Source organism: Dermacentor variabilis, chromosome 6 (assembly GCF_050947875.1).
Source record: "Dermacentor variabilis isolate Ectoservices chromosome 6, ASM5094787v1, whole genome shotgun sequence".
NCBI lineage: Eukaryota > Metazoa > Arthropoda > Arachnida > Ixodida > Ixodidae > Dermacentor > Dermacentor variabilis.
The window spans coordinates 117,439,083-117,510,406 of NC_134573.1; the positions used below are offsets into that span (position 1 = coordinate 117,439,083).

A 71,324-nucleotide genomic window follows, 5' to 3' on the forward strand; every position below is an offset into this window, starting at 1 on the left:
TCAACAGGGGACATGCCGCACAGAAGTGTGCTTTCTTCTTCGCCAATTCACGAAAAGGGCGAAGAAAGAGCGTACGCGGCGGCACGTATACCTCCTCCGAGGCTTCCGAAAGGGAAAGGCCCAAGTTTTCGGGAAGAACGGTTCGAGGCGAGGGTCAGAAGGGATCGCGGTGGGGAAAAGCGCGCTCTCGTTTTGCCTCGAAAGGCGACGCAGAGGGAGAGCGCGCAACCGCCTCGCAGGGGAACGCAGCAGTGGGGGGCGGGGCGCGGGCCTCGGGGAACAGCGAAAGGGAGGCCCGGTGCCCCCCTTTTCTTCCCCCCTGGCCTGAACAGCGCTGCGTGCCGATGACTGAAGAGGGAGGCCCGCTGCGCGCGGTCGGAACAAGCCGCCGCGGCCGCTTTCTGCTGCCGTCGTCGCGCGTTCGATCCTGAATTTAGATCGCGGCCCCTCCCCTTCCAGAGACGCGCCTGGCGCGATCTTGGCGCACCCGAAAAAGGCGACGCCTTCGACGTGTGCGCGCCAGCGGGCCTCAATTTAGCTTTCGGCAATTAGCCGCTCATACTTCTTTTTCCCGATTCGGGACCGCCTTTCCCGATTCGAGGGGAGTTATAGGAAGAGGCGCGTTGTCCTCCGTTCGCGGTTGCAAAGCGATCGAGACGCTGCAGCAGCCACAGAAGTGCGCGCGCGGGGACGGAGGGGGGATTCTGCAGGAGACGCGCTTTTGTGGCGAAGAAGTCTGTAAGAAAAGTGGGCGTCGATTGGACAATAAAAATGGAGTTGGAGGAAGGGTGGAGGTGGTACGCAGAAAACCATTAGCAATCAGCCTCAGCGCGCAAATAGACGATCGCACATCGCCACCGCTCCTTCTGAGCGAGGCATTTCAACGGTCACTGTTTTAAAGTTTGCAATCAGAAACAGTTGAAAAATTGTTCGCGTGCTTTCCCTTTATTCTGTATTTTTCGGAGCAGTAGTCTGAACGTTCACGGCACAATACTGTGCGTAACAACTGTTACAGTAATTGAAACGAGTAAAATTCGTCTGCCAAACGGTCTGGAAAAATGGGGCCAATGGAGGCACCGACATCAGCGTCGTGTCCGTTGTTTGCACTACCCATGCTTACTGCATTTCATAAGTGCATCATATTTTGCTAGATGTATATACCAGTGCTCCGCTGCACACAAAAAAATTTGTCACGTAAGGCATCCGTAGCAAAGCTCCGCAGTGCCTTGCCAAGTCCGTGACACTATACTACACTACAACCAAATTAATTCCCGCCACAGCATGAAAACAATTATCGCTACTTAATTGAACTCTCGGTGTCAAAACCCTGTTCAATGCGCTTACAAGAATACTTGAAAGCAGTGCTGACACATTTTTAACCTGTCATCTTATTTAAATCAAGGTACAAATCATTGAAACACTCGAAGAAACACTGCCAAGCGTCAGATAGCGCCTAATAAGTTTACCAAAACACTTCCGTCAGAACCCACCTCACAGTAAACGTTGGGCTCATTTCTCGCACTTCGATGAGGATGTTTTTTGGTCATTCCCTTGACGAGGGGAAAAAATTAAACAATGTAGAAACACGCTGTGCCATCAATTGCTACCATCGCAAAGTCCGTGAGTGTGCGAATATGTACCCGATAAATTTTAAAGGCTTTTTTTTTTTCAATGAAGAGCGCACATACCAAGTGTCAAATATGCAGTGACCAAAGTTGGTCCCACGGTAGGTTTTAAACCCAGCCCAACGCTTTACTAGATTCTGTTCAGATGATTCTGGCCAGACATGTCCGGTGACAATTTAAGGTTTGATTAAAAATTATAATTTGCTGCCAGAGTTCAGCGGCCGAGGACGACATCGATCGTAGTATTGCGAGAAAGTAATTTGTCTTGACGAAACAAGCATAGAAGGCTCCAGTCAGTCAGATGCACTTCTGCAGATTTTGCCAAATCCCCATTTTGGTTAGCTCCCCCGCTGAAGAAGTATTGTGGCTATGGTTCTAAAGATAGTTTACTATGTACTGCAGGTCAATAGCTTCGATCCTAGCTAATTACCATGGAGTATTATCCAGTACATGGAGAAAAAGAATAGCAAGAACGAAACATTTCAGAATACCGGCCGAAGTAATTCTTTTTTTCTGCACATCTACGAGAGTACCATTTTCAAATTTTGTAGGCCTGTTGAAATGAAAGTCGTTAAAATTTCAGGCAAATATTTTTCCCTTCGTCAACACTAAAAATGCACAAGAAGTGCTCAAGTTAGGCCCCATTTTAGTAAATTAGTGACAATTTATAAATATTGACTTTGAAAGAGGCCACTTTCGAATTTCTGAAAAATTTTCCGAATTAAGTGTATCGACTTCAACTAATGTTCTCTGCATAATCATGTTGCTTTGTTTTGGAATCATAAAGTGATAAATGTGACCATATAAGTGGGAGTGCTGCTGCAACATAAGGCCTGGTACTTGCGCACTCACTGTTGACTTTTTTACTACATTAATATGCTCCTGGATGGTTTGGAAAGTGTGGATGGGCAAATCAGAGTATTTTTGGGTGAAAGCACTCAACATGTTCCTATACAGGGAATGACAAAATGTGTGGACACTGCTGCGTAGCAAGGCGTGATCGTGATAAGCAGTCTGATAAGCAGAGTATGTTGTCTGGTTACGTCAAAGGCAAGAGTACTTAAACACAGAGCACTGAATAAACATAGTAATTTTCCTGGTTCTCAACTTGGCATGTGGTTCAATACACAAAAGTGGCGACAAGAAGGGGGGGCTCGATGGAAAAATAAGTGAGGTGACGTCCCCCAAAGCAACCGCGCATGATCAGCCTGTGATGGTGCCTGACTGGTCGCTGGAGTTTAGCGAAGCAGACAGAGCCTGGGAAACCTACCAGGTTTGGCTGGAAGCATATTTTGAAGGTAATGATCACCGAGCAACAATAGGGTGGGCCATTGTCACATGCATGGACTGGAGTGCTTCCTCTTGATATCGGGCCTTTTTAGGCACATATCCTGTGTTTGATTCATAAGAAACAGAGCGGAGAGGATGAAAGCACTTTTCTCAGCCAATCGCAAACGTCGCAGCTTGATCGTTGGAGTGCACAGCACAACTTTCAGTACACCTCACTGAGCCAACAACACAATGGGTGAAGCATTGCGTCCAGCAGGTCCGCAACGATACACAACGATGATCTCAAAGGAGGAAGTCTAGACAAGGGGCTGTATTTTAATAAAACTTATTCTCTCTCTTCAATGCGATGAAATGCACATTACTCCCCAAATCTGCACCTCATGTACCATAAGTTGGCTTCGCTGCCACGCAGTCGTGCCATGCAACAAGGTGACATCGCATTACTGAAATGCAATGATTGAGGCAAAAAGCCAAGCTCACAAGAAATGAAACGCTATAGTCACTTTGAGAAGACAAACAGTTACCGAAAATATGCAATTTTACAGATGCAGATATATGGGGGTGAAGACCCCCGTGTATCTGCAATTGCTCTCTTTCACATTAGATCAGCTTGACAGTTGCATACTCACAGAAAGCAAAATTCTTGGAGAATGGCCTACCAACACATCAGCACGAGTAGCTATAAAGCCCTGCTATGTCATATAAAAGACTTAGGATTGTGTGACAAACTGACTGGGTGACAGAATGCATTGTATGGTGTTCATGTATGCAACAGTGTGTGATTGTATGGACCTAACAGATTGTGTGACATTGCTGACACATACCCTTACGTTTCTATTCTTTCTTTTGTCTCCTCTTTGGTACCCTACTCCAGTACAGGGTAGAACTCAAGCTAACCTCCTGTCTTTACTTTTCTCACTCTTGTGCCTTGGTTTAGTGCAGACATAGTGCAAGGAAAGCAGCATCAACCTTAATTTGCCAGATGCGTTACAAGACAGAAAGGTGTTTATTTTGTACAGATGGAACATGTTTTGAAGCTAGAGGTTGTGCTGGCTAGAAGCCAGACTGCCTGCCCCGCCTTGAAGGTGGAACTGGTCCACCGCGCATGGGAGGTGTTGAGATGGCAATGTCCAGGTAGTCGCCGATCTGGAACCGGCAGGCATTGAGGGTCTTATTGTCGTCTGAGCCCTTCTGTCCTGAGCAGGTCGTACCAATGTCCCGCATGCGATAGCCCGGACCACGAACATCTGGGAACACCAGTGCAAAGTCAAAAAAGGTGCCCTTTCGCCGAGCATCTCGGTTCACTTCTTTGACAAGGCTGGTCAGCTCCTTCAAGGTAGCATCCATCCTGAAACCAAAGCATTCTTTGAGTTTGATGCAAGTAGGGACAATGAATGAACTGTGGCCATACCATTCAACAAATTGTTTGTTAAGCTCCACAACCTTATGACCCACTGGATGTGTTAGGTACTGTTCTGCTATTCCTCAGCACATGTTCCACAATGCCACAGACTCAATCTTTCGTAGGTTTAACAATATAATGCTGGAATAAATGCCATGCATTTCAAATAATATTTGCATGAATAAAACTTAAATACAACTGTTATGAATTGAGATAACGTGCAATGTTTACTTTTCCAATTACTGCTCCACTTGTTCATCTCAGCTGGAGTGGCGCTGATAGCAATGGCCTGACTATCGTTCCTTTTTTTTTTTCTTTACACAGTGCACTTATGGTAGCTCTCTGAAGCTGTGATTTGACAAAGGCGCCTGAGCACAACAATAGGGAGGTGAAGAAACAGCCAGGTTACATTACCGAGCACTGCTTTCCTCATTCTCCTCCAAAAGCCTGGGAAGGTTATTATGTGTGTGGCAAATGGCTGGCGTTGAGTGCAAGTGGTACCATTGCCTGAAGGTATCAACTGGGCATTCCTATCGTGGTGCATAATCTTGAGAATCCATACACAAAAGAAGCATTATGTTGTCAAGGGGGTACTTCGGACAGAAAGTCAGTGAAACCCTTCTAGTATACCCTTCTCAGAACACCTTTTCGTGTTCATGCAATGCACACTGTGGCCTGCTCATTGTTGGTGCACTTGAGCCACCAGCTCCTTACACTGGAGCATGTACGGGTGCCAGAATCAAATTACACAAGTTATGAAATTTCATGTAGCAGCTAGCAGCCAAGAGCAGATCAGGTGTGCGGGAAACCAGCTGGGTGGGGAAGTGCGAAAATGCTGAATGGCGAATCTAAACTGCGTGTTGGGAAGCTTGCGTTACTGTGTTTAGCGAATGCAGTGAAAGAAAGCCATCGGAGAGCACTATCACAAGCTATCCAGCGAGGCATAAATGCTGGCAGAGAACAATACAGGGCACGACGCAATGCATACTTTACGAAAGCACATTGTGAACCCTGATATAGTTGACAGGAACGCTGTTGACTCTATCGCAACTTTCAAAAGAGTTTTCAACTCTTCCGAGAGTCGTGGCCAATAGTTTGCAAAAGTAGTCGACATGCAATCACACGGTGCCTCGCAACGTCACTCAAATGAAGATGCTACTCGAAAGGTGTCACATGGCTAGCGAAAAGAAGCGAGCAGTAATTAGTGAGCTTGGATTTCCAGTTGTGTAAGAGACTCGGAGCCTCCACCTTTTGACATGCTGTGCCACAGGCATTAGAGGTAGAACTGTGGACACATTAAATCCCTTGCCCGCCTTTAGCCATTTAACATTGACACAGTGCTGTGAACGGAACATTTGTAACATTCTAAACTTGCATGTCTCAGTGCGCTTCAGACTGTAACAAACTTGACGGAGCCGGAATTGCCGCAAAATTGGAGAATGGAAGCAGTTTCAAACGGCGTATGTCCGTGGTTGAAGCGGCGCAAAGGCCACGTTCTCGCGATGCACAGATGTCGCAGCTTTCGAAACTCACCATGTGTAAATCTGCAGCTCGTTGCTGGGCACGTTGCCTCTGGAGTACTCGCTCATGGAATGATGCCTGGAGTTGTTGAGGAACACTCGTAGCAGCAACGGGCACGTCTGCACATAAAAGAAAACGGCAATGAACTCGAGAGACAAGTCGCACTACTCGCCTCGTTACATCAGAAACAGCGATTGGCCGGTGAGCCCATAAATTTGATTTTCGGGTGCTACGAGACGGTTTCCAAGCACTCATATGACCTTTCAGCGACATTACTAACTTTTTCTCGGTCAATTGGCTTCTCATTTTCATTCTTCTCTTCAACGACGGACTCCATACCGTAAACAATGGCGACTGCGCCGGTAACCTTGTTGCCTGCATTGAAACTTCGACGCGTTCATGACGCGTTTTACGAGCTGCTTCTTGCTTACTACTTACTTACTGCTTACTGCAGTAAACTACTTACTGCAGCGGAACATCGAAATTTTAAGCTAAATTTAATGCTTTATTTTAAACTTGAGAAGTCGTAATAAAAATGGAACGAATGTGCGGCCAGGCTGAAACAGCGCTTGCGCTCGCTTCATGTGCTTGAAAGGCATGGCGGTGTCCTGCGCGTCGTGAAGTCTATTTTTGTGCATTCTGAGCGCCTTTAGTTTTTCGAGCTCAATTAAGCATTGAAATAGCGAGGCTGTAAACATAGCTGCGCGTCTTGCTCGTACGCTTGCGTTTGTGCCTTCGCGTTGCGTTTTTCCCGGTTGTCTGTGCGTGCGCTGCTCTCTTCGGGTGCAGCTAGTCAACTGAGCCTCAACGACTGGTCAGCTGAGCGATTTGCGTTTACAAAGCCCGTCCCGACAGACGTCTCTGGAGGACAGCGCTTGCTCGCCACAAAGCCTCATCGTGCACTGTTGTATCCTGTCCGGATTGTGATGGAAACCGAAGTACAAAGAGCCGACGAACTCTTCGGCACCGAAGAAGACCCGCGAGATGCGAAAGCGGTCGTTCCTAATTTGGTAAGGCGTTGCATTTCGGGCTGCTTTTAACGCCTAACGTACGACTCGGTGTCGTTGATAATCTCACTGCGTCGCAAGTGTGTCCTTCCATGCGTATCCCTCGTTACTCAGCGGAGTGGATAAGAAGCTTTAGCTTGTGAACTCACGTTTACTGGCGGTCTTCGCCTGTCCTAAGCATATCGGCGACGTGACAGCCAATAATTCAGGTTTACTTAAATACGTCAATAGAGAGTGGTGGTTCACAAAGTGGTTTACCGCCCCCCCCCCCAAAAAAAAAAGACGCAACATAATATTTTCGACCATTTAACGGAGACAAGAACAGTAACTGGCAGTAGCACACTTCAGTTTTACTTCTATTACGATTATTTGGTTTCGAATTGATTAAGATGTCGCTTGGAAGCCCTGTGTTAGAAAACAGGGCACATTTTCATCCTTTTATTTGACTGTGTGGAAATAAATCTGTTAGTATCTTCCTGTATTGCTTTGGCTGGCCTACATGAGCTTCTTTGCACACATTGTGTTTTAATAAGCTCCTCGATAGTATATGAAACAGGTTATTTATTTAATTTATTTAAACATACCTTACAGAACCCAACTGGGACATTGACTAGGGGCGCGGGGGTGGGAGGGGGGGGGGGGCGATGCGTGAAATGTATACGTAGCAATCATGAGTGAAAACACCTAATGTAAACAAAGTAGATGTAAGCATAGTATCAGCTATTGATGTTAAAGGGAACAATTAACATAAATAGCAAATACATTTGTAAAAATACAGCTAGCATTTTAATAGTGAGCACGCAATTAAGATACCCTAACACTACAAGCAAGCCTATCATTGAAACACCCACATACACAACAATATCACCTGGCGCAAAATACACAACGGCATCAATGAGAAAGTAAGCTTGGTTAAACACTGGTAAACAGCCAGAAAAAGAAACAAAAGCAGATAAAGTATGACAGCCATCAAGTGAGCCTGCGCTATATGAAAGTTAAATTAGAACTGTGTGAGGAAGAACGGAAAGAAGCGGGTAGTACGATCTTATATTAATTTTTAGTTGAGAAATAATTGTTAAAATGATCACCGAATTAAGAGACAGTATGCTGAGACACCAATCTGGAAGGTCATTCCATAATCGGTTAGTTCGTGGTAGGGCCGATGAGTTAAAAACATCAGTATTTCTGTAAATGCACGCAAAGCTAATGTTATTGTGTAATCTGTGTGATGACCAATTGGAAGGTTTAAGATGAACAGACGATGGCCTAGTACTGTGAACAAATTTGAAATTGTGATAATAGGGCAGTGTCATGACGTACAGGTAATGGCTGAAGTGAAAGATCTAGTTTAGTTTTTGTTATGCTTGATTTAAAGCTGTAGTTGCTTGAAATAAATGGACTGGCCCTGTTTGAATAGCCTCTAGCATATCAATTAAATAATGATATTGAGGGCACCAGATGGCACAAGCAAATTCAAGTTTAGGACAAACTGAAGTCAAATAGGCTGGTTTACGTATACTGGAAGGAGATTTACATAGGTTAATAGGTTACAACATAAAAGCATTAGCACAGATACAGATGTGTGAGGACCAAGAAAGATTTGAGCTTAGGTTAACACCTGGGTACCTATTTTCTGTGGCTGTAGTCACCATGTTGTTACCAATTTGATAAATATAGTCAAAAGCGCTTTCTGTTTACATTATTCACTCACGTGTAACATGTTTGCCAATGTCACTACCCTGTGGCATTGTGCAGTACATAACATGAGGGCAGCATTTAAAGAACAGCATGGCTTTCAGAAGTACAAAAATGAATGCTTGTGACTAGAATTGTAGAGGGAACCACAGCCAGAGCCACAGATAAGGTAAACAGTATGCAGTTCAATCCAAGAACCCTTTGTGTTTAGTTGATCGGTAATTACGCAAGGCTTCACTAAATAACTTTTCCCTTTCACCTTAGGTGTTACGTAAACACCCTGTGTTCTCGTATGTGATCTCCAATAGATGATTTACATTGATGTTATCGGGGCCGCTATCTCAGTGTACTCGCATGTCGAGAAGCTGTGTAATCAGTAAACATCATGGAAAAACAGGCATGTCTTGCACTAAGCAAAAACTCTATAACAATCCATAACACTGATAACTATGAGAAATACAGTCATTGTCGGAGATCAAAACAATGTATGCTTGATATGGCGCACTGACATCATTGTGGCTGCCATTTCTTAATATTAGCACAGTAAAAAGCTGTGTCATTGATGTCACCTGCAAACTATCTATCAAACTAGGTTGTATACATCAATGCCTTCGTTCAAGAAATACATAACATATTCCGTAGGTAGCTATGCTGTTGTGAACATCTCAGCCAAGTTTTGCTGTCATATACGGTGTGTGGAGCTCAGAAGTGGAACACGAAGTCACCTTTCCCATAAATGCTGTATTTTCAACAGAAAGCCCTGTCCTCACTCTCTTCTAGACACACTATTTCATCATTTCCTTAGACAGCTGCTATTGGCCAATGGCCACAGTATCTACGCCATGAAGCTGCCGTCGGCTACATTGTGTAGATACGCGGCTGCTGCGGGGTGACGCCATGAGTCCACTGGCTAAGCACACTGCAGCTCGCTGAGGACAACCGTGTTTGGCTTATGTATAGCGCGTTGTAAGCACCAAAGGCGGAAGTTGTGGCATCTACGTTAACATCCAAAAAGAAATTAGAAACTGTGCGCCACAGGGACATTCAAAAGGTGGAGCATTGTGGGCATGCCCCACTGGGCCGTAGCCTTCGCATTGCGAGGCATTGAAGAAGGAATGGGAGCACAGCGGAGGTCGTGTTTGATTTCCAATAACTCTGCTTCTGCTAAATGCGTTGATGTAGTTTTTGTAGCACAGTATTTTTGAAATAGCCTATTTTCACTTCAAATACCTTTCTCCACTTCCATAAGAAGTGGTTCAGGGATTCTTTTAGTAAATGAGGCACTAAAGCATTGGCCGAAATTGTCTAAACTGATATTTTTTATAAGCATATATTTATTAAATGTTAAAATCTGCAAGAAACATGTTACGTTTACTTCTTTCATCAGATAATTTGTCATATCTTTGTTATAGTAATGAGGTTTGATTCTACTACAAGTATACAAATGACTAGCTACAACTTCTTGAACATGAATATAAAGAATTACAAATTGATTGCACACATGATGAAATCAATTGCTCACAGCAAATTATGTTTCCATGAATGAAGTGTGTCTTCATGAAAACTGTGCAATGTGTGCGTTTTCCTTTTTTTGCATTGTGCACAAAGGACACAAGCCCAGAGGATTTGCCAAAGCAGCAGGAAGACCCTGCCGCTGATGATAGCTGCCCAGCTGGGTGCATCACAGTGCCTTCAGAAGCTGAAGTCGTAGCCAATGGAGAGCTTGAGCCCTCTCGCCCTGACTCTCCTACCGCCGAGATTTCGGAACCCACAGAGACCATTGCCGCTGAAGAGAGGCCCGAGTCCCCTGCTTCTGAAGACGAACCAGTACCTCCTATTGTCTTCGAGAGGGACCCCGATGTCATAAAGCTCATGGACTCGTTCGGTGGCAAGGCGAAGGAGATGAAGGCAGCCATAATGGAGACACTGAACAGCAGGCTAGCGTGTGGAGACAGCTCGAACAAGGCTACTGCGTCGTCGTTCGAGGAAGAGGCAGCCAATAAATTAAGTTTGCTCAAACAGGTGCGTTGGGTGCCATAGTATGTTTCCCCCTTTCAGCTCACTCTACTAGTCTCTTGTGTAGGGTGCATGGAGAATGAGAGTAACTTGCAGAGGCAACCTCTTGGGAAAGTCAAATGTTGGACAAGTTGCCATTTCATACCGTAGCGAAATGGTGTGACATACAAAGGACAAAGAAAGGACCTAATCATACAGTCACTTCTAAACTGTTGAAAACATAGGGCCTCATGATTAGTGTGTTAAACACACTAATCATACAAAGTTAGACGAGTAAAAAGGCATTCTTCTTTTTCTTATTTCATTGTAGGTACATTCATAATGTATTACGGAACAGCCCAAGCAAGGCTATTTGTCAGTCAATAAAGCAGTCTGTTATGTGTTATCATTATTATTGTTATTATTACTATTATTTCATGCAGGTTATTCAGAAGAACGCAGTGGAAGCCGCGCAGACGTCTAAGTCCGTCGAACAGACAAGCACTCCTCCGTCCTCGTCATCTCCCGTACCACGAAAAGAGTCCTGTGTTGCAGCAGCGCGCAAGAGTCCGTCCCCTATGCCAGAGACTGTTCGGTCTGAGAAGTCGCCGTCCCCTGCCACTGTGTCGCCCAAGTGCTGCACACCGCCCGATACCATTGCGCATTGCGACAAGAAGGTGGCGCAGTCGACCGCAACCACAGAGAACGCTGTGAGTGGTTAAAATTATGGTGCCAATTTGAAACTTTGTTCTCCACTTTATTCTACAGTGATTGCTGTCAAAGGTCCGTTTTCCAGTTTGCATGGTGTCTATTGGCAGTATCGTTGCCTAACGTCATGTTTCTTCTGCAGCAGCCACTGGAAAAGAAAATTCGCTTTCCACTTAGTACTATACTCGAGTCTACAATGTGAGAGCCTTTGTGCTTATCCATGTTGTCATAGTTCTGAAATTGTCACTCTTGTCGATGGGCCAGGTACTGTAGTTTTGATTGACACTAAAAAAGGCTTTCCTTTTAATGGACCTCTAAAACGTTACTGGCCTCTGATGACTGTGACTATGATTAACAACTAGGAGAAGAGAGTGAGTCAGTTTGTAGTAGGATAAAAGCGTGGCAGTTTGGGCGAGTTGGTATGTCATAACTGTTTAAGGCTAGTAGCGCCGCTCAGGACGAGCAAAAAAGGAAAGAGGTAGGGGTAATCAAAGGGAGCGCTCCCTTTGATTACCCCTACCTCTTTCCTTTTTTGCTCGTCCTGAGCGGCGCTACTAGCCTTAAACAGTTGTACTAGGATGTTTTGCAACATAGATGAGCTATGGTACACTTAAATGTTGCGTATAGTAGTGCAGAGTAGTTGTCAACTCCAGACGGTGACTGTCTTGCTGAATCGTATCGCACAAGTAGAACACTATGGGGTACTTCAGACAACTTGGGTAAAAGGAAACATATAATTGTTACATTGCAATTACATTACATTACAATTGTTATGCACTGCCCCGAAGGGCGAAATGTAAGCATCACATTAGTTACGGTGCCTTTGGACTGCATTTCATTGTTCCACCCTCCCATTCTGCATTGTCCTGTGCGGGCGAGCATTTTCAGAAAAATTTAGCTTCATTGATGTTGGGTGGAAAACAGTTATTTTTACCACTCCATGTTGACCTATGTTGCAAGCCTTAATGAAACGGAAACCTGTGCAAACGTTTATGTAGTGCTTGACAATACTGAACCTGTGTATCTGTAATATAGCCAAAGGACGAGACAACATTATATTGCACACTGTGTGGTGTAAAGGGAGCACGTGGTGGTGTTTTAGCATGCCTCATAGCTCTCGCTGCTCTGCCAGTCGATATTGAGCTGGAGTATAGATGTCGTTCCCGCAGAGTTTAACCTTAACGTCCTCGCAAGCGTCTAAGCAGGGATTACTAAAGTTCAAATGTCACTTGATGTGTTTGCTAAATAGTTCTGCTGTTAAAGAATATGACTCCATGAAACTTTGATCTTAAGGATACTTGAGTCTGAAGTGTGAAACACCTGCTTACTTTGGTGCCCCTTACACATGCTCCCTTTATTTTGCATATTTGGAACATGAGCACCATCAGCTTACCTTTGGTGTTCCAACTTTGTTGAGCTTGCATGTTGGAGCTTCTTTTCTATGTAAAGGCATGCAGCAAAATTTCAGACAGCATTAAAAAAGCCTTGTTTCTTGTTAGTGTAGATACAGATCAGCCTCTGCCTCAAAATTTTGTGTTTTAAACACAAGTGAACGTGTTGCAAAAAGCTTGCAAAAGTAAGCACTTTTGGTGCGGAAACTCATAGAAATGGCTCCATTACTGCTTACCAGAAGTGACGCACAACTGATAGCATTGAGAAACAGCCCCTCCCCAGGCATAAGGGTGTGACGGTGAGATCAGCATGCGTGCATGGTTGTGGGATCTCCATTGTGGGATCTCCGAACACACATCGTTTACCATGAGATGTATGTTCCATCTGCTATGGTGCCATTCAGAGCCTTGTAACCAGGTGATTATACTAGCTCTGTGTCTTCGTCAAAGTGATGTCAAAGTGATTGTATAGACTTCTCATAACAAACTTAGCTGAAGTGAAACTTTGTTACAGTTGACTTTTCATCCCTGCATAATTATGACAAACTATTGGGAAAATTTTGTTCCAATATATTTATGTGAAAGATGATGTGGCTTAAAAAACTACAGGATGAATAATTTGCTCTTATATAATAATACTATGAATGCCATGTGACTGCAGATAATACATACTTCCATTTAATTCTATACGAGAGCCAAGCAGTAAATTCAATTTTGGCACTAAAGAAAATGCACGGCAAAATTCTGCATCTGTGGAAGTGCAAAATTTTACCATCAATAATCCAGTCATCTAGCTGGAAGATTGGTTTATACGTGTCTCCCTTCTCGACCCGACACCCAATATTTCAACAACGCTGCCCAAAGAGCCTCTGCTAGCATCAGCTAACAGCATTTAGGGCTTTCTGTTTGTTTCACACATTGCAGGTGTACTTGCGTGGTGCAAAGTGTAGTGATGTTGGTGACGTCGCTATTGCTTTTAGACCCAGCCAAGGAGCCCGTGCTGTGGTGGCATGAGACGATCGCCACTCCGCAAACTCGGTGCTCAAGAGGCCAACAGCACCGCTGCTGCAAAACGGAAAGGCGAGCGTGCCGTCGGTAAGCTGGGGCTACTTGGGTGCTCGTTTTTACTGTTGAATCAAGGGCAGCACGTGCAAGAAGTGGTTTTCAGTGTGGTGCATGCATACTGCAAGTTTCAGATTGAGTTGTAACTGGTCAATTTGGCCAAACTTAATTTACCGAACTATCTACATTACTCCATTTCATAGTTAGCAGGCAATGCCGCGGAAGCTACATAAGCAGTGCGATCATAGGTGTCTCACTCCGTACATTTTTGAGTGCAGTTGTTCCAAATCGGCGATGCTTTCTGCGAAATAACTACTCTGTGTATATTGTGACTGCAACTTGTGGTTGTAAGGATATACTAATGAAATATTTGTATGTCTTTGTGCTTCCCATTATGCAACTTACAATACTTTGGTTGTGAATGCAGGCTGTACACTGTGGCCAATGGCCACAGAAACGTAATCCTGCACTCGTTCGGTGTTTATGAACGAGACCTTGAGGCTGGGTTTCAGTACAGAAGGGCATAACTTGTTTATAATATAGTCGGGAACCTCAAATTGAAGTTCCATGGCTTGGGACTTGATCTCAGGGAGATACAGTTGCAAGCTCTCAGTGAAATGAAGCTTTCAATGAAATTGTTGAGGAAGCACATTAGCAGCAACGCATGTGTACTTCTAATCGCTAACGTGGCTCTGAAGTTGGGGGGGGGGGGAGGGGGCGTCTTGTATCTCACAGGGGTACCGACCACTGCGGGTTCGAGCTTAGTGAGCCATGGGGCAGTGGGAACCGTCGCATCTCATAACCTAAATCGCCGCCGTGTACGCGCTCAGGCTGAAAAAAGGCGGGGGGGGGGGGGGGGGCAAGCATTATGTGTGCAGGAAAACACAGTATTTCCCCAAGTTAGAGGAAACCGTCTGTCTCCGGCAACACCAAACACTGCACAAACACCCAGTCCCGGGCCGGCGCGGGAATCAAAGGGCTCCTGTGCAAAAAAAAAAAAAAAAAAAATTGGACATTTTTGTGGACCGAGAACTGTCAGATAAAAACAAAGAAATCATGGACAGCTTTGTCTTTCATATCAAGTCTAGGGATGCAGTTTCCCGAAATTTTTGAGTGGGATGAAAAAAACAGGTTTACTCTTTCTTCCAGGAAATTTTGGAGAAACTTGAAACTCCACTAAAAATAGCTCGTATTTATTATTCAAGCAATAAAAAATAATTATCCTTAAATACATGTGATATTCGCGCAGACAAAGTGACGGCAATCGAATGAACGCCTTCTTTCTTTCTACGAAAGATTGCTAATCTGACAACTCAGGAAAAGTCACTCGGTGCTCGAGTCGCTCTCACTGGACACACTCGCATTAGAATCGATTGCGGCTGCTTCCACATTCAAATTTGGTTGTATGAAGTTGCGTTTTCAAACATGTTTGCTTGTGAGCCTGTTGCAAAGCTTGTTAAGAACATTTGCAAACAAAGAGCAGTCTCGTTCAAAACTGGTAAATTTCGATGGTATCTGCAGCAGCCTAGATGCTATAGGTGTCAATGACTGATCAGTGCAAAGGCCTTGCCACGAGGTTGATATTTCCATGTGCCTTGCAAAGTCCCAGATACTGTTCTGGACCAAACTACAGGGGGTGTCCTGTATTCCACTACATTTGAAAGCTGCACTACGTTTTCAAAATGAAACTGAAAGCATGTAATGAAAACACTTGAAAACTGTACTGCCATTTCTGTGTTGTTATCATTGCTTCTATAATTGTATGCTGCACAGCAGAGAATGGGATGTATAACTGTAGAGCGGAAGTTCTAATGGTTTCTTATTATTTTATTTTTTTCATTATTTCTGTGCTGAAAAAAAAGTGTTCTTTCCAAATCTTTCCAGTTTCTAAAGATCTAACAGTAAAGTGGGGGTACGGGTTATATGCGAATTTCAGCTTGATGTGTGGCTTCAGGGCAATGCACGCCATGCTGCCATGAAGCCCCGTCTCAAGGCAAAGTTCTCCACCATTAAAAAGTTTCGTTATCTCCTAGGGAATCCTACCTTTTCCTCGCCTCTGTGTGTTGAAGCTCCCTTTTATGGTCGCCCATTCTCCTCCGCTTTATGGGTCGCCATTCTGCGTTTAGTAGTTAGTGGCGCTCCCTCAGTCTGCGTGAAGTGCTTCGTGATGCACTGGGGAGCCAAATCACCATAGAGATTTCTGGCTCGGTCGCATTTGCTCTGTTGCCGTTGCCAACGCAAGGGCTTCTCCATCCACGCTGTTAGCCGCTGTCATGTGACTGCTAGCTGCGAAGTGATCCGATTCACGTCATATATCATGTGACTGATCTATCCGCAATAACGTCCGGCATGTGAATCCAGCTTTGTCAGCATTGCTGAAAAATGGGGGGACAGAGCTGCTGGCTGATGATGCGACGTATCAAGTTGTGCATCTGCAAATGGAGACTGTTTTTGCAAAGATTTGAGCAGTATTGTGTGCAATTACTTCCGCGGGATATACGCGAGGATATTTTTTCTTTCTTTCCGGGCTGTTGTAATGGGAGGTGGGGATTATATGCGGTGGCAGGTTATATGCGCAAAAAAAAACGCTTGATCTATTTGTTTTCTAATAATTCTATTAATTCAGGACTTGTAGTTCCATGCCTGTAGTTCCTGCCTATTTCCATGATGTCGTATTTTTCACCTGCTGATCTTGCGTTGCAGTTCTCTCTAAACTTGCAGGTCATTTATTCATTGCAATGTGCACTGATTAACAAGAAATGTCGATCACATCATTAATCTGTTATCATCCATTAGTCACCATATTAAAGTCATACGTGTTACCGAAACGGTACATGAAAGTGGCAGAGATTTATTCAAGTTTTCCCTCTTAAGTTTCGTTATAATATTGTCCTTGAAGCAAGTGTTCATGGTGGTGCAGCCACTTCCATGCCAAATTGCCTTGAATATCACGTATGATGACCTAGCGTTAAATCTTGCCAATTGTAAATCTGTGTGTACTGTACTTCATGAACCTCATCTTTTTCATAACAAAAATTTTGTTGCAGGTATTTATCGCTCATCGTCAATATCAGCTACTCAGTTCTGTCAGTTCTGCTTAGATTTAGGTGATACACTGTGCAATTTGTTATTAGAAGGGAATTGAGTCATCATTTCAAGAGACATCAACATTAAGCTTCTTGACCGTGAGTGCACACGTTACAGGTGATGTCGAAAACATGGCATCTGTGACGTGTTTCTGGCTCTTACAATTGCTTCCAATGCTTGCAGCCATCAAAACCATAGCCTTTGAGATCTGTTTTTGTTACCCAGAGAGAGCAGTCGCTGGTGCATGGAATTGAACACCACCTATTGAATACAACTGTTGCACTGTTGTACACAAGAACATGCGCTCTCATGTGGTTTATGGCTACGGTCATGAGCCCCTCATATACATGCCACCTTATCCTTCAGTTCATGGAGATGCCACTATCATAGACCACATATCAAGATATCTCATTACTTCCCCTGACGCTGGTGTTGTCGAGGTGCCTGTTACCAACCATTACCCTACATTTGCACATGAAATGTTCTTTAGTGAGTAAAACAGGAATAGGTACTTCAGGAGCTGCTTCACTAATTTGCTTTTTCATTGTCGAGGAGCGGGAGGAATGGAACAACATTTATATTTCAATTTTTGCTTACTTCATCGGTCACCAGGTAGAAGCTTAACTGCTTTAAATTTGCACCAGACATTCAACTACAGTAGCCCAGATGCTTTTTCTTTGAGGTTGTTTGGAGGCTTTGTAGAAAAAAAGAAACTGCAACTAAATGTGTCCTAGTTCACCGTTTTTATTGGGAGTAGTGGGACATACATTGGAGCAATGGGATGGATGCATCCAGCCATAAAACATAGCTCAGCCTTATGTGTGGGCAAGTCAACACGGAATGAAAACAACGACCTCAGTCTTTGGTTTCCCCTGTCACTTATCACTCTTGCAGCCTTGGCACAATGTATTTGCTTTACGCTGAACATAGGTCCAGACAGGTGGGTAAGAAGAATGCTCATGTTTCTGTTCCTTTCATGACCACCATTATATCCATGCCATCAGCACTCTTGGCGTTGCTTTTTTGAAAGATGACTGATCTTTTGCCAAAAAATTGTGCAAGCACAATTGCCGAAAATTAAGTGTTCTTTTAACCTTCACATGGGCACCTTGAAACTCGTTTGCTTCGTGCTGTGTGGTCGTCGACGGTGGCCGAGCTTGCTGCGATCGACCTAGCAGCTGATCTCCTGCTTCAACAGCGCAGTGTTGTTTCTGCCGCGATCCTTTCGGACTCGCGCGCGGCACTGTGTATGCTGGAGAAGGATTACCTTGGACCTCCATTGGTGCAGCGCGTCGGCTCAAAGCTCCGCCATCTCGTCAGCCAGGGCTGCGATTTGGCGTTGCAATGGGTTCCAGCGCACATCGGCCTGCAAGGGAACGAAGCCGCGGACGCTCTCGCAAAGCAGGCTCACTCCCTGCGCTTCCCCCTCGCTACCTCGGTCAGCGGCTTCGACGTGGCCAAAGCAACCATTCTGCGAACGCTCCGTGCGCAGCACCCGGACCAGCGCGTCGCCGCGGGTGCGTCACTTCGGCTCCTCCCCCGCGTGGGCTTCTCCCGGGCGGACCGCTCTTTCCTGCTTCGCCTGCGCGTCGGCTGCTACAGGACGGCTGCTAGAACGCACAGGCTGCAGGGAATTGGCGACCCCGCGTGCAGCAACTGCGCCGATACGGAGACGCTCGACCACTTGCTACTTCGCTGCCCTGCCTTCGATGCGGAGCGCACGGACTTGTGTACAGTCTATCGGCGACTGGGACTGACTTACGATACGGCGACCGCGCTGCTATTCCCTGCAGCCCACTCGTCCATCGTGAAGCATGCTCTCTCAGCACTGCTAGACTACTGCAATGCGACGCACTTGAGAGCGCGGCTGTGAGCCCCGCACTCACATTCTTTTTTTCCCCCTTCCCACGTTCGTCCAGTCTTTCTCTCCTTCATCCTTTTCTTCCCATTCCCCCTTCCCCGTGCAGTGCTGTTGAGGTGTCCTCCTGTGAGAGACAGTTACGGCGCTGCACTCATCTCTTCCGTTTCCTTTCCAAAAATCACTTCACACACACACACGCTGGGGGGGGGGGGGGAGGGCTCTGCAGCTCATTGTTAGGGAGGAATAAATTGCACTTCAGCTTGGTTTATTCCGAAATCAAGTAAACGGACTTATCACTCTATGTGCTAGCTCTATCTTAAATGCCTTTCTCTGCCACGATTCTTGGGCCAGTTCGTTTATCCTGCAGTATACAGGTTTATATAACATAATTGTGCTTTAAAATGGCTTTAGGAGTGAGCTATAAACAAGCAATAAGTAGCCAATTATAGCGGGTAAATGTGTGATTAATGTAACCAAAATGTGCAGCACAGTTAACCATTTGAGGGTAGATTTTTTTTCACCATATGCGACCTCCCAGGGTCGATTTTTTTATTGCAGATTCCAATTCTTCGTAGGGAGTTATTTCGAAAAAAATTTACCGGAAATTTTCTAGGGTGATCATAAAGTGAGAAAAAAATATTTTGTGTTGGTATATATGTACTCTTCATTCATGAATACTAACAAAATAAAAAAGAAAATAAACTTATAAGAATTGAAAATTTGATGCATTGTTATAGTTCAAGGCTTTGAAAAACGAACACGAGAATATTTCGCAAGGCTGAAATGTTCCTGCTCTTAGACTAATATGTACATCCATAGCGTAATCGAACCGCGTAGGTGCGCGCACTCAAGAAAACTGTGGTTGTGTGCCCATCAAAAAAGCAACACATGTGACCAACTTCCGCTGATCTTCACCTTATCGCCAACCAGAGGCAATTAGTTTTTGCGAGTCTCAAAAAAGAAAAAAGAAAGCAACGAAAACTCATGCACGGCGGCATCCTTCCTATGCACACCCCCATGAGCACTAAATGAGCGAGAAACAAGCGGTCGCCCTTTGAGCGATTAGTAACGAGATAGCCATCAGTTTTGCAAGCGCAAGGAGCCAAAACCGCCCGCGGAACAAAACCCAAACTGCCACCCGCCCGCGCGCACGCCAATGCGCGAAGGGTATTATATAGACGCGTGGGAGCAAACTAGCACTAAAACAAACCATGCAACTAAAACCGAGAGAGGGAGGCACATGAAAAAAATTCCCTGTATTCCCACATAGTGGCAGCACATGACAGAAAAGAAAAAGTTAGGAAATTGACACACTTTTTAAACATACAGACGGCACCCTAAATATACGGCATCGACCATTTTGCACTTTCTTCGCGGCGCCATATATTTACGTCATTGACCCCCAAAGGGTTAAGGCTGGGTGGCACAGGTGTCTTGCTCCTCCCTGTATTGTGTGATCCCATTCCACTTAAGTACACAGGACAGGGCGAAATCACTTTTCATATGGAAGAACCATTGAATAAGCTTAAGGGCACAGTGGCAGAAAACACGCAAGAGATGCAAGTCTCAAAGATTACTGTTCATTTGCACATCTGCCCTGCTGTTTTGACTTCAGAGAGGTCACCACAAAACTGCTAGTTACTTTATGTAGTCAAAAAGGCCATTTTTTTATTCACCCACCTATCTGCACAACGATGTAGCGACAGGTTACGATAGAAACCACGCACACACAGTGGCAGTATCTCTGACGTACTTCCGTAATGTGTAGCTCAAACAGTGTTTAAAACGTTTGCACTGTCCTTCTCCTTCAACCGTCCCACTCCTCCCATCTCTCCCTTAACGTTATTGAACAGTGTGACTGGTTTTCAAATAAGGAGCATGACAATGCCAAAATTGCTTACGTAATATGTCCGTTGCCATTGTCAATGCATTTACAGCTGCCATGTCATTAGCACCTTTCAAAAGTAAGTATTTTGCCACAGTTGAACCATTCTTGACCCTAAATCTTCTTAAATATCTACAGAAAAGGATAATTTATATAGCAGGGCAAAAAGGGCAACCATTCAATGTGAATTTCTTGGTTGCATAGGTTATTTTCTAAGGTTAGTTTATCATGTTCTAGGTCAGTCGGTGCTTTGTTTGGTACTGTTAAACTTTGATATAATGAACTTCAGTATAACAAAATTCTTGATGTAATGAAGCATTTCATTTTTTATATCCTATTGTCCATAGAACACCGTGTATTTTGAACCTCAATATAACTAAGTGTGTTTATACACAATTTCAATATAATGAAATTTCACTCTCACCGTGAAGAAATGCCAAGGCAATAAATTGAAACTGCCATGGGCACAGATGGTTTAGTGGTTGAATTACATGCATGCGTCTGCTTGCAAACGCACCTCTCAAAACGTATGCCAGGCGTCATACAGCAATCGCCGTGGCGGAGAAGCATGACAGCAAGACCGTCTTGCTGTCACGTGCCGTGTAAAGTCTAAGTACGATAAGATCCTACCAAAGCCTGCGTGCTTTGCGTATGCTGTGTGTGTGCTAGGAAATGTGTGCGAGGTTGAGCTGTAAAGGATGGTGACTTGGTGTGTGCCATCTTTGCACGTGTGCAAGGGAAAGCACACGAAGCATTCGCTCCCCTCTGCCTGCACTTTTCATTATAGCGTCGTCCCGCTGCGGGTGACATTATCAGCCATGGCAGCGGAGTGGATGCGAAAGCTTCACAGATTATGCTTCGTACCGCAGATAGAAGATGTCAACACGGCATGAAACTACTTTTGGTGGCCAACTTTCAAATTCAACAAAATGAATTTTTTTCTCATTAAAATTAGTTCTTTCTTCAATAGCTTGATAAGTCTGAAGTTTTTGTGGTTCCTTCTCTGTAAGAAATACATATCCCGCCAATGACTGTACTTATTGGAATAAAAGGTTGTATTCTATATAGTGAAACACATTGTCAAGTTTAGCTGTTTCGTTATATTGAGGTTTAGTATAACTGCATTTCAGTTTCTGGCTCCTGCACCCAGATGAAAATAGATTGAGCACAGGAGCTGGTTACCTAGGATATCTGCAAGTATGCTGTATGGTATTGCTTATGACTGCTCAGACAATAATACCATAGGTAACATTGTTGGTGTTGTATGCTTTTCTGATTTATTTTTACAGGTGATATTTCTATTGCAATATATTTTTTTCGAATTGCCACAGAACATTAAATATCAAGCCTAAACCATTCAGAAAAACACACCTTTGTAAGTTGCCACATATGTATAGCAACTCCAGTAAAAACTGTTGAGAATATTTATACATACACTATTTAAAAACATGTTTGAAACCTTCGCGGTGTTTGGTGAAAAAATGTTTTGCAGAAGAGCAGATTTTGAGAGTGACAATGCCTGGTTACGTGGTGTGCAAACGATTGTCTCTGAGCACGTGTGTCGAGTGCGAGTGGTTTACTAGGAAGGTTGTAATGGAACATCAACCTGGCTGTATTCCGTTATTGTTTGTGTGTGGATATGTTGTTATCAAGCATAAGTTGGGGTAGCTCATCTGTTGCTCGACATTTATTAAAAATAAAACGGACAGCAGGCCCTGGTAATATTTATAAATTTTGTTTGTGCTTTATGTAGAAGGGGTCGCATGCAATGCATGTGTATTAGCGTTTAGGTAAAGTAAATGTCTAGGCAAGAAGTTTTATGTCTAGTGGAGCAGTCTTGAGTTTGTGTTTTATCCGTCAGTGTTTACGTGTAGCAGATGTGCAAGTGGCAGCGATGCGAGTGGACTACTACAGATTTTTAGTAAATGTAACGCTCAGATACTTGTATTCTTCAACTTTCTTTTTCTTATTCATGTGCCATTAATGCGGTGTGAAAATTTGAATGTTTGTTTCTTGTTTGTGACAAGAAGCAGTACTGTTCCGTCAGAGTTAAGCTTCATGGACCAGGATGCACACCATTTTCATGTTTCTTCTAAACTAATGTTAAGACTACTTTGATACTCGCGGTGGGTTATCTTCCTATGCTATAACAGTCATCCATGAGTAACCAGATATGTGCATCAGTACGCACTTGTTGCGTGATACTATTTACATATAATAGGCAAAGAATCAGACTGAGAGGGCTTCCTTGGGGTGCATCAGAGGAAATATGTAATACAGTAGCACAAAGACAACACCGTTTATGTCCAGAAATTGCGTTATATTACTTAAGTATGATTTGGGACCTAATATTTGCAGCTTTTTTTAATGATTTGCCTTAAGAAATGCTATCAAATAAAATGCTTTGCTAAAGTCAACAAGTAGCAGATTGACTTGACCAGAAACGTCCAGTGTGAGAAGCTTTGTCGGGCAGTGCTACTATTAATTGTGCGTTTAGTTTGCAAACCTTCGTGAAAACCGTGTGTGAACTCTAAGAGTAGCTCTGGGTATTATGTTAGAAGAGTGACCTAATGCGGGATTTTATGCTCTAAAAGTTTGCAACATGAAGTTAAAAATATCGGGCAATATATATATATATATATTTTAATGAAGTGGTCTCCTTTCTTATGAACAGCAACCACACAAGCTACATGCCAATCATCCAGTACTGCTGCCCTGTTCATAAAAGGTCAGTCAAGATATGAGACACTGATTTGGCATACCGGTGTAGGAAGACATAGGGACATTTTCTAGGCCTCCGGGCGATTTCTCTTTCTCCTTTAATAGAAGGGCGAATAGACCTTATGGTGTTATTTCTGGGTGCATTGGAACAATGAAGCTTGGCTCTGCATGTCGTCATCAGTAAAAAAAACTGAATGGAAAATACTCATTCAATAAATTAGCGATATGCATAGGGTTAGTTACCAAAGTGCAGTTGTGATAATTTTTTTTTAGTATGGTTGCTTTCGCTGCCCATGTAATACTAAAAGTTTCCATACAAGTCTTAATAAATTAATGCAGTGTCAAGGAAGAGTGCTTTTTTTTGTGTGTGTGCAGCTGATGACACTTGTGACAGATTATTTCAAGACAACGAATATGCTCCGCATAGGTGGTCGTTCTCTTATTAGTGCATTTTAAATGATACGTGGAAAATATGTAGTGGTCACTGTTACAGTTTGCTGTGGCCACATTTATTACAAGTGGCGAAACGCCCTTGGTATACGAACCGTCCTTGCCTTGTCATCGTTCACTGCGATCGACGGCAGCACAGCTACAGATGTTCTGTATGTCTGTCCACCCACTGGTTTAAACTGCAAATGTGAATAGCTTGCGTAGGAATAAATGATTCAATGCACGATGAGACCATTTGCATACAATCTTTTTGTAGTGCACCAGCATCATTAGTGACAGAAAGTCAAGTTCCCAAAGTATGTCTAGGATGGATTAATCATGAGCACAAAAAAAAATCCTTTGTGATTTTTACTGAATGTGTAAAGCTAGTACTGTTGTCAGCAAGAGTGCGTGTGTACTGTACTAATTTATGGTCAGATATACCCTCATCATTGACACGTCATAATTACAGATTTCTGTGTTACAAAACCAGATGTAGTACTGAGCCGCCATCATCTATCATATGAGTTGGTTTAAGCAAGTTGCACGCAGGCATAAGTATGGGCTACCGTGTAATCCAGGGCTGGTATAAAGCAGTGATTTCTCTGACTTGATTCTGCGGCACTCTTATATACCGTTCATGACCATCAGATCCCGTTGGTAACGCTGGCAGAGCGCTGCTCTGACCACTGACAAAACGCGACAAGGAATGTCATTGAAATACAATTGTTAAGTTATCCCAGTTCAGGCATTGATGCACTCCACCAGTCAACCATAGGCAAGTTAAAAGCGCCTGCCATGGTAACCTTTCCGTAACTTCTGCTGTCATATGATCCAGCAACCTTGAAAGAAATCCTGGAGGCAATGACAAAGCGATATACTTCACTCACTGTGACAGTATGGCCCAGCAGTGTACTTCTAAAAAACAGGTGTTCATGATTGTCAGCGGTGAGGTGATGACAGTGTTTCTCAGTAGAACAGCATCATTTCCTCTCTGTGACTGTCCATCTAGCCTAAACATTGGCAGTATCCCACTATCAGCATGTCATCAGTGTCATCATGTAGCCATGTTTCAGTTACGTAACTGAAAGTATGCGTAAGTCTGTGATTGGAAACCTCCCATTTCCTTTGCTATGTCCCAGTTGATGTCCCCAAATTCTGTTGACCTGCTTTGCTTCATTATTTTACTGTTACCACAGCACAGGACCTTTCATGGCAAGTTCACTGCAAATTTTTGTCTGTATCATTATAGAATCATTATAGAATTCATTGCTTACAGGTGTCCATTGAGTCATTCAAAATGGAACTTAGTCATATTTGTTATTGAATAGGTGATTCGAAATATTATTTGTGCTATCTGCAGTTTGTTGTTTAATATTTTGATGTTTTTATTTTTTCTTGGCTGTATAGTTGTTCTTTGTATGGCTTTAGCTTTTTCTGAATACCTTGATGCTGTTAATCAGCCTTTTTTCATAATGCATGTATTAACAGGTCTAGCTTTCAGTCTTTTGACTGTGAGTTGTTCTTCTGTATTTATGCCTTCTTTGTAACATATATATTTATGTTTGCAAGAACAAAAATTGAAATTGAAGCTTATTTGACACAAATTGCGTGCTTTGCTCAGCTACTGTTGCATCGCTGACTTAAAAAAATTGGATAGAGCTCCTAATTGTACAGATTTATAGATTCTTCTTTTGTGGCTTCAGTGCTACTTAATATTCAGACCAGACACCTTCTCTGCAACTGTTGCATGTTACTGACACGTTCACATTCGGTTACTATGGCGAGGTGTGGAGATATCCAAATCTAATTTTCTCGCAGCACCTGGTGGTCCATTATAACTCCTATTTTAAGGGCAGCTAAAAACAAACAAAAAAGGCTGTTGCAGCTTCAAAAAGCCTTTGATGGGGCATCACTTGGGCTGTCGTATAGCTACAGCATGTAAGGCAGAATTTCAAAAGCTGACATTGTGTAATGCAGACTAACAATACATTGAAAACATCACTGCAGTGACATATTTCAGTTGCTTTTTTAGTGCCTGCAGTATTTAAAAGTATGCCATTCGTGATTGCCTTTTGTTATTCCGAGGGAGCCATCACTGGTATTTTGATTTGGCCACCACCTGTACAAAAGTATTAACATGTGGTCTTTGCTAGACTGTCATAGAAATGACCCAAATGTGTGAAAAAGCATTATAGCTTGAGCACAAAAATTCTAAAGCACTAACTCCCACTTTCTCCACTAGTGACCAGTCTTTTTCCACCAAGGAAGGGCAAATAGGCTTTTCAAAGAATAACCTCTTCTTGTGTTTGCAGAGAATGTGCTGAAAATCCTGGAGCCCCACGAAACAGCTGAGGAGAAGCTCGGCGCCCTGTTCCAGCACTACCTGGGCTTCCAGGAAGGCACCTGGCAGCTGCAGGCAGCTGTGCAGAAGGCCGAGCGGCAGGTGATTGTGTTTGCATTCCTCCCGTCAGCTCTCTGCTCCAGTGCGCAACAATAGCGAAGGAGTCCTGAAGAGGAATTGGTTAGAGCTGGAGTAGCAACACATACTAGGCGTTTTCAAAACAAGTGACGTTCTTTGGCTCTCTTGCCTGTTTTTATGGCTGGTGGGTGGTGGTCAAAGGCTGGATTTTCACCACTGATACAAAGGCACCAGTACAAAGGGTGCATTTTCTGGTGCAACCAAGTTGTAGACCATGTTCGTCAGTGGAAGCCAGCTGTTGTAGTTTTTTGACACGCACTTCATGTCCACCTATACTGACGCTACAGATGCACTGGTTAGCAGCTCTGTTATCTGCGGAATTACACAAAGACAGAACAAATGCTACCTAAATATGTTCAATGTAACAGATATATGCCTTCAAGGGTGTCATTCCTTTAACCCTTTAAGGGTCACTGCTGCATATGTATGGCAGCAGAAACAAATCCCAAGTGCTCATGACCCTACATGAACGGTGGCAGGTGAAAGCTTGGAAAAAAAGAAGTGCCTTTTTGGAACAAAGCACTATCTAGCATTGCTCAGGAGGTGCCGCAACCTATTGTGACTTCTAGAACAAATTCTTATTATGCTGCTGCTCCTCGTCTTCTGAAAACTGATTTTTTTTCTTTCCTCTGCGGTGGCTGCAACAGCGGTGGTTTGGGACTATTCCAGCTTCACCTAGTTCACAGCTGCATGCTCTGTAGTAACTGACGCTCGGACAGCAGATAAGCCAGTAAGAAAAGAACAGTTTATTTCGAGAGTGCTTCCTTTAAAGGGACCCTGAAACACTTTTGACGATTTTCTACAAGCATACTGAGTCGTTAGAGTAGGTCATTCTGATTATTAATTGACACATCTAAGTGCTCCACGTAAAGCGTGTAATTTATTATAAGGTTTTAAAAATGCACATCGCTACGGATCGCAGCACACTGCTCGGCGGAATTTTAAGCCGCCCCTACCCATATGACGGAAAGCACCCATAAGACGTCAGTGGGGCGAGCTATCCGATTGGCTGACCAGGGCGCGTGATAGATAATTTTTCCAACTTTATGGTAAACAAATGATCTTCGTAATAGTTGGAATGTTAGTTCATTTGTTTTTATAAAAAGAAAGTAACATAAAGAGAATGCGCAAGAACAATTTTTCAGTACACTTAAGCACTTCCGGCACACAGCAAGTGTCGTCTGCTTGTGTTACAACGTACTCCATTTTGACGAGAGCTCCGCGGTCAGAGTCAGTCTCAGTCTTTTCGCGCGCACTGTGATTTGACTTTGTTGCCTTGTGGACTGCAAACGTAGCGACTGGCAATATGTCAAGCTGCGACATCGTGTCCCTCTGCAAGGCAGCATACGAGCGAACTGGCTGCTGCGCATCGGACTGCCGCTATCCGATCGGCGCTAGGATTTGCGGGTTTGTGGCCGTCACTTTATACCGGAAGATTACTAACGCAATAGCGTTTCGCGAGTCCGGTATTAGGGCAAACGCAAGCGCAAGGGGACAGGGTCTGGCCGCTTGACTGCACCGTAACGAGATAAGCCATGAGGCGAGCAGAAGGGCAAATGTGAACGGTCTGCACGGTGTAGCCACCTGGTGGCACAGAGCTCAACCATACACAGTAGCAGCAACGAAGTGTACTTTGCTGCTGGTGTGTTTTTTTCGCAGGAGTGTAATCATCAACAAGTTGTTTTTAAGAGATGTTTAAAATGTTTTGCACTTGGTTAGAGCAATATTAGCGCTCTTTTTGGCTGGTTAAGCACTGCGCCAACAAGTGTCTCGACCGTGCAGACCGATCAGGCCGCTCACGTATGTCTACGCTGAAGTTCCTTCATCAGCTTGAGTTTATTTGCCTCCAGTCATTTGCCGAAATGACCAGCTTGCCTGTGGTTACAGGAATACCAAACACGTTCGGCGCTACCACAGAATGCTCGCAACGCACGCGGCTTCGATAGCTCTCACTTAGGGTCGACGGCCAAGCGGCTAGCGGAGAGGTCTCGTGCGGGCGGGCTTCAAAACCGGAAGTGTACGATGTGACGTCGCATCATGACGCAGAACCAGTGAAGGCAGAGCTTAGCCTCGCTCGCTCGGCGAACGAGTTGAGGAGGAAAAGCGTGGCTAGGGAAGAGGGTAACTTCTAATCGCTTCTAGCTCCATTAATACGTAACGCTTCACTTAAATTGTGGTGCGAATGTTCTACTTAAGCTGTACCCTATGCGTCTACAAAATTTGTCCGGACCGCTTCAGGGGCCCTTTAAGTAGATGAAGCGGCGCCCTTATCTGCACTCTAGGTAGTCAATACGATAACGGCGCAAACTTCTTTGCTTCGCTGATACCTCACCGCACGACGTCACTAATGCGATATCCCTTCCCACTGATCAACGAAACCATGTGCACTGAACGTTGCTGGCAGGTAGAGTGTCTCAAAACCAGTGGTTCTGCAGGGGAAAGTGCAAGCACCAAACATGAGGGTTCGGGTAGAGCAAACGAGGTACTTGCACCACCTGGTGCGATCACGGGTGTTGGGTCCCAAGCGCTTCGTACATGGTCCCGACGGCGTCTATGTGTGCTTCCGTCTGACGTCTGGACCTCGTACATAACGTGACCCTGGCACTGCAGCACTGGAGCCGCCAACCACTTCGGACCTGAGCGAAAATTCCTTATATAAACGGAGTCACCACACGGAAAACTTGGTGGTGGTAACTGCTGCATGCATTCTGCATGCATCATGTCTGGGCGCTGTCGTGCCAGGCTTGACCTCAAGTTCCTTCCCAACATGAGCTCCACAGGGGCCTTGCCTGTCTCCGAATGGGGTGTGGAATGTTGTTTGAACAAAAACCGAGAGACTTTACACGCTAGTGTTTCCAGGTGTGCTTCTTAAGTGCACCTTTCAACTTGCACACCATGCGTTCTGCTCTGCCATTACTTGACGGATGGTTAGTGGCAGCATACATGTATTGAATGCCATTTAGCTTGAGGAGCGACTGCATTTCTTCACTGGTAATTGCTGCACCATTGTCAGACACAATTAAGTCCGGCAGCCCGTAAGTTGTGAACATCTTATGTAGTCGATCAATCACGACAGACCTCCGCCCTGAGAAGGCGTCAACAACCACTAAAAACATGGCACTGTCATTGGGCCCGTAAAGTTGAGATGGATCCTGCACCACAGCTGCTCTGGTTTTGTCCAAAAGTGGGTAGGCGCTCTGGGTTCACTTTGCCTGTTTTGTTGACACGCCATGTAGTGCCGCACAAATTCTTCAATCTGCGCGTTCATTCAAGGCCATCAAACATAGGATCTCGCGAGAGCTCTCATGGCCAATACTCCCGGATGATTTGTGTGCAACAGGATGAGTACATGCTTTTGTGATGCCGACGGAACTACCACGCGGTTTCCCTAGAGCTACATCTGCCTAGAAACACGCCCAACGATAAACTGTTACAGATGGGCCTAAGCAACACCTTCGAAGAACTCGCGGAAGCACAGCTCGTTGCACAGATCGCCAGACTCCAGCAGACTGCCACCGGCCGCAAGCTCCTAAAAAGAATAGGGCATAACACAGACGGAATAGAGGATCGGGCTGCTAGCATCCCAGACAGCGTTCGCCAAACACTGGAGGTTAGCCCCCTACCGAGAAACATGGACCCGAATCTCCACGCCGCCAGAAGGTAGGCACGAGCAGATTTCATGGAACGAAACCTAGCCGCACTAGAAAACACAGTATACACAGACGTGGCCGTATACCCATGGGACCGCAACACTAGAATGTTTAGAGTCGCGGCAGCAGTGGTAAACCACACGGGAGAACCAATTAGCTGCGCGACCCTGAGAAACTGCACGGTAACGGAGGGGGAGGAAGTCGCCGTAGCTCTAGTGGCGGCTGAAGGTTACCGCAGGAACAAATATCTGATAATTCTAACGGACTCCAAAGCAACATGCAGGAACTACACACAAGGCAGAGTTAGTAAGGAAGCACTGAAAATCCTCCTCAAAACAGAGCCTCCTAACAAAAAGATAAAACATAGGATCTTCTGGATACCGGCACACACCGGGATAGAGGGCAACTCAAGGGTGGACCGCCTAGTTCGCGAACTCACGCACCGAGCAGGGCAGTCGGAAACCCTAGAGGCCCCCTTAACGGTGGAGCCGACGTATGCAGAAATACTTAACCACTACAGAGGAAGGAGACTTAAATACCCCCCACCCCACACATCGCTCACACAACATGAGGCAGTAAGCTGGCGAAGATTGCAAGCAGGTATGTTCTTCAACCTGCACACATTACACAAAATGTTCCCTACCCAGTACAGGGATACATGTCCGTGGTGCAGAACAACCCCCACGTTATACCACATCATGTGGGAATGCAAGCGTAATTTCGCATTCCATAAAGTAAATAACCCAAGTGCGGAACAATGGGAGGGTCTGCTCACCAGCAGCGAGCTCGCAGCCCAACGGGCAATTGTGCAGCACGCCTGCGAGGCAGCAAGACTCAGCGGTGCCCTGGAATAGGGGCGACGACCTTGTGAAACGGCCAGGACTCAAAACATGAAGGCACCGGCCCACCGCCAATCTCTCTGAGATATAGAGAAATAAAGTTTTTCCATTCGATTCCATTCCTAGACCATGCAATCTCTGTGCACAGACAGTTGATGCTGTCTTACCTCGTATGCATCATATTAGGGAACCTGCTCTTTCGGCCAACCGTCAATGATCCATTTCATCACCTTTGAAAGTTGGAAGTCTTGCGACGTCCATGATGCTATATCCCCAGTGGTGACTGGTGGGTACTCTATGGCTTCCAAGAGTAAGACATTGCCTGGAACCTCGGCATCTTGATGAAATCCCGGGGCCGGCAACCTGCTCAGATAGTCCGCATTAGCGTGGTCCTGCGTTTTGCGGTACTCTAGTTGGTACTCGTATGCCGACAGCATTAAACTCCAACGCAGCATGCAAGGTGACAGAACTTTGGGAATTTGTTTTTCCCTCCGAAATATTGCTTACAGTGGTTTATAATCTGTGAAAATTACAAATCTTCGCCCGGCTAAGTATTAGTGAAAATGATGAACACCAAACAAAACTGCTAAAGCTTCTCGGTCAATTTGAGTTTAGTCGTTCAGCCTTCGTGAGTGTCCTTGATGCGTAGGCAATCGGCTGCTCATTTCCTGAGTTGTCATAGTGAGCCAATACTGCGCCTACACCTACTGGGGATGCATCACACGACAATACAAAGGGAGCACTTTCGTTAAAATGTACCGGCAAGGACTCTGACGTTAACGACTTTTTTAGGCCTTCGAACGCCATTTGATGCTCCTCCTCCCACTTCCAGTTCGCATTTTTATCAAGCAAACGATAAAGCTTTTCGGCCGTTTCAGACCTACCCCGCCAGAACCAATTGTAAAAATCTAAAAATGCCTGTAGCTCTTTCTTGTTGGCTGGGCCGGGGCTTTGTGGATTGCCTCTATTTTGGTTTTGGCCGGATAGATGCCATTTTTGTCAATGTGATGGCCCAAGAACTCCAGCTTTTGCTTGAAAAACTCGCATTTGTTTGCATGTACCCTGAGCCCAGCCTTGGCTAGACGGCTAAATACGTCAGTGAGCATGCGTTCATGTTTCTCTTCTGTCTCACTGACCACCAAAATGTCGTCTAGATATATGGTTACTTGGGGAAGTCCAGCTAGTATTGTGCCCATGGCCCTTTGGAACAGACCAGGTGCTACAGGTACGACGTACACTGTGTTTACACTGTGTTTATTGTGAGCAGTTCAGTGCTCTTATCATCAACCAAAAGTTGCTGATACGCCCGTGCCAGGTCTAACTTCGAGAAAATACGTCCTTTTCCAAGCTTAGCAAAAAGCTCCTTGCTGGTCGGTAGGCGATACATGTTGCTCCTGACAGCCAGGTTGACGTTGCTTCGATAATCCCCGCAAATCCTGAGCGAGCCATTCTTTTTTTGTACCACCACAATGGGAGTGGCCCACTCTGGATATTGTGTTGGCTCTTAAATTCCCCGCACCACAAGCCTATTCAGTTCGGTCACAACAGCATCCTTCCAGGCAAACGGCATGCTTTGGCATTTAAAGAAACGTAGTGACACATCGTGCTTAAGCTCGATGTTAACAGGTGGTAACACCGTGCCAGGCAAAGACTCGCTAAAAACTTCCGGGAACCTGGCAGTGAAAGCTTCTTGATTCTTACTGATGCGATGAAGGCCTGTTAGTTCTATCTGCAATGCCCCGAACCAATCTCGGGCATGCAATGTGTTCCCGTCATTCTTGACGACCAGTAACAGCAACTGGCAATTTCTGCCCTTGAACTTTACTGGCACCACAATTTTTCCTAAAACTTAGAGACCTTGCTTGGTCCAGGTGACGAGCCGAGCGTCTGGTTCTTGCAACTTCCCATGCTTTGCCACTAATAGTTTCTTAAACTCTTTCTGGCTGATAATGGACCACGCTGCCCCTGAGCCCACTTCTATTTTCACCTGCCCGCCGGCAATCTTGACGTCAACAATGTACCTCAGAATGCTGCTTGTTACTTGACTAATGCGAAATAAGTGACTGTATTCCATTCGTGCAGCAACAGCATGATATTCATCCAGGTAATCTTGTTCTTGCGCCTGAATACTACGACAAGCTTTTGCTATGTTCCTTTCCGTGAGCAGCTGAAACATACGGCATTCTTGAACGGGCAACGCGTCACCCTGTGGTTGCCAAAACATCGAAAACAGCGCCACTCAAACTGCTGAGCAGCCCTCACGACACGGTTGCCTTCGCTTTGTTCCATGCTTCCCTTCATGGCTTGCGTGCCCAACTTCGCGGTCATTTCGTGCTGAACTTCTGTCTCGTGTCGGGTTGCACTTGTCGTTTTCTGCTGTTTAGCCATAGTTTCCGCTGTGACTGCGAGCTCGTATGCGGCTTCGAACGTCAGTTCTTTTTCTGCCAGCAGCCGTTGCTAAACCACTGCATCAGCGATTCCAAAAGCCACCCGGTCACGGAGCGTTTCATCAAGCGAGAACTTGTCCTCGCCGAATCCACGGTTTGTGGCTAATCTGTGCAAAACGGCGACATAGTCAGCAACAGATTCCCCACTTTCCTGGCCCCATTTCGAAAACACATACCTCGAATAGAGTGCGGATGGCCTTGGCTCGGTGTGTTTCTTCACCGTGACGATTATAGCCTTTTAATCAACATTCGGCAGCTGCAGAGGTTTGATGAGTGTCTCTATCAACGAGTACATTTCCGGTCTGCAACAGCTAAGCAACACAGCCCTGTTGTCGGCGTCCGGGGTCAACTTGTTGATGGCACAGGACAATTCAATGCGATTGACCTATTCTTCCCATGTCACACCACCATTAACATTAAATTCTGCAATGCGGCCGCTCCATGCCATTTCGTGGATTGCATCGGCCCGCACGGGCGAGACCATGCCTCGTCGCCACTGTAGTAACTGACGCCTGGACAGCAGATAAGCCAGTAAAAAAAAAAAAAATTTATTTCGAGAGTGCGAGAGTACCCTTATCTGCGCTCAAGGTGGTCGATACGATAACGGCACAAGCTTCACTGCTTCGCTGGTACGTCACCGCACGACATCACTAATGCGATATCGCATGCTCATGCCCCTGTTTGTGTACATTATAATCCGCACTTTCATTTGTGTTGCTTTGAGTTACGGTTGTTGGGAAGACTGATTTCTGTCTCATTTCTTATTGCCCAAAGCATCGTGACGAGGTACTCACCCGTATGGCTCCTCTGTAGGCGTGTGATTATACTTCGTTTATAGAAGGGCACCCACAAACCGGTGATGCTGCCACGTGCCTCTCCCTTTGCAACATGTGCGAGAACTGGTAGAATCTTGTTTAACGGTTTAACAATTCATTACTCCAAGTTTCTCATTTGCTGTGTTTTTCTGATGAGAATGCACCACTGAATTTGCTTGTGGGTGCTTGCATGGCATGCCTCGTTATCACTATGGCGGCGTGTTCCTGGGGCTTTGCTCTCTAACACGCTACTTCACTTTGCATTTTTCTGGTCCCTCGTCGTTCGATAGGACATAGTTTGGAATCCACAGCATCGCCATCTTTGCTGGCATCAGTCTCGGCGAAATACATGATAAACGGGTCAAATAATATGGAAAGTTTCAAAAGATGAGCTGTAGCTGTGTCAAACCAATCTAAAACAATAGTAAGTTCTGTGAATTTTATTACATTCTTAAAATAAATTATTTGTGCTGGTTTGCCCCCCTATTCAACAGTAAACCATGCAAGAAAAGTTCACACATTAAAAAAATTTCTCGCTTTGTTGTCCCCTAAAAAACTGTTTGTTTGTCTTTGTCAAGATAGTTCACTCTGAAGCATTAAAATCTGCACTAAAGCAATGTGACACTGTGGGTACACATTTCCCGAAAAAAATCTGACCTTCGAAGGATAATAAAGCATTAGCTTTCTAGAAGCATTAAGCTTATAAATGCCAGAAAACGGTTAAGGTCTTGAAGAGATGTGGTTTGTGTGTGTATGTGCAGGTGCGGCAGCTGTCGAGAGAGAAGGAGCAGCTGCAGTCTGACTGCAACCGGGCCCTGCTGGCCAAGAGTAAGCTTGAGAGCCTTTGCCGCGAACTCCAGAAGCAGGCCCGGGCGGTCAAGGTGGGCAGACTTTCTGGTCAGCGTTGCCATCTTTGCTTGTGTATACAGTAGACTCCCGTCAGAATGAACCTGGTTAAGCAGAATTTTCAGATATGAGGAACACTGTATAAACATTTGGTGTGCTTCTGTATGTGGGGGGGTTGCTTTTTAAAGGGTCCCTCACCAGGTCTGGCGATTTTGAGCTGACAAGCGCAGAGCATACAATGCGCGCCAACGATCGTGTTTGTAAAGAATTACATTGTTGCTTGCTGCGGAAAGGTATGAAATTTCAATCCGAATGCCGTTTTCCCTTCTCCTCGCGGCCACTGCGCTCCAAGCCAGACAGTGACGTACTCGCGTCCCTGCGCCCACATACTTGGGTCCGCAGTGGGACGTTGCTCGTGGTGACACGCGACTTCGAGAATTATTCAAGGCACCATCTCTTATTTGTGTGATCTGTTGCTTGAATTGACGAATTGAAGTTTAGAGAAATAATAAAACACACAAACTGAATGTCTGCGTTTTTTTGTTTTACTTTGCACCGAAGCAAGAGAGATGTACTTCTGCTTCGTCTGCTTGTTCTCACGGTCGTGCAGTCATGTGCGAAGATACCGAAACTATGCCATTTTCTACCGTGTTCCAGCGTGTGATCATGCTCTGCGATCTGCTTGTTCTGCCTCAGTATTTGTGTAGCACTGAATTATACCGCTAGTCATGTGTTCATGTGTTCATGTGCGCAGTGCGCAAAATCATGCACTGTGCGAACAAGACAACAGCTCGCGCATGAGGCTGTCAGCGTAAGTGCGTAGCGCTGAAAAAAAAATGAAGGCGGTGCCTGTGATGTATGCATCACACGATCCTCGAGCTCTGGTATGGGAGAACGCAGGGAAGGAATTTCGCTTGCGGAGGCTAGACAGAGCGAGCGGAGAGAGCGTCTTGCTTGACAGTGGAGCCCGCCTGCTGGAATCATGGGTTCGCGGCACTGAAATGTTTCTATCTCGGCTATTAATGAGCTGATTTGAAAAATTTTTTGCAGCAGAACGCTCCTTAGAGGACATGTAACAACTTGCAGCGTTTGACCAAAATTTGCTTTGGGGCCTGGTGAGGGGCCCTTTAATCCACAAATGGCACCTGCTTCATTATGACCTCGTAAACTTAGACAAAATCAACTGATCGTTGGGTTGACGTACAGTATGCAACACTCCGAAAGAAAACTTTGCTTGAAAGTGGCACAGCATCCACGTCTGTCCATCCTGTCTGTGTCCATTGTTCAAGCACTGCTGTGGCTGTGTCAAAGCAACTGGACAAAATGCATGTTCTATTCACCTCTTTGCAAAGATAAATGGCCGAACTGGGCCTAATACCGCATACCACACAACAAAGAGCTGCCTGCCTTATGTGTTGTCTTTGCGAACATGTCCTCAGGACGAATGCATGATGCGCATCCGGGACGAGGAGGAGAAGCGCCGGGAAGTGGCCTCCAAGTTCCAGACAACCCTGATGGACATCACGGCTGTGCTGGAGGAGAACCAGGCTCGCAGTGTGCAGCTGCGTGAGGAGAACTTCCAGCTGGCGCAGAGGCTGAAGGGCGTCATCGACCACTACGACCTCTGGGAGAAGGCCAGTGGCTTTCGTGTTTTAGTGTCCTTGGTTTGTGGATTAAAGGCTGACTGCAAAGAAATTTCACTTTGGTTGGTTAAATTGGTTCTGAATAAGCATGTGTACATACTGTACAAGTAATACAATTAAATCCAGGTATAATGAAGGCGGATAAACCAAACTGGTTGTCTATATTGAACACGAAAAGCTTACCGAACAATACTCATGTGAAATAACTCCCTCATAACGAACATTAGATATATATATTAAACATGGGGTATCCGCTCCCACTGCCAGAAGACACTTGCATGTTGCCGCACATATCTCATGATGGTTAAAGGTAGTTGTTTTTCAGGTGACCTATAGTTCCAACAGCATCGAGAACAACATTCTTAGTGATGTTAAAAACAGCCAATGCATGTAGCAAAATTGCTATAGGTCAAAGTAAAAAACAAAAATTGCTGCTTACTATGCTTAATTTTGTTTTCAATAAATGAATTTCTTCGTAGCACCCGGGACCTAGAAAATACTTCATTACACAGTGCACTTTTTTGTAGGAATTAGGCATCACTTCACTCCCGATAGAGCAGGCTGAGCATGCGCAGCAATATGACACCTTAATTTACTATCAGTTTAAGGGATAGTGAAAGAAGTTGCAAATTTCCTCCTACGCACTCCCTCGACGGAATGTTTAAGTGCGGCCAACATTATGTTGTCAAGGTTCACTTTTGCATCGTGGTGAAACCTGGGAACGATGCAAGGTACAGCTGCAGGGTGTTGAATGCTGCCATTCCAGCATTGTTGTTTAAAAACTTTTCGTTCTTCAGGCTCTTCATCACCGTTGCCTTCGTCAACCTTTGCCTCATTCCTGTCCTTGTTAGCTTTGACGACATCATCGGTCATCAGTTCCGAGCGATTTGTGTCATTATCACTCTCGGTATACTTGACAGCTGCCACACCTGCTGCTGTTTTGGATCAAATGGCATATCAGTTGATATGATAAGGAAACTCAAGATATCCTAATTTAGTTCTGCTGTTTTGGCTTACATTGAAGGTGAACCAATTAGCTGTTCCATTGGCCATCGAGCTGGTATTAACATAGAACTTGTTGGGGTGGACATACAGAAGAAACCCATCCCAGTTGAGTTTTCCCGGTACATGTGTTGCATTGGTTCACATGAAAAAATGAATTGATAGGGTACTGCTTTATTAAAATTCAGTGCAGCTCTTCTGATTTAGTTTAATATTATAAAGTGACTGTTACAGTGCAATGTAGCTCTTATCTTCCTTGGTGGGAGTGTATCTCAATAGCTGCTGTGCCAGCGGGCCATTGTTACTGGCATAAGCATGAGCAAAAGGACAAGTTGAAATACAGTCATGGATGATTGAAATATGGACACGTGAGGGCTAACTAGAATACATTCTGCTATTTCTCCTTTCCCCAACATGTCCAATGTCAGCATGGTTTCATCTTGTACGCTTAGTGTGAGGGCTCTCTCGCCTTTGATACCTGAATATAAGTAGCCATGTGCGGTCTTGCTCCTGAGTTACTTGCAGAAGGTGTTCTACTTTGTAATTTCTTGTTCACATTTAATTTGTCTGTGGCTGTGCATGTTGACTTATCAGCAGTTGCTTTGGCTTGGTGGCTATGGCATTCAGGTCCTGTGCACAAAGTTGTAGTAGTGAAATTTCATTGTAGGCAGAATGTGAAAACAAATACGGGCCAAGAAATTCCACATTTCAGTTCCCTAGAGTACCAAAAGAACAGCCTTACCACGAGCAGAGGCTTGGAGGGCATAATACCTAAAGACCGGTTGCAATGTCACCTTGGAGTTCTTTCTCACGTCAGCTCATCACAATGTCACTAATTGTAGAAGAAGCATCCGCTTGGGGCCATTTAAGTGTACTGATAAAGATCATCTTGCATTGTAGAGAAACCAAAGCCTCGGCCTAGCTCCTTCTAGTACAGTCGAAGCTTGTTAATTCGAACAAGCTTAATTCAAACTTCCAGCTTATTCGAACTGACACTGGGGTCCCGCCAGTGTTTTTTGTATTCCAATGGGCAAAAACGCCCGGTAATTCGAATGTGCAGGCGTTTGCGATGGCTAATTCGAACATACCACGTTCCGATAATGTTCTCAGCAGCGCACCAAATCACACGGTGGCGCCTTCGACCAGCATTGCTCTGACCCCACCATAGAGCAAAGATTTAGGAGAAACCCCTCAACTCCACGCGGGAAAAAAAGAAAAAGAAAGAAAGAAAGAAAAACCGTAGTGGCAATCTCACCCTCTCTCAAGTGGTAAAGTCGCTGTTTCTGCATCGCGCCGTAATGCCCCAGCCACATTAGCGGCAAAGTGCATGCCGCCAGAGGGATCTGTCCTGGGCCGATTTTTTGTGGCTCGCGGCGACGGCAAGCGAGCCAAGAGCGGAGGAGACCAATAAGAGTGGCCCCTACAGTGACTTACGCGCTAGAAACTAATATCGTGCGGACCCTCCCGGCCGCTCTATTCGTACTCGCGTCTGGTTCAGCTGGACCGCTTGTTTTGCACTGTCGTCTGCTCGGGTCGGCTCTCGCCCACACTTGCTTTGGTTGTCTTGGTTGGGATCGTTCGAGCTTGTTCTTTTACAATCATACACCTAAATCGAGACGTCCCAATTGAAAGGTTGTTGGAGACAGTGTGCCGTACCCGATTCTGTACGACAAGGCAGACCGTGAATACAAGGACGCGAAGACTACACCCAGTACCTCGTTCTCCTTGTCTTTTCAGCACGGCAACGTCACAACAGAAGGGAGCACACCAACATTTTTATGATCAGCAGCGATGACTTCGTCATCTTGATAAGACATGACTCATGTTAAGAACGTCGGACGAAAAAGGTAAACACAGCGCCGATCTGTCAGCAGACGAAGGAAAAAACACACAAGCATGCAGAGAAAACCAGCAGTAGAGGCCCAGTCCTGGTCTCGGCAACTTCGCTGCTTCGGTGGCAGTAGCTGGCAGAGGTAATTAGCGCCATCCAGCAAGCTGGCGGGAAAGCAAATCCTTTTCTCTACAGCCCTTGCTCGCAACTACCCTCCCCTCTCCCTCCTTTTCAACTCCCTCGTAACTCCCTCATCTTCGACGGTCTCCGCACCGGCGCCACCAGTCCCACCGGCCTGGCTGAAGTTTTGTTTTCTGCCGTTATCAAGAAGCGAGCATTGGCCGGCATGGCCAGTTTTGTGGTCCTCGCTCACTGTGTGTTTGCGCGCCGCGATAGTTCGTAACTTGCACCATTTGTTTGTCATGATATGGTGCACGAATATTTCATAAACAAGTCCTCCTTTTAATTCGAACAAATTTTTGGGCCCCTTCGAGTTCTAATTATCGAGATTGGACTGTACTAACTCTTTCTGCGTAAAAATGGCTCATATATGTGAAGGCGACATGAAATCCCTCACATAGCAGTAATGCCTCAGGCGCTTTGGCTTAGATGCGAAAGGTCAAGAAAGAGCTGTTTGTCTACCACCGTCTGTTGTGATAACCAAGACTTTTCTTGGGAATTTGATTGATTGAAATAATAGCTATATGGTTCTGAAAAAAATATTCTACTCCCAAATATTCTATTCCCAGTGAACACAGAGAAAGTTTGAAAAAAAGAAGTGAGGCCTTCTGTGCAGGTGAAAAAAAGCTGTAAATTCTTAGCGGCCTCCTGAAGAAGGCTCCAGTGTTCTTTTTTGTTTTTTCCCGTTACTGAGTAGTTAGCAGTGAGTGACAAATATCTTAATAGTTCATTCTACGACGAACTTGTGAATGCAAAGTTTGTAGAGCACATTTTAAAAGGTCACTCTCGATTGTTTGCAATGTCTATCATTTATGTAGTCCTTTGTTCGCATTTGAAAGAAAGCCCGCAAAAATTTTGATTCACCAGCGCCGGCTACTTCCATACCACAGCAACTCTTCTCCTTTTTTAATTGCTAAAGAAAGGCGTTATACCTACAGGAACGTGTCGCAAACAGCACAAAGTGATGTCTTCGTATGTATTCTACAAACCTCGTATTGACATTGTGGCAATATAATTGGTTATCCAAAAGTTTGTGACTTATTCACTACTAATCACCAATAAAAACAAAAAACTATGGGGCACCTAAGCAATTCTTATGGTGTGTAAATGTGAGAGCACTGCATGTCGCTGAGTGGGCCGCTGAGTCCAGCATTGAGATCCTTCCCAGTGGATCCCAGGCACCGACCATCAGGAATGCTGACGGTTTTGCAAGCTGGGCCTTATCGTGGCGAAGACGTCCTGTTTCTTGTTGTGCCAGTAGCACACCGTGTTCGGGGCACCGGCCATGGATGCCAAGTCGAGCTTGACCACTTGCTTCATGAATGCCGGGTTGTTGAGATGTGCGCACATTACTTTCTCTAGCATAGCTGCATCTTCTGTTGAGTTTCAGAACATCACATTCATGGATGTGCTGACTCTGAACTGCATCACCCGCATGACCATGTACAGAACATGGCATGCCGTTGCTTTGCGTCGGTCCTGCCGCCTGCATTCGCTCATCATGATGGTGCCTGTTATTGCTTTGGCTTCAGGTTTCAACTGTCTGGCGTGTCCGAGGTAGATCTGTGGGAATGCTAATTCCTCAGCGTGGATGTCGTGGACAATGCTGAACGGTGTCTTGTTCTCAGCGGGTGCACATGCCAGGATCTCATGCTCATCAACTATCGTAGTCTGCTGACCCAGCGACATCGGCATTGCCTACTGGTACGGATCATTAACGTTTGTGAGTTCCATGCCCAAGTACTGTGCCTCTTCTTCGGTTGGCACGGTTTCTGCGTTGTTGCATATTTCATCCACCACACCCATATCCAGCTTTATGCTGTAGTACTTGTGCAGAGGTGTACTCATCAAGTAGTTGAGCCACATGATCAAATCCACCTTCTTTGCCATTCCCTGCCAGTATGTTGTCTTATACATTTTCCAATGCTTGAAATGTACATTGATTGCTCGGTCCTTCTCTAAACAATTCGAAAGCGTGGCGACAGTTTTGTCAACATTCAATGGAACGTTCACTACTGGCTCTTTCATTCCCAATTGACTTTTGGTGTGATATAGCAATCTGCGGATCTGCATAAGTGGGACACAGGACTCCGCTAACCTTTCAGAAATATTGTTGAGCTTCGGCAGGTACGATGGCTGCTCCGGGGCACGCAAGCATGCATTGCTTCGTTGCTGCTGCGTGCTTGGCGATCCTGACTTTGCAGAGTTCCCACTGCTGTTGTCGCCACTGCTCTGCTTCTCACTGCCTCCATTGCCGCCTTGCTCTCTACGCCGCTGTGTTCGCCGCTTGTCTGCTCGTCGGGGACTTGGGGAGTGCAGGTTGCCTCGCTGCAGCTCACCGTGCTCACTCTGCAGCTGCTCGCTCTGCCTTTTGCATTGTTGGGGACTTGGGTGATGAATGTTGGTTCACTGCAGTAGCTCGCTCCGCATGTCTCACTGTGTTGCAATGGTCTCGTACTTCGTCGGCAGTGAACTTGGCGCCTCTGGCCCCTCTTTGCTGTCTCGCCTGATGAAATTAACGCAAGCGATTCAACTTCGAACAATGAAGACTCCATAGTGACGGCAGTGGCGCCACTCATATCATGGCTCCATCTAGTGAATCACGTGCCAGACAGAGCCCAACCACATGCACAGCCTCGAAGATATTCATTACTGTCGCCTGTTGCAGCAGTGGTGCAATGCAATGGTGGTACGGTGGTTAGTGCACTCGGCTACGGAGCGGTTGCAGTGGGGCAGAGGATCGAAACCTTACCTGGGCCACTCCTTTTTTTTTTAGTTATATGGAGATTATGGTAATCTGTGTGCCGTTTTCCTGCCACCGCCTTTCTGCTACGGCTTTCTGATGATAGTGGAGTTGCGCAATGACCCAAGTAATGCTCTCGCATTAAATACTGGGGGCTTCTTTAATAGTTCGCTAACAGCATACAGTTGATGTCATCTGCAGAGAGGCTTCGCTTTTGTTTCTTTAACTTTCTATGCGTTAGCTGGGACACTCAGCGTAAGTGTTAGCTGACTTTCCAGGAATTCATGTCTCTCTAACACTGAATTGCCCTTTCCTTGCAGAACATAGATGCCGTTCTTCAGCAGAAGGAGCTGCAGGCGCAGGTGGCCACGACACACCTGGCCAAGGCCCAAGCGCAGTTGCAGGCAGAGAGGCAGGCATTCATTTCCGAGAAGCAACTGGTGAGAAATGGGTCACGCAGCTTGTCAGATTCTAGCCCCACAGAAAGCCCAAACACCATTCGCACACATCAAGGAAAATTAGATGAAATCAGTCACCTTTATTTTTGGCCACAGAGTACAGTCAAACGAATTTAAGCAATCATGTTATTTATGTGATGCCCCTTATGTAATACAGTCAGACCTCCATATAACAAACACGGATATAAACTGTTGAAATATAAAATATCTCTCGCAGATATAATTGTGTAGCGAATATATGCTTATAACAAATATTGGATATAACAAAGGTGTTATTGTGTCTCTATTTGCGGCTCTAAAACGAGCCATTAATAAACATTAAAACATTTTTTAAAATCCGACAGCGGGTGCCGCCACTGTAGCCAGCACTGTCTTCAGCTGGCTCAATGCTGCCTGTTACTGTCCTAGCGGCTCGAAAAAAATCGTTTATACACTTTTGCACGGTGTTCCAGTTGAATGCGATGATGCTTACTTCAATTTCAGTCAGGGTCATATCATCACACTGTACACTGATAACATCATCAGTGCTCACATAAACTCTAAGCTTGTAGACTGGGCAAGCGCTGGCTCTTCATTCTCAGTGTCAGAGTTGTCCGAATGCATCGTCACTTGAAGGATAATTTCAACTTGCTTGATTGTCGCGGCTTTCTTTTCCATCGTCACTCTATGATAGGGTTTTATGCGCTTTAAAGCCATGGGAAAAGATGATGAAGGCATAGTCGACGCCATGCTGTCAGTAGAAAATCCACTCGATGAAAAGCACAGTGCAAAACAGCAGGACGCTTCTTACGAAACATCGAAGAGAGTGCACAGCAGCATAACACGATCACAGGACCTATCACAAAGCTAACCAAACAACATGTGGATAAACACAAAAGGCTATGGCCATAGCTACAGCATGCTACGGCAGCCAACGGATTGGCTTGCAAGAGCACTGATTAGAGGTTTTGATACGATACAGTGGCCACGGTGCTTCTTCTGGCTAGCGATCTGTGTGAGAGCGGGAGTTCGAGGCTGCGAAATAATCAAAATGGTGGCAATAAATGTTGCTTCAGACCTGTGGTTAGGGGTAAAAAGTAAGGAAAATTGGACTGTGAAGGGTTTGAGCATCTGAAATTTCAGACGTTTTTATACATTGGCTCTATAGGGTACTTGACGGTGCCACGAAGGAGTCCAAATTATCAGGCATGTCCGAAAAATCGGATGTCCAGAAAATCGGACGTTGACTGTAGTTGGAACCCTCCATAGTCTGTCCTTATCTGAACACACCCTGTGCACAACAAAAATGATATGTTGGTCTTAGTGAGGGTGAATAAACGTATGGAGCAAACTTGATTAATGCATGCCTTGTTAAGAACCACCTATGCGTAGACCTGGGTCTACACCAAATTTCTTAAAATGAGGCTTTCTTTACCTCTTCTCCCCACTTTGTGAGTGCTGACTGCTGTCTTGCACGTCAGGGCATTTGCGGAGATAGTGTAAACTGAGACGTCCCGGGCCAGGAGGTGATGTAAGCCTATATAGAGGAGTGCGCAAATATAAAAATTTTCAAGAACAAATTGAATGTGAATATACTTTGACTTTCTTCATTTAAATTGAGAAACATAAACAAGTTGGGAACTATGCATTTTGGAAAAATAGCTGGCTTCCACCAAAAGGCTTTGGAAAGGCTTGGAAGCGCATCACTGTCAGATCAGCTGTTTGAAGTCTTGTCTTCCATTTTCACTGAACCAGATGAAAAGAAGTAAGACATATCAGTTTGAGATTCTGCGCTGTAAGGCCCTTCCTTTGTCTCTTGCTGTGTGCAGGTGCTGAAGCAGGTGTGCGACTCGCAGCGGCAGCAAGAGGAGTTGGCAGCACGAGAGTGTCACCTACGGGAGGAGCTGTCGTCTCACGCCAGCAAGTACGAGGAGTTCCAGGGGGCCTTGGTGCAGAGCAACCAGCTGTTCCGCACTTTCAAACAGGACATGGAAAAAGTAATGCTACTGCTTCCACTGAGTGACTAAGCTGGTTCCCAGTCATGGTGGTTGCATTCTTATAAAGAAAGGGGCAGTACCTATGTTAGAAGTTTTAGTGACAAGTCTATGCAATTACAACAAGCAATAACCACTCGGGACCCAACAGTATTGTTAACCCTTTCAGTGCTACTGACGCACTTGATACATTCTGCACTCTCTCCTGTCGCATGTGCGCAGCAACACGAAGCTGGCAAGCTTCAAGGTGGTTCGGCCATCTGTTGTGTATTTCTAAAAGCATGTTTTCGTGTCTCCTTGGATTTGCTCAGTCTGGGTTTTTGTTAGCGTGCTGCGGAACGCGCCCCTTTGTGGGCATGGTTGCGTCGCGTGGAGCGTGGATCCGCCGATCGGAGTGGTGGCTGCTGGATTTTGTACATCGCTACTGCGACAGTTCTCTGTTCAAATAGTCGCTACATAGTACCAGAACAACTCTTTCGTGTTTCTGACATCTGTGGCACAGTTATAGCAGGTTTTCTTTTTTTAAAATTTTGACCCTGACACAGCGGCGCTATCACGAAAGCGTATGCGTCAAAATGAAACTGGGTAGGAGATAGAAAATGAAGATAGGAATGTGAGGACCGTACTAAGAGTTGCTTTTGTCATTATCGGTGTCATATTTTCTAGGGTTGTGAGGTACGCGAATATCACCGAATCGAATGGTAAACAAACAAATAATTTGATTTGCGGATTGAATATCTACTATTCAATTTTCTCAAATATTCTGTATATTCAATGCAGAGGGCCCGTGTTATGCCTCAAATAGTGTGCGTCACGTTGTCCCTCATGCTCAATGCCATGCAAAAGAGCTGCTCACTTTGTTTTCAGCACAAAAGAAGCACCAAGCATACCACAAACAGGCCAAGCATGCTATCTTATCACTGTTCGGAGATGCTGCTGCCCATCAGTGTGTTTGAGGCACTGAAATCCGGCACTGAGAGTGTTTTAGGGTGCCAACAAAGCATACCATGGGACGTACGCGTCAATAGCAGCATACAAACAGCGTACAGTCGCCAACCAATAATTCAGACTCGACGGGGGCTGCCAGAACATGCAGCGGGCTAGCAGCGACGATGGCGACGGCCTCAAACTCACTCAAGCGAGTTTGAGGCCGTCGCTGCCAGCTTTTCTGCCAGCCCCCTCTTCTTGGCAAACACTCGCGTGAGGTTGACGTAATGCGCAGCACTTGCCACTGCTGGGCCTGAATCGCCTGTGCTAACGTGTTAACTGACATGTATGCAATAAGCTGGTATGGTTTATGCAGATGCAAAACGCAATATGTTCAATGGCCACTGAGTCGGGGATTTGACTTTACTACATTTAAAACAAAACTATTGTTAAGCGGGTACGGTTTAACGAGGCTTTACTATACCTTCAATTTTGCCTGACTATAGCACAAGATGCACCGTGGTCTGGGAGCGATGGCATCCTTGGCAGTGCCAAACCTGCTATCTTTCGTGAGATTAGTGCAAGACGCACCAGTGTCTGTGAGGGGCAGCATTCTTGGCCCATTGCCAAGCACGCCATTTTATCCCTGTGCGGAAACGTTGCCGCCCGTCAACGCGTTCGATGCTAGTCACTTGAAATATAGTGAAAATTAAAGTATCTTTCGAAAGTGATGGTTCATGAATACGACCCAAATTGTCAATGTGTATTGCTTGCACACGCACATATGCTTGCCCTTGGCCTAGACATTCCCTGGCCGTGATTTTCCAGCGATGCCTTCTATGCTATTCCTTTCGACGCTTTTTGCACGTTGTCAGGGGTCAGAGTAATGCTCCGCAAGCATTATCACCGGGACTGGCCAGTCATAAAGAGCGGATGATAAATTATGAGAGTGGCATAGAATCGAGTGGAAGGCATCGCTGCAATATCGCGGCCCGTGTCTCAACCATAGTCGTGCTGTCACTACATGTAGATGAAAGCACAGTCAGTGCACGCACCGAATTCTCATTGGCAACTACTAGATTAACTGGGTTTCACTAGTTTCGGTGTCACGGAGAGCCGGCGACATAGCAGATGATCATGCCGGTGACGTCTCAAAACAGAATATCGCTATTTCTGCTTGTTTCGTTGGCTTATTGGCACACGGCCATGCAATCGGAGCCTTAATTATTGCACAATGCTCTGTGAAGTGTCTGAAATTAAGTTATCCTTACATATTAAGTCTGTGGGTCTAGGGGCAGTGCTGTCTGAATAATCAAGCATGTCCAAATAATCGGTCGTTGACTATTATCCAGAGCCCTCCCTTACAACAAGCTGTGCACATTTGAGGTATTAAAACTCTATCATTAATTATTGCTGACATTGTTAAGTTTCTCACATTTTTTGGTGCTTCTTGAAGTGCCCATTAGCATGTAGCAAAAAGAAGACAGCCACATTCTTACATGCCGTTCTTGGTTCTGCTTGGCAGCTGACATTGTGACTTCACATTGTAAGGCTTCCGGATATTCTGTTTGCTTAGAACAGCCACTTTTATATCTCTAGGTGTTATGGTCGGTGAGTGCTACAGCACAATCTTCTGGAGATTTCTGTGCTATGTGATAGCTATGTAAAGTGCTCAGATGTTTTTCCCTTCCTACTTTGCAGATGTCGAAGAAGATCAAGAAGCTGGAGAAGGAAACAGTGCAGTGGAAGTCTCGCTGGGAAGCCAGCAATAAAGCCCTTGCAGACATCACAGCAGAAGTGAGCCTACAGTCCGCAATCATTCATCTCTTCACAACCCCCTCTCCCCCCTTCTTGTGGACAAGTTTGGGGAAGGGGGCGGTGGGGAGCGAGAACACCCCTGCCCCCCACCGTAATTGACGCTTATGTTCCTGTCCATGCTCACGTCCACTCCCACCCCTCGTCAGTCAATTTCTATTTCAAGCCCGTAAATTGAGTGCGAAGTGAGTACAAGTCAGTGTAGACGAGAGCGAGCATGCTGACCTATTCTTGTCAGTCACTCTTGCTGAGAAACTGACTGCTACACAGTCTTTTTGTCCTGTTATTTGAGCTTAATTCAGTGAACCCTTTGAAAACCCACCAACACACACACAATTTTAATACCCATATCTAGAGGGTCCTGGGTGGTAATATTAGTGTTAAAAATATCAAAGTAAACTGTGTGTTCATTCAGTCAGTAGTAAAATGCTTGATTCAGTAAGGTGTGGCTTTAGGCGAGTTGGTTCTGAGTTATTACAGTAAAAGCTCGTTAATTTGAATTCTGCGGGGATGCTACGAAAATTCGAATTATACAAAATTCTAAATAATGAAAGTAACAAAAAATCGCTAGGTTAAGGCACGTGTACAGCCCGACGTAGCGTGAGCGTGCGCATACGGTACGTCACGTTTGTGAGAACAACAACGTATGTAGTTCGAAGCACTGGTGCAGCCAGCCTAACCGGACGCGGCCAGTGCGGTCCTGCGAAGGCATGGTGCAGACAAGAAAAAGGTGCCCACGCCGCTTCGTCAACGGTCATAGACAGCCGTTCAAAGCGGCGTGCGGGTTAGGGATCGTTATGCGCATGCTTCGAAGAGAGCAGCACTCAGGTACAGCACGCGTCTAAAGGAGACGGCATTTCGGCTGATGAAGCACAAGCGACGTAGTGCGACTAGCTGTGAGTGATCAACACTGAAAATGTGGGGACTATAAACGTGCCTTTGCACAGTAAATGGGAACTTTTGTACTCTCAAATGAGTGACAACAGTACAATATCGGCCTCCGTTTGCAGCCCGAAGTAATTGTTGGTTTGTTTCGTGAACTTCGTTCACTAAAAAAATTATTTTGGTATAAAATAAGCTTTAAGTATAAAATAAGCACTGAGCCACTGGAGTTGTTTTTTGACAAATCATTATAAGGCAAGTTCCCAAACTCGTTTTTTTTTTTTTGCAAAGTATCGGGGAGAAACTGCACTGAGAAGTTGTTTCCTTATTTATTTTTTGCAGTGTTTTTCCATTCGGATGAACAAAATATGAATTTCTCATTTTAGTGACAAAATTCAGACCATAAAGGGTTAAGCTGTTTTGTCCCATTCACATTTGGCCCCAGCTGTCATGCACTGTGCATTAGAATAGATCAGCCAGGTTGATGCTTCATTCTGTGAAACATGTCTGCATACGGTGGTCTGTGAGTGTGCCATCGCAATGGCTGTCTTGCATCAATATAGCTAACTTGAAGACATCCAGGAATAAAGAAAGCAACATAGTTTACGTGTCTATGTCTTACACCATAACCAACTTAAAAGAATCTATTGCTGCACTAGTTGCTTAGTGTTTGCAGGTTTAACAAGTGACAAAAGAAGGAAGACACAGATTAAGTGCTAACTCACAACTAAAGTTTATTCGGAGAAGATGGCATGCACATAATGAAGCTATAAATATGGGGATTTCTTTTTTATGAGAAAGCTTCAAATGGGGCCCATTGAGTGAAAAAGCCAGTGTCTGTCGTCTGGAGCAGCGAAACGGCACGGAAATTCCCATTAGCTGCAGTGCCACGTCACGAGTGCGCCCTGATGTAGCAGAGCGGGTGAAAGGGAACACCTCCTGCCACACCAGGTGTTGCGTGAGGGTAGAGGGCATCGCCGCGACGCCACGTCACCCTCGCTCGCAGAAGCTGGCACGTGGTCCGTACCCCTCTCTCACCCCCACTGGGCTTAGCTGCTGCATGCACCTGCCGGCCTTGGTGGCCACTGCTGCTTCCTCAGTCTCTTGTCGCGCAGGACATCGGTGGCATGCGACGTTTGCGCCGCATGCTGCTGCTGCTTGCTGGCTCGGGCAGCACGTACTGCTATGGTACATTACTTCGAGCAGAAAACTCGAAGGATCGCTCAGCAGCGTTCAATTGGACATTAATGCTTTTGCATTCACAACTCATAAGAAGTGCTTAGGTGTCCTCGCATTGTTCTTTAAGACGATGCAGGATTTAAAAAATGCGCAGATCCCACGCACTGTGGGAATCAGTGTAAGCGAAGCTTTGTCTGCTGTTTGCATTCATTGATGTTTTTTGTCGGTGATGTTGAGGGCATACAACAGTCGTGACGTGATTTGAAATGTTACCTTGCCTGCCTGGCTCATGTTTGTTGTTCTTGCTCCGCTCGATGCTTTTGTGAGCCTCCGTCTCCTCTGCACTGAGTGCGCGCTTCAGCGCCGTTCTGGGTTGTAGCATTGTAACTCACAGAACTGCCCTCTCTATTTCCTCTCTGACATTTTCTCCACCTCTTTCCTCTACTGTCGTCACCGTTGTGGATGAGCACGGAGACAAGTGTGGCAGCTTCTGCACTGCATTTCTGAGGGATCACGCCTGATGACAGCGTCCAGGGGGCATTGTACACATGTGATGTAACGTAAATGGTGACATGAGCTTCTCAGGTCATCTTTCCTTTGTGCCACCCTCCTGTCATGTATTACCGTGATAGCGTCAAGGGCCCAGTGTCACAGAAAATCTGCAGAAATAATTCTGAACCACAACTAGACAGGCCCTCCACGTGACTCATACCTTGTCTTACATTCTTTACAAAGGTGTTCCTCGGAATTTTTGAGAATGACAGCTCATGAACAAATGTCATGAAACACTACACTAACAGCGCATGCCTTTCATGTTTTTTGTGACATGGCCACGTCTCAACCACGTCCCGACGTGGCCAGGGTTTGCTTTGTGCAAGACAGCAGCAGCAGTAGTGGGAAACTCTAAGAAAGAGGGAAAGAAAGCTTTGCCTTTAAAGATCGCCTGTGGTAGATGCCATTAATTGTAGTCCTTCAGCTGGATTTGTCGGAAGTGGCAGACATTATTTGTCTGAGGAAACTAAATGCATAATTGGCTAATTAGCAAAATATACCTTATTGTTAAGTTTCTCATTAATTACATTATGGCACATATTTCAATTAACAAACTATAGGCGGTGATTTCTTTCTAGTGCCTATATACCTGTGATGCCTTATGGGACACCTGTACAAACTAGTATGTACCGTATTTACTCGCATAATGATCACACTTTTTTGTCAAAGAAATTGACGCAAATTCAGGGGTGCGATTATTACGCAGAGTAAATTTCCTGCGAGAAGAAGAAAAATTTTTTTTTTCATCCCGTGTTTGCTGCGGGATGATAACAGGTCAACAAATAGGTGGCTGCCACTGTGTGTAGTGCGGGACACCAAAACAAAAATGGTGGCCGACGGAGCAAGCCAAGCGCGCCGAGCACAATTTTTTTTTTCATCTCGTAAGTACATTACATGCATTGAAATATTCCTTCCGTATCAGTAATGAATAATATCGGAAAGTTTGCGGCAATAACATAGCCATATCCACTTTGAGGGAACATAAACAGATGGGCACGCTTAGCTGCCCGTGACATAGAAACACATGGCCAGCATGCTGCGGAAACTGCGGCATTTGTCTTTACTACTATCCTAATACGGCACATTTCCGCTAAGGATGAGCGAATATCTTAGCATTATTACGAGCGTCAGCGTATTAATAAGGTACACTGCTAACGTATCAGCGTAAACGTGGCCACTATCGTTGTCACTCGCTATTTGTTGCTTGCCCAAGAGTGCAGATAAGAATTGAAAGGCGCCTTTTTTGTTGTTGTTGACCACAACCATTATAAAGCCTACACATAATAAAAGCAAGTTTGGTTGTACCTCTTTTTGTCATGGAAGTGCAGAAAGTGATGAAAGTAATGAAATGGGGCATCTACTTAAGAATGGTGCGTGCAGACCGCTTGGTTTGTCTTGAAGAGTCGTTTGCATAGCATTCGACAGATGTTAAGTGCGATTATTATTAGCTAGGCTTGGCACACAACATATCGCTGCGGCAAGTTCGGGGTGCAATCATTACACAGTAAATTTACCGCCGTGGTTGCTCAGTGGCTATGGTGTTGGGCTGCTGAGCACGAGGTCGCGGGATCGAATTCCGGCCACGGCAGCCGCATTTCGATGGGGGCGAAATGCGAAAACAACCGTGTGCTTAGATTTAGGTGCACGTTAAAGAACCCCAGGTGGTCGAAATTTCCGGAGCCCTCCACTACGGCGTGCCTCATAATCAGAAAGTGGTTTTGGCACGTAAAACCCCATAATTTAATTTTTTTTTTACACAGTAAATTTAAAAAATAGAATTTTGACGACAAAATTCAGGAGTGTTATCATTGCACGAGTGCGATCATTATGCGAGTAAATACGGTACTTCGTGGCAAGGCATTAGGTGCAGAATTACATTGAGCTTGTGGCAATGAAAACATAGACAGAGAGCTGTCTCTCATTATATGTGCACCTTTCATTTTCATGAACAGAAGCACGGCAGAGACAAGGAACTGGTGGCTGCTCAACAGCGGGTCATCACATTGGAGAAGCTCTGCCGTGCACTTCAGCTAGAAAGGAACGAGCTCAGCCTGAAGGTCAAGGGTCTTGGGGGACCTTGCATCGACGGTGCAACAGGTATGTTCTAGTTTTCAGTGGTCCAGGAAGTTCAGTGAGTGTGCACAATGTAATGTTTGCCAGAATCAAAACGCTATCACTTCTGTGCTCAATGACTGGTGGAGGACTATGCAGCACTGTGGTGGAACATTAGCATGTACTCTAAGTACAGTTAAACCTCGATATAAGAAAGTCAGTAAAATTGGCAATTTGCTTCGTTATAATGAAATCTTGTTACATCGAAATTCAACCTTTTATGCAAATAAGTACAGTCGCCGATAGATTTTTCTTACAAGGGGCCACAATATTTTCTGAATTATCCGGCAATCAGAAAAGGCTAATTTTGATAAGAAAAAAAAAATCATATTGTTGAATTTGAGTCTGTGATGACAGACACTGTTTCATGCCACATTGACTATGTCTTCGCATTGGTGGTATGAAGCAAAGCCAGTTGCGCTACCACGTTCACCTCGCCACCGTGGTTCACCCGCACTGAAACACCACCATCATGAAAAGTGTCAGCAGCGGGGAGCAAATGCTTCGTGTACCTCTCCCTTTGACGCGCAGGGAGATAGCGCACAGGATGCAACACCATCTCGGAATGCCTATTCTTTGCACACATGGCAAATTACATCCCAAGAAGGGAGTGAGGGCTGAGCGTGGGCTCAACTCCACGGCCACGCTAGAAAAGGAGAGCTACCCCTACTTTCTCCCCGCGCCCCTCGCACATGCTTGATTGCATTACCTCAAGGTCACTTCCTCCCCCCTCTACCACCACCTTTCCTCTTACTTGTGCAGGGAGGCGGTGCTCGTCAAGCCATCATCCTTCTACACTGTTGCAAACTTTCACTCGCACCCAAAGCATACTGTGCACAGGGCGTAATAGGATCTTATGGCGTTCGGACCGCCACTGGCAATAGCAGATGTAAAGGCCTGCACACACAGACACTGCCGCCGTATTCTGCACTAAGGAGGAGAAGGAGCGAATGTGCACACGAAGCTTAACTGTCTTGCTCATGAAAGGAGACAGCACTGGCAAGCCAACGCAGACATGAGAGCATCGTGAGTGCCCTGGGGAAGAAGGCAAGAATGCGCGTTCAAAGGCTAATGCCCGGGCTTTCATGGTTGCGGCCTCCTAGGCATTTTTCAACAGTTGCGGGTGGCTCAGCATATGTATTTGAAATGTCCGGGCTTTTACCGTGGCTTTCATGGCGTGACACAATTTGTTCATCGTACAGGGCAGTCGTAATAGATTGCCTACCAGGGAGAAAGAGATACCGATGGGCAGGGGCTGCATCCGCTGTCCAAATGGACCTGGGGCAGAGCGGCAGGCAGTTGTCCCACAGCTTGTGTCCAGTAGACAGTCGGCGAACTTCTTCCGATAGGTGTTTCATTCCGTGTCGAGAACACCACTCAATTCCTTGGGAAGTCAAGCTGTATCCAGTCTCAGGTTCACGGCAGGCATCATTCAGAACCACACCGAAAACGCAACCACTCGGATGGCAAGCATAAGACATATTCCCCCTAAGTTCCAGTAGACTTACTTCCCCATTTAAATGTCGCCACTAATCTACCAAGATAAAGCAGCAGCACTAAAATCTCACTCATGAATTAGTCTCATTGTAAAACACTTCTTTTTAATTTCTAAATACTAATTTTTCTACAAGGCAAGGCTCCAGCAAAGGAGATGGTCGGTTTTGGAGAACAAAGTTTGCTGCTCTTGCAGAATGTTGAGGGCAGTGACCCATCTCAATAATTCAATAATGCAACCGGAACTTGCAAGGTTGCATAACAATTTAGGTGGTAGCAGTCTGCAAATGGGGCTCTCTATCTCGGTGATGCAGTGGGCCTGTTCGCGATGCCATGGTCCCTTTATGATTCGCAAAGAGACCAGGGTGCTCCTCCTCTATGCCTCCTACCTGGCACATCACAACGGCTTTGCCTCATGCAGTAGCATCTCCCTGACCTGCGTACTCAGAATAATTCTGTGATCTGAGTACGGGATCGGTTGTGTTTACTCTCACAAGGGCATTAAAAGCCCACTTATTTTTCTCGTTACAGAAAATAATGTTTCCGTGTGCCATCCAGTGCCTTGCAGCTTTGAATGACAAGCCTGCATGGCATAGGTGACCTAGCACCGAATCGCCTCACTCAAAGTGACACATTCCTGCTGTACATTCGTAACATATATTGGCTCTGTGCTTAGCCTTGGCCCTTGCCTCAGCTGGTGATTCATGTGCATCATGCAAACTTTCTGCTATGTGATGCGTACCCTTCACTATGACTGGGTCGTCTACGAGCCACTAAAAGCGCTCTATAGGGATGCGTGCTAACTTTACTGATGCTTACGTTTGGTTCGCTGGCTTGTCTACACATTGACATGTCTCACATGTGTCCACAGATTCCTCTAAATCGTGCAACAACTAGTGTCTCTAGCACCTGGCTGCTCGGAACAAGGGCTCTGCAACAAGCGGAGCATATCCTGACGAAAGGCCTGAGGCGCAATCAGCTGATCTAACTCCAATTCGTTGCCGTCTCCATGCTTTCGCTCCACCTTTCTCTTGAAAGCTTGCATTTTTCGGTGCAACACTGCAGGTTATGTCACATTGGATGATTTGTAGGCTAAAATGCACGTTTTCCTTGGCCAATATGGCGGAACTACTGATCTCTAGCCTATTTAGGCTTTCTGACAAGGGTGCAGTGACCAACTCTGTCGACTCATCTACCCGTTTCTTTTCGGGCGCCCTCTTTAGTGTTTTCTTCTGTAGCACAACATCAAGGTTACGACTGTTACACGCCTTCGCGGTTCCGAGGCTATGTGGCTCCATCTCATGGTATGAACTACTATCTACATTGTGCTCTATCACAGAGGTGCTACTGATCTCGGGTTGCTGTGCCTCTCATGCATCATCTGCATTGGTACTCACTCGTACTGCTTTCACAGCGATGTCATTAAGGCTCTAATGCGGAGGCTCTCACAAGCTCCACGCACTGTACGTCTGACTCATGTTTACCACTTGAAACTGTCGTTTCAAGTACTGCCTTTGCAACGAGGTTGACTGGCTTCAACGCGTGGGCACTTTCGATCTTAGCCCACTGAACTCCTGATTTGTTTGTGTCACTTGTAGCCATCCATTCCTAACATACAGCCATTTCAGCGAGCTCAGAAGTGTTTGACAGAGCTGCACTCGCGACTTCGTACTCTTTTTGTTTCACATGTTTGCAGTCTTCATGCTCTTGTTCCTTGCAGTGCAAGTCCTGTCCGACTTCTTCAGTCTCTTTTTCCGGGGTTTCTATTTCCTTGTGACTTTCTTCCTTCACGAGTCCCACTCCCAGAATCATCCTTCCAAAGTATTTGATCGCTGTTCAGTCATTTTCACTTTTGAAAATGATTTCATGAATAGCGACAACGCTCATATCTTCCTCTACGTCTACATCCAGCTCCCAACCCAATTGCAACAGCCTTCTTCTGCACCGGGCGCCTTGCTGCCCAAACGTGCTGCTTTCGAGGGAGCCAGACAGAGGATAAGTTCACGACATAACAATGAACAAAGCAGTTCAATTACATTGTTACAAACCGAACACCTGTACAAGCTTCGTGACGGAGAGCGACACAAACACACTAACTTGTGCTGAAGACTGAAGTCCATCAACAGGGGCATCTTTTATAGCATCTTTGGAATGCCCTTGAATATGGTGCACGTGTTTGAAATGTTTGCAGTGAAATCCCAATAATAGCTCTGTTGGTCCCGGCAAAGTACTATTTATGTTAATAAAGGAAACCTCCCATGAATTCGAATGGTTATTTCGAACAAAGTTTCTGACTATCATGGACTACCTTTCGGGCAAACCAGAGCCAAAGGCAAAGGTTCGATGCGTTGTTGGTTACTGTAGTATTGCGTGCCTCAAAACTGACGAGGAAAGAGGGGTGCGAAAAGCTGAGACCGAATTGGAGCAAGCAGAGTGGTGCTGGCGCAAAAGGAGCAGGAAGGAATCCCCAGCATGGCATGCTGATCACGTTACTGAACCCTCCCATCGTCCCTCCTAGTGCATGTTTGATCACGTCACGTCCAACATTGGGCACGCGGGAGGACAGCACGCATTAGGCCACCATCCTTCTCAGTGCACCTTCGCAGATATTCCCTCACGCCCACAGCAAGCGGCACGTGAGGGGCTGTCTTATCGCATTTGGACATTATATGGAATGTGGGCTTCTTCCCGCACATGTCATTGTGCGCTGATGGAAGAAAGAAAAAACGTTTTCAGTGCAACCCAGTGTCGGTTTTAGTTTTGCGTGCTGTACCAAACAATTGATCAGGCACTATATTAAAAGGGGCTTTCCTTAATTCGTACTCTGTTTGACTAATATAAATTTCCGATTCCCTCGGAGTTCAATATAAGCAGCTTCTACTGTACTGTACTTGCTGCCCCTAAATTTAATCAGTATCACTGTCTGGTGCTCTTTTGCTTCTTTATTTGCAGAATAATTTGCAGCCCCCAGCTTGTGATATTTTTGGTTCGATGAAGTTATTTGTTGCAGTTTTTGCTACCTATTTTTTATCTTATAGCTTGAGTCCGCCCTGCTCATTAAAGTAGCTTGTTGGGAGAGTTGGTGCATGATATTTCATTATGGAATACCAGCAAATGGTAAGGAAACCAGAAAAAGACCATGAAGAAGACCGTTCACATTCCTCTGTCATTCCTTTGTCTGTGCTTTCCTCACTCTTTTTTCTGGTTTTCTTCTCGTTAGCTGGCATTCCGCTGCATAAATCTGCCCTGTTGTGGTGAATTTGTTTTTGCGTTAGTCTGGGCCCATAACACGGGTGCTCTGAAGTTTTTGTAGAAAAGACGAATATTGCTCATCACAACCTTACGTTGTGGCTCGCGGCAAAACATTTAGCTTCAAACATTCCTGCGTAACCATTGTAAACTACCCATCGGTCAGTATACCTACTAATGATTGCACTCATTTTTAATATGTGAGCAATTGAGAGAGCGTAAATGCGAGCCTAAGTGAATTTGAGAGAGTGTAAGTTGACGTTAGTTGATACACCAAAAAAATATTTGAGTATGACCGAGTGCTCGCAAACTTTGCTGAGCTGTCTGGTCACCATATTTTCTCTGGAGCTTTGCCCATGATAAAAAATAGTATCAAGAATGGTCTGCTGTAACAAAACTTCGGTTTCATGTAAATGCTAGTTCAATATTTCATTCTGGAGTTATGGTGCAAAGACAAAAAAGAAATAATCTAACAATACAGAAGCCATGCTCAAGCTAAGTTAGCAAAGGGTCATTCAGCGTGGTCAGTAGTCTTCAATCTCTTTTCAACGCTTCGTCATTATCACCGCAAAGTACTGCAAGCTCCTCGCCTTTTAGTACAAAGATTCATGTGAAAATACCACAGCGCACTGTTGAGACCGAAAATTGCATCAAATAAATTTTGGAATTTAACATCCCCCTCATCCCCTCTTCCCCCTCCCAAAAAAGAAACACAGGAACTATGATACACACCATAATGGGTGCTTCCAGATTGATTTCAGCCATCTGGTGTTCTTTAACGTGCACCTTAATCTAAGTATAGGAGAGTTTTTGTATTCCCCGCTTGTCATAAAGCTGATGCCGCATTCAGGACGAACGGCTGCTGAAGCACCGAGGTGGGTCTTGAGGCAAGAAATGGCTGATTGCGGCATAAGTGCCATCTTATTTCACGTCGGCAAACCAGTCTGTGCATGGGATATAATGGCCAAAGCAGGGGGGGGCACCGTTCTCAGTCAGATTTGATTTTGTAATCACATTAGGGAGATTCCATTTGACTTGGCACCTGACGCATCAGCATCTACAGCGAGAGCGTTCCTGGCATTATACCAAGACAGTACGTTAGGCACTGTATGAAGAATGCTGTTGGTCGTGTACACTTCCGCATCGTCCGGTGCCGAGTTATGCGAAATTGGCAAAAGTGATCACGATCCCCCCAAAAAACAAGAGTTCAGGAATACTGTTCCAAACAGGCACTGCGACTGGTTACCTGCATTTTTTTATTGTTATTGGAACAGATTGTATTGGCCAAAGATGTCAAGTGCAAAGTATTGTGGTAACTGAACATGTGCATAAAAGCAGCTCTAGAAACACATGCTTAGCTATCAATGAATGGGATTGTATGCATTGCATTATTAAACTTGACAAGTTCTTATCTTTCGCCTCTCTGTCTCTCTTTCCAGAAAACTCTGGTTCTACAACGGCTGTGAATGAGTCAACAGAAGGATAACTCGTTTAGTTGGGAATCATAGAAGTACAAAGCTCACACAGGCCTTACTTCCAGTTTTTTTTTTTTTTCTATTCGTTTTAGCTATCAGAAAAGACATAGACACAAAGCGCTGCAGTCAGGGATTGAGTATAAAAAATGTGGCAGCATACCTTCAGCCACTTACATTATTTAAGTATCGCGTACTGAATGGTTAGTAAACAACAGCGCACAAGGATTTCTGGAAAAGAAATTAAACGTGTGCCTGTGATACAGGCGTTCAGAAGAAATGCTGTACTGTTGTCTGATTGTGGAATGTCATATTGAATGTGTGCCTAGGTGCCAGATAGAACTTCTATTTATAAACTGTTACGAGTATTTCTAATGCTATGCTAGCTTTATATTTCCATACCTCCCAACCTGTGAACATTAACATTCACAAGATCCCGCGAATGTGACACTGCAGGTAAGGGTAAAGATTGATAGCACACATTTTGTTTTTAAAACTTGCCCCATTCACGCATCTTTTTGAGGAATACACACCCACTCTATTAACGAGGATTTACCTTAATACTCGGTACACGAGCAGCAGTAAACTTGGAGCAACAATGCCTGATAAGTAACATATTGCTTTTGGGTCACAGTGGCTTTTCAGCCACTCGGCTATTGCTGATAATTTCGTCTGCTTCAGGAACTTGTCTGTAAACTTGCTCAAAGCAAGTACACTGTCAGATTTAAGAAATTTTGGGGCCCAGTGCTAAATTTGCCTTGGGGTCCCAGTGATGGTGATTATGATGATGACTACGATCACGGTGGCTGGTTAAAGTGTCAAATGTTTTGACTTACAGACTTTGCCTGCTGTTTTCAATTGTCAGATAAAAAGTTACATGCCTATGAACTAAATATCAGGGCATCTTGCGTATTGATATAACTTCTGTAACATTTCTGCTTTGAGAAAATGTTTCTTTGCTTGGTGCTAGGTTATCAAGTACTTATTCTCTGACAGCCACGTCGCTATCAATTAACTGTATAGTGACATATCTGCAAACTGCTCCATCGCCATCACTTGGAGAAAGGATAGCCACATGTTATAAAGACCAAAATTTTAGTTATATATCTGGACACTTAAACTGTTCTGCATACGACACATGAGAGGCGAATACCAGAAAGCGCCTGTACGGCTTTATCTTTAACCCCAGAACAGGATTAGAGGTTTAGAGCGTCTGTACTTCTGACCAGCACTCCATGACTTGATGCTGGAGACAATGCAACTTTTCACAAGGGTCACCATTCAAAGAAGATGACCATTAAGAGTAGGATCGTGATGCATATGTTGTTCACGTAAAAAAAAATGTTTTTTTGGAGAATGTGAAAAAACATAAGTAAATTTCACATAAAAAATTTGTGATGCAGCTTTTGTGGCTATTGAACTCGGATGGTGCTCCATCAAAAGAAATATTCCTCAGCAAGTCCTGTTCGACGTACATATGGCTATGAATTTCAGTGTTCTCTCCCCAAGGGTAGAGCACAAGTGTTGGAGCCAAGGCTCCAACACTTGTGACGTGACATATTACCCGGAAATGAACAGACTGACTGAACAACTAAATCACGTCCTTACAGAGGTGTTGTCTATGTAGGTTTCAGCAGACCACCACGATTGGGAGAGCACTTTGCCCTACGTGAAATTTGCGTACGATTCATCGTGTCGTGATACCACCGGTGTCTCGCCTTTCTACCTCTTGTTTGGGCACCACCTCGCTCTGCCTTTTGACACCCTGCTACCATCAGTGTCGTGTCACACCATGGAATATGGCCATGATGCCGTTGGTCGGGCTCGTATGGCTCACCAGATTGCCTATGATCGACTTTCAGTGGCTCAGACATCACAAAAGACTCGCTACGACAGTCGCTACCAGAATATTCAGTTCTCTCCCAGAAATCTCATTCTTCTGTGGACTCCAAGTCGCAATGTTGGCCTGTCTGAAAAACTGATATCACAATATACTGGGCCCTACCGGGTATTGTGACGATTGAGTGACTTAAATTACTAAATTGCCCTTGTTGAAGACATGTCGCCCTCATCCCAGCTACAAACTGATGTCATCCACGTGTGCCATTTAAAACCATACTTTTCATCTAGTTTGCTATCATTCTAACATGCACTAGGGCGGCGTTCCAGTCCCTGGGGGTTTCGTTATAGTGCATTTGGACAAGACCGTGCGCGCAAGAGAGAAACGAAGAGGAAGTGGTAGAACTGTCTGCCGGAGCTGTGACCTTTGTACCAGCCTGCACGTTTACCACTAACTTTTCCCCATGTAAATAGTTGTATATAGTATGTTTGTGCATTGGGCTTTCTCTTCATAACAATATCTTGCCCCTTAGCCATAGCTGTCATTTTTGTAACCTGATTGCCAGAGTACCTTTACATGGACAGTGCTTGTTCCCAAAGCATGTCTCAAGTAGATTATGTGCATCTGCTGTAGAGACATGAGCTGAACACTTCAGCCATTAGACACTGTCTTTAGATGGTAGACTTCATGCCCAAGTGATAGCAGGCGTTAGGGTAAGCCAGCTTGAAGTCTGCAAAGAGCTATTGCTACATGCCTTCTGCAGAAGTCGTACAGGTGGTGCAAGCTTCACAAAAGGTGTAGTTGCAAAAATGTGGAGTCACACTAATAGGAAGAGGATGCTGCCTTCAAAAAAAAAAAAAAAAAAGCGCCTACATGATGTTCCGTGCTGACTGAGTGTCCACGTGCACGTGTCTCCTAGAGAAATATACAGTGAAGAGCAAAGAACACTAATGGGGAGCTTAGAGTGGTTTAGGGGCCCTCTGAAAGTACTTAGAATGGCTGTCGTTGATAGGTATAAGTACATGTTGTTAGAAAGCTTGTGTGATGATTTGTCTACTAGGTGCAGCACTCGCAGCTGTTTTGATGTATAACATGTGCGAAACAATGCACAATGTTGGCTACATTCTGAAACACTGCAATTGCTACACAGATTATATACACATTACTGAGTGTTCTGCCACTGGTGAACTTAACCGGCTCACATGCACGTGTTCAAGCAAGTGAGGCTTTCTTCACAAATTTAGAGCTACAAAGTTGGGGCTACAAGCCTTGCACAAGTAAATATGGCATAAGTCAAACCCAGTTTTATAACAAACAGCGTGATTGAATGCTATTAGTTCGATATATGGAGTAGTCTAATATAACCGAACCCGCTTATAACAAACTTAAGCACCAAATTCGTTATACGTGATGTTGTTGGAAACTTTGTCGGAAAGTGGCAAGGCTTGCCACTTTGTCATCATATTGCAGGATGGAGTGGTGGTATGCAAGCACACAGAAATGTATGCACTGCCAAAGCTGTGAGATCAGTTACAGCAGCACGATTCGCAAATGCAAACAAAGGAAGCATGGAGGATGCGGAAAAGTTTGTAGGCTGCCTTCTCCCATCACCCGATGCCCGAAGCTTTTCTAAGACGTGATAGGTCCACAGCTGCTAGCGCATAGTTGTTCATGTGGTAGGCAGCTGCTGAATAGGGGTGCTACAAAGCAAGGCTGGCTGAAGGCGCGGCTGGGCAGTGCGGCTTCATGGAGACTACTCGGAGCCGGCGGAGGAGCGCGTTTGCGGCTCTTTTGTGACAGATCACACGCACTCAAAGTTCGATACATCCAATGTCTGGTTCATTATAAAAAAAAAAATACATTTTACGTGCATAATGATAGGAGAACTTCGAGTGTTCAATAGCATATTTTGCTCTATCCGAGTTCGTTATATTTGGGTTTGACTGTACTGCGACAGAAAAGGTCCTGATTTATGCGTTACAAGGACTATCTCTACAGGCATATAGCAATGCCACAAAGTTATGCAGAGTTCTTGCTATGGCCAACAGTAAAAAATATTTAAGAGTTAGAATAAAAGCAAACAAAATGCTTCAAAGCAGGACATCTGCAAGACAAGCTGGTGAGAACAGCCGCCAAGTCAATGTATACAGTCTGTTGCTCTAGTATTACACTCCTTATTCATACTTGGCAGGCAAGGCTGCGGAATTGATGCTAGTGTGATCATAGAAGTCTCTCTTGGTGCGTTCTTGCAGTTATTTTTGATCTGCAACACTTTTCTGCAGAATAACTACTACATCTGTTATAACTTGTGGAATTAAGGTTGCATGAAATTGCATATTATTTAAGAATGTTTGTGCTACATACTATGCTTTTGTCATGAGCACAAGCAGTACGGTGTGGCCACTTGCCGCAGGAACGTGTCACTCTGCTCGTTCAGTGGTAAATAGTTTCACATCTGTGGAGCCGTCTGTGTAATAATTACATCATATTTTGTGATATAGAAGCATTTATAAGCTTACATAACACACACTTATGTCCTTTATATGCGACACACTATTTTTTATCATGAATGCGAGCTATGAGAGGAGTCTCTCTAGCTTTCCTTTGTGGCATTGCTTGGCATGTATGAAACAGTGATTCTAGGATTTCGAAGAGAAGGCTTTGCATACACAACTGCCTGTTGGTCAGCAAACTTAGTGAGTTGAATCGCTGAGACAAGTCTTGCGAGCTTGAATTGATACGCCATAGGACCTCTTCGATCATTTGTCCCCGACAGTCCCAGACTGCCCGAGGTGGTGCTTCCAGCCAATGAGCATTGCATATGCAGCGTCTCGGGCAGTCCTGGACACTCTGGCATGACAAATCGAAGAGGCCCGTTGACCCTCGGTGAGGTCGAGTGTTTCCGTCTCGGCAAGCTCCAGAGAATCTGAAATGTGATGACGGTGGCAGTAGAGTAGCTGCAGGCAAGTTTGGCCTGGCAATCCTACACTCCCAATGGCTGTAGTCTAGGCTCGTATTGTCACCTGAAATGCTCAAGTCATATTCTTGTAAAGCAAAAGTCATGGCCCCTGAATTCTGGATACATTTAGAAAATCCCGCATGATCTTGGAAAGAACCCCCTGTTATTCAGGGCGAACACTGAAAGAACTACAGTAGGACCAGAAGAACTCTTGGAAACTTCTGGACTATGCTGAGAGGCTCCCCCGTAGCAGAAGACGCACTGCCCGCAGTGCCATGCACAAGCAAGCAGGGCACACAGGACGTGCCCAGTAGCAAGATTGCTTTTAATCAGTTCAGCACTATGCCTAGCGCACATTTTTAAGCATTTATTTGCTTTGGGAGCACTAAAAATAGCGTTCAGTGCACATGCACCAGTGTCATAAGCACAATCAACGATCAACGTTTTGCACAGTCGGGCACTGTGGTACTGTGCACAAGGCATGAGCAATAAAAAGCCATCGCTGTTTGTCAGCACCCAGTGCAAGTAATTAAAGTTAGTTTGCACAATACAGCCAAGGTGGAACAGTTGGCATGCTGAACATGAACAGGCTGGTTCGACCCACCGTGGTTGCTTCGTGGCTATGGTGTTGGGCTGCTACGCATAAGGTCGCGAGATCCGGACCACAGCGGCCACATTTTGATGGAGGCGAAATGTGAAAATGCCTGTGTGCTTAGATTTAGGTGCACATTAAAGAACCCGGTCCGTATTTCCGGAGTCCCCCACTACGGCGTGCCTCGTAATCAGATTGTGGCTTGGGCAAGTAAAACCCCATAATTTAATTTTTTTGACAGGCTTGTTCGACGAGAGGTAAGGTCTCTTCTTTCTTTTTTTTTTGTAATGTTTGCACTGGGATCGTGATGAACAAATGCATGAATGAACACGACTAGCGTAAATCCCAGCTCGAAACTGCTGTTGACAGTGAGAAAAAAGGAGTAGGTGTGATCTTTCCGTGAAAACTAGATATCTTTTTCAGGAAATAAAGTGTTGCATGCTCGTGCATGGAAGTCCCCCCCATCTTTAAGATTCCGAAAAGCGTTTTCCGTTTCCGTACAGTTGCTTGACAACAATCAAAGCATACAATATCTTGTGCCTCTTTCTATGAAGGGGTCCTGCAACACCTTTCAGGAAAACTGCAGCTGTTGGTTTCAAAGGTCATTTCCCCACAAAATATTTTCCAATAACTTGAGTGGAAGAGCAGTTAGATTGAACTGGGGTTTGCTGTGTCAGTCCTTCAGTTATGTTGATGAATAGGAGGATACATGCATTGCAAAGAAGTTGTTGAGAATGGTGTCCACTGTGAGAGCAAGCTGCTGTTGCAATAAACGAGTTCAGCACCAAAGGAATTGCTGAAGTTTCAACTTTTTTTAAATGCACTTTGTATGAATAGTTATCAGCAATCGAGCACTAACACTGTCATGACGTTGTAGACCTCACCTAGTTTTTTCAGAATGTGTCAAGCTATGCCCATCACTGCACTGAGCTTCGACATTGGCTGGACTTCCAAGATTATGTGGCAGGACCCTCCAATCACATAGGCTAGTGTTGATGCAGAGGTACTGTTCTACATCGCCAGGTGTCACCACTGCGCTGTCAGTTGCAAGACTTCTAGGCAATGTTAATTTGGGATGCACAGGAAAATCTGGCCAATGGCCATCGTGTGTGGATTACATAAAAAGTGCCGGGGATTTTTCATAATGTTGAAGGTAAAAGCAGGCAGTCTTTAAATTACACAAAAGGCTCCCTTGACACGAGTACAGGAATAAATTATGCTCAGATGTTCCCGACAGGTTTATTTACCATGTTCAAAAAAGATTAGCAAAGCATCTTAAAAGTATGTGTGCTAGCATATGAGCAGACCTTGGTCTTGCATGATACAGCAGAGAGGCTTCCTCCTTGCAAATCTGAGGTTTGTGCAAGTGTGACTCGGCAGTAACTGTTAAGTGGTGACTACGTTTGAACCTAAGCTTACTTGAGTAGAAGTGGGCCTGACTTGCATGCAGTGCCCAATTTTGACACAAATGTTAATAAGTATCTATGCAAATAAGTCTGTGTGAGCGCAAGTTATGGCCGTCCTGTGTGTATGAAACATGTTTTCCGTGAGGCCCAATAAAGCCTAGGCGAGAACGGGCAAATGGCATATTGATTCATATAAAAGCAAGGTGTATTTCATCCTAAATTGTGAAGCCATATGAATATCACCTATGCTGCTATGCTGCCCCTTACTGCACTTCAAACAAATACTTTTAGGTATCTTGACAGCATTACCGTTAAAATTTGCGAACATGTCAAGGTTCTAAAATCGGCTAGCCCTTGGCTTGCTGCACAAATATGTGCAAGTGCCTGTCAGAATTCAGCACAATGAAGTAAACTATGAGGAATTCAAACTTTTGCTATATCATAGTGTAACGCGCTGTTTACAAGTGGCAAGACTATTGTTGCCAAGCTTGAGAATATGAATCTTTAAATACAGATAGTTTGTAGAATGTATCTCAGTAAGGTACACTCGTCAATCGTGCCGAATATCTGACAGACCTGTCAACTTGGCCAAGGAGGCGGTCAAACCAGCACGAGGAGTTGTCTAAGCTGGCACTAACAATCGGAAATCTCAATACGTGTAGTGCTCATTATGCATATGAAAATCGTGGTGCATCTGAGCAAAGGTGAGAACTGACAACGCAATTGCGCGAAGCTGGTTCGTCAAGTGGTCCTGAGCATCGTAGCGCTCTACAGACGCACGTGAAGACCACGTGCTAAGCTTATGCGTTAGAGAAATGACGCCATTTATGATCCAACGGCCCGCCTCAATGACTTATGCAGATCGCACACTCAAAACTAAGAAACTGATGCGAATGGCTCGTCAGAACCCATCGCAGCACCAGTACGAGCAAGGTACAAAGGTTACCGTCAACAGCCGCTTTATTCCACTGTGAACCGCACACAGTTTATATGATGCCGATCTTGTTGGCCACATCCAGCGCGTCGTAGTCAGGCGCCAACCTCACGTACGCCTTCTTCTGTCCGTCGGGCCGGATAAGCGTGTTCACGTTGGCGACATCGATGTCGTACAGCTTCTTGACGGCTGTCTTGATCTGGTGCTTGTTGGCCCGCAGGTGGACGATGAACACGAGCGTGTTGTTGTCCTCAATCTTCTTCATAGCAGACTCGGTCGTCAACGGGTGCTTGATGATGGAGAACTGATCAAGTCGGGTCCTGGTCGGGACGCTACGGCGCGGGTACTTAGGTTCGCGGCGCAGCGACAGGGTCTTAGGCCGGCGGAACTTGACTGATGTGCGGATCTTCTTCTGGCGCGTGCCGTGCGTTCCCTTGACGACTTTCTTGCGCACCGCCATCGCCTTGGCGCGGGCCTTGGCCTGACCTGCGGCATCCTTCTTCTTCGCTGCCTGCTGCTTCTTGTCAGCACCCGACTTTTTGTCTCCAGGCTTGGACGCCGCCGGCTTGGAAGGGGCTTTCGATGCTGACGCTGCAGCACCGGCGGGTTTTTTGGCTGGGGCAGCTGCGGCGGCGGGCTTCTTCTTTTCCTCGGGCTTTTCAGCCTTTGCAGCAGCGGCTGCTGGCGGTTTCTTACCCTTCGGCGGCATGTTTAACAACGGACACGCGTAGCAAAGGACTCTGCCTCACACGTGTCTAATACAGAAAGGATAAGCCTAGCAAAGAGAGCCAGCAGGTGGCGCAAAACATAAAAGTAGCGCAGAAAATAACGTCCTATATATAAAAAAATTAAATATCTTGTATCGATAATAATTTTAATTTACAAAATATTTATTGCTTATATATTATCTTTAATAATAATGTCTTAAATGTAATTTTTAACATTGCTCGTATTTAATTTACGTATGGTTCAGCCAATCGGAGATCCTTGCTCTCGCAGGCGCGAGCTTGCCATTTTAGTGCATGTTGGGATAGCTCCTTTTCATGGCTGCCTTCTAGGATGGTAAGTTGTGCATATTTTCAATCTCCGTAAATCCGACTGTGATCTAATTTCTATGCTCAATTTTTATGTTTAGTAGTAAAAAGAGACACGGCTCTTTAATATCAGTGTGTCATTGTGGTCGCTTCTTGCTTAATTTCCCTTGAAATCTGGAGCCGCTGTCAGGCAGACTATACAAGATGCTGACTGGGACCATGTTCACGTTGTCCACTTTTGTTGCCGGTTTTTATTGTTTAGGTTGCCCTTCGGTCGTGTGTTGTGTGCGCTTGTTACTGACGAATGTGACGTTTTGCAGGCGCGGGGACCTAAGAAGCACCTCAAGCGTTTAAACGCGCCGAAATCATGGATGCTGGACAAGCTCGGTGGAGTTTTTGTAAGTAGCAGTTCCTTTGAGGGCGGCAGTTTTGCGAACGTTGCCTCAAGCGCTTTTTTCGTTGGCTGACACTAATAAAAGAAAACATGATCTTGAAGTTAACGTTACACTTTTGTGCCTTTGAGGCATGGAACGCACGACGGTTGCGGCGGTTCACATTGGGACATGCACGCGAGTTTTGCACATTTGGGCAGGCTAGAGTAAACTGACATGTCTAATCAATGTAGAATTCAGGCAAAAGCAGTTTCAAGCAGCGCATAACGCAGTCAATAGAAGATTCCACGCGAATCTGATGTGACGGGTCATTTGCCTTTCACAGCACACTGTCGTAATGCGTAGTACAGGCCTTAATGAAGCATCGGTATGGTACTCGGGGAGCACGCTAAATAGCAGTTCGTTTTACCTACGGTCAGCCACAGATCTCGAGCACATGTTCCAGAGCACTTCCTGGTTTGGAAATGTTACTGATAGAACAAATGTTTTCTTGTGCACCTTTGCTTGGATGTTCGGTAGACTGATTTGTCGCCACAGGTATGGCATGGCATTGACAGGTAGCGACAGCCGTCGATTACTGGCCACTGACGGTCACCCTTTTCACTTGTGCGAATTCGCGAATTTTTGTGAGCTGAATATGTATTAGTGGGACACTGCATAGTATCGGCACATATGGGAGCTTAGAGTATGCCAGTTTGATTTAGCTGCACTTAATGACGTCCCCTGCACCTGCTGGAAAGGTAATGCAAGGATGGTGCGGGAGGGCCAAGCCAGCTCGGCACAAGCACGGGACTGGCACCAAGTTGCAACAACCTATTCTAATGGCTGGATACGGCCACATGCTGAAATAGCCCGTTCATGTGCTTGACCCTAGGCTCCCCGGCCCAGCACTGGACCCCACAAGCTGCGGGAGTCCTTGCCGCTCATCATCATGCTGAGGAATCGGCTCAAGTATGCCCTGACGGGCGCTGAGGTGAAGAAGATTGTCAAGCAGCGCCTCATCAAGGTGGACGGCAAGGTCCGCACCGACACAAACTACCCCGCTGGATTCATGGGTGAGTATTGCCGCCTGTATGGGCCACTCCCTTATGCTATGTTTAACATATAACAGGCAACATTACAAAGGCTAGAGAGACAACTTTCCCAGCTCACATCTGCAACCAAAGAATTCTGCACTTCATACGAAAGACAAACGTGTAGGCACGCCCCACGTAGTTCCATGCAAAATTGTCTGATACTGTGAGGTTGCAAACTGTGACCTATTGCATGAAAGATGTCGGAGATCTGGTCCTATTTGCCACCAAACGAGTGGAGTGACATGTTTTGCGACTGGCAGCTGCAGTGCATCGCCTGCGCTTTTACCAAAATATAGTACGACTGGAAACAAATGTGCACAGGAAACAGATTTGACGCAGACTTGCATCCATAGGTTTCAGTAATATATGAAGTACCGCAAAATTCCAAGCAAGTGCCCCTCCTATGGTGAAAGATAGCCAACAAAGTTTTCGTCTGTCGCAGACTGAAATTCAAGGGCTGTCAGCCTCAAATCCGACGGCCAACAAGCTAGGCCTATACTGTCTCCCAGCGATCGCAGGCTCGCATGGCTTGCTTATTCGCATCCGTTGGCATCGGTAAAATCAAATGTATTGCAATTTAAGCCCGAAATAATTGTGTAAACGTGCTGACCAACATGGGTGCTTCATTATGAGCTGCATGCGGTCGTGCCCCAAGCGACGGCCCAGTGAGCTAGGCCTGCCGGCTCCTAGTCATCGGCGGCTGTAAACAGCCGACACTGTAGATGTGGCCTTGCGGAAACACGTCTACACTGCTTGCATAGTCATGCTTACATTGGCATCTTGTTTCTGAGTGTCCATGCAGTGGTGCCAGTGTTGGGCGGAGCTACGTGCCACTCACTCATTCCTAGCATGTCTGCTGAATCGACATATGCTGCAAGTCTGACTCTGACGCATTGTATGACAGCTCGCACATAAAATTGCACCTTGTTTCGCACTTACCGTACTTACTTGATTCTAATACACCCTCTATTGTAACGCACACTTGTTTGCTGTGACCTAAAAAAAGGTCCTTTACAGTATTGCACACCTTTCTTTCATAGAGAAATACAACTTTCTCTCATTTGAAAAAAAAAAAGAACGATTTACTCCCAAACATCAAAGTTGCAACAAATGAAAGTCGCAGTTTCGCCCGAAAGGTGAAGCATCGATAGTGATGCAAATTAGTAAACAGCCACACGAAAAGTACAGATAGTAGTTTTGTCGGCTGTACAAACTTTCAAACATTCGTTTATGAACTAAATTAACAAGCATGGTGTCCCATGCACACAAGCAAACATGAACACGTTTCTCTCAATGACCGCGGAAACTCTGTCAAAGCGCTGGAGTGAGGAGGTGCGGTAGCAGGAACAAGCGAATTGACCTTTGTGCAACCTCTTGCTGTTGTGTGCCAAGTCTAGCTAATGCTGATCGTGCTTACCATCTGTCGAATGCCACATGAACGACTCTTGGAAGATATACCAGATGGTCTGCGCACAGCAAACATTCTTAAACAGATGCTCCATTTCATTTCGTTAATCACTTTCCGCACTTACATGAAAAAATATACAGCCAAACTTACCTTGGCTTTATTATTTGTAGGCTTCATAATGATTTTGGTCAAGAACAACAAAAAAGGCACCTTTCGATTCTTCTCGTCTGCACTCGTGGGCACGCAATAGCGAGTGACAACGATAGTGGCCACATTTACGCTGATACGTTAGCAGTGTACCTTATTCATACGCCGACACTTGTAACACTGCTAAGATATTCGCCCACCCTTAGCGGAAATGTGCCGCATTAGGATAGTAGTAAAGACAAATGCCGCAGTTTCCGCAGCACGCCCACCATGTGTTTCTATGTCACTGGCAGCTAAGCGCGCCCACCTCTGTTTCTGTAACCTCAAAGTGGACATGGCTACGTTATTTTAGCACACTTGCTGATATTTAAGATATTATTTATTACTGATGCAGAAGAAACTGTTTCAACGCGTGTAATGTACTCGCAAGAAGAAGAATCGCGTTCGCCTTGCTCTGCCGGCCTCCATTTTTGTTTTGGTGTCCCACACTGTTCAGTGGCAGCCGCGTGCTTGTTGACCTGTTATCTCGCAACAAACTCGGGATGAGAAAGATAACGTTCTTTGTCTTTTCGCGGGAAATTTAACCTGCGTATTTTTATTGATCGCACCCCCGAAATTGCACAACTTTTTTTACAAAAAGGTGCGATCATTTGCAAGTAAATACGGTAAGCGACGAAAGCACAGCGCAGTGCACCTAGATGCATAGACTGTCTTCATCACAGGAGCCACATGGCTGTGCCGTATGCAGCAGCCGCCAGAGTAAAGCGCTTCTCCTGTTTGCAGCAGTCCCGCACGGAAATTTCGAGAGCTCCGAATGGCCGTGATGCAGCCCGATATCAATCAGTCTCCGCACACATGGTCACTTTCCTTGCGATTGTCGCATTGTGACGAACTCTGCATGTCTTCGCACTTGGCACTTCCGTGCTGGTAGAGCAAACACAGAAAATGGGAAGAGAACGATGGACTAACCTAAGCACACATACTAATTGCTGGAGGGAGCTCTGGTGTTAGTGTCTATGGGAGCGGTTGAGCCAGCATGGGAATTATGGAAAGTACAGTTGCCGACCGTTTATTTGGACCTTACGGGGACTGCGGAAATGTCCAAATAAACAGGTGTCCGAAAAAGCAGATTAAGAAAAATAAATAAATACTTTATTTCCACGCGCTTGGCAGTAGGCTTAAAGAAATCGTGAATGCGCCGGTGCACGCTGTTCTGTTTAGGCGCAATCAGATAAGCCTGAATCTCGGAGAGGGTTGTACGGTCAC

General features: G+C 45.3%; 4 protein-coding genes across 5 annotated transcripts in view; 2 read left to right on the forward strand and 2 right to left on the reverse strand.

Annotated features, from left to right (window-relative positions):
- Positions 1-3,898: 3,898 nt before the first annotated feature.
- Bin1 (histone deacetylase complex subunit SAP18) lies at positions 3,899-6,250 on the reverse strand. Its single transcript, XM_075695610.1, has 3 exons — positions 6,119-6,250; positions 5,851-5,957; positions 3,899-4,263 (listed from the first exon to the last, which is right to left on the reverse strand). Exons 1-3 carry the CDS (start codon positions 6,173-6,175, stop codon positions 3,969-3,971), a joined length of 459 nt encoding a protein of 152 aa, XP_075551725.1. The 5' UTR covers positions 6,176-6,250; the 3' UTR covers positions 3,899-3,968.
- A 150-nt stretch (positions 6,251-6,400) lies between these two features.
- Positions 6,401-58,565, forward strand: LOC142585094 (uncharacterized). 2 transcript variants are annotated; one of them, XM_075695605.1, is made up of 13 exons: positions 6,401-6,848; positions 10,149-10,562; positions 10,979-11,245; positions 13,615-13,729; positions 23,204-23,257; positions 25,995-26,125; positions 34,674-34,793; positions 36,198-36,392; positions 42,478-42,597; positions 44,424-44,591; positions 47,217-47,312; positions 51,896-52,040; positions 58,238-58,565. In XM_075695605.1, exons 1-13 carry the CDS (start codon positions 6,765-6,767, stop codon positions 58,282-58,284), a joined length of 1,956 nt encoding a protein of 651 aa, XP_075551720.1. In that variant the 5' UTR covers positions 6,401-6,764; the 3' UTR covers positions 58,285-58,565. The 2 variants fall into 2 exon arrangements, with proteins under 2 accessions (XP_075551720.1, XP_075551721.1); XM_075695606.1 differs by lacking the exon at positions 23,204-23,257 and having other exon boundaries at positions 58,238-58,564.
- Positions 58,566-66,009: 7,444 nt separating this feature from the next.
- On the reverse strand, positions 66,010-66,788 carry RpL23A (ribosomal protein L23A). Its single transcript, XM_075695609.1, has one exon. The coding sequence runs from the start codon at positions 66,708-66,710 to the stop codon at positions 66,054-66,056; it is 657 nt and encodes a 218-aa protein (XP_075551724.1). The 5' UTR covers positions 66,711-66,788; the 3' UTR covers positions 66,010-66,053.
- Positions 66,789-67,001: 213 nt separating this feature from the next.
- Positions 67,002-71,324, forward strand: part of RpS4 (ribosomal protein S4) — a 15,489-nt gene continuing 11,166 nt past the window's right edge. Inside the window, exons 1-3 of the mRNA XM_075695608.1 lie at positions 67,002-67,063; positions 67,356-67,433; positions 68,302-68,482. Coding sequence (XP_075551723.1) covers positions 67,061-67,063; positions 67,356-67,433; positions 68,302-68,482 — 262 coding nt within the window. The 5' untranslated portion in view covers positions 67,002-67,060. The remainder of the gene's footprint in view (positions 67,064-67,355; positions 67,434-68,301; positions 68,483-71,324) is intronic.

Coding starts and splice junctions, on each gene's coding strand:
- Bin1 (XM_075695610.1), bottom strand. CDS start 6,175: ATGGAGTCCGTCGTTGAAGAGAAGAATGAAAATGAGAAGCCAATTGAC. Junction 5,958..6,118: donor AGCCAATTGACCGAGAAAAA/GTTAGTAATGTC, acceptor TTTTATGTGCAG/ACGTGCCCGTTGCTGCTACG. Junction 4,264..5,850: donor GAGCTGCAGATTTACACATG/GTGAGTTTCGAA, acceptor CTTTGGTTTCAG/GATGGATGCTACCTTGAAGG.
- LOC142585094 (XM_075695605.1), top strand. CDS start 6,765: ATGGAAACCGAAGTACAAAGAGCCGACGAACTCTTCGGCACCGAAGAA. Junction 34,794..36,197: donor AGCAGGCCCGGGCGGTCAAG/GTGGGCAGACTT, acceptor ACATGTCCTCAG/GACGAATGCATGATGCGCAT. Junction 52,041..58,237: donor TTGCATCGACGGTGCAACAG/GTATGTTCTAGT, acceptor CTCTCTTTCCAG/AAAACTCTGGTTCTACAACG.
- RpL23A (XM_075695609.1), bottom strand. CDS start 66,710: ATGCCGCCGAAGGGTAAGAAACCGCCAGCAGCCGCTGCTGCAAAGGCT.